This window comes from Sander vitreus, chromosome 2 (assembly GCF_031162955.1).
Source record: "Sander vitreus isolate 19-12246 chromosome 2, sanVit1, whole genome shotgun sequence".
Lineage (NCBI taxonomy): Eukaryota > Metazoa > Chordata > Actinopteri > Perciformes > Percidae > Sander > Sander vitreus.
Genome location: NC_135856.1, coordinates 26,842,153 through 26,914,241, shown reverse-complemented (window position 1 = coordinate 26,914,241; position 72,089 = coordinate 26,842,153).

Here is a 72,089-nt window from a genome sequence, read left to right as displayed (position 1 = left end):
ACATTTTACATTCAAATGCAAACAAGTGACAATAAAATGTTTTTCCAACCTTTACTAAGCACTTTTTTTTGCAGTTGTTTTGGAAGTCACAGACAAATTACGTTTTCCTGCTGATGGGGCGTCAGATCAGAAAAGGTTTGTGGCATCGTGGAGGGCCATTACAAACAAGGCATTTTGTCATTAGTTTGGAGGACTTTGTACCAATTATTGTTTTATTGAGATTTTTTAATCAATGAAATATTCTATAAATTCATAGGAGTCAAAACATGACAAATCCAATCAAGTGACCTTGGAATCTAAATCCACAAACATATTGTGACAAGATTTAAAGACACCCTCACAACATATCTCAGACATATGAGATTACTTTTCATTGGATAATCATTTAGTCTGGTATGGTTTTTATACAACAACAAAAAATTACGTTTAATTTGCAAAAACAGATCTTCGTTTTTATTTATTTTCCTAAATCATGTTTTTTTTTTTTGCAAGTCAGGGAATATAAATACATCTGGTTTGGGGGCAAAAATGATAAATCGTGTTGTTTTTTTGTGCACTTAAGGCAATATCAACCAAAGTTGGTTTATAATTTTAGTAATGGCTTTTATCTGTTTTGGCCAATGCATTCTACTCCTTCCCCCTCATTGAAACATCACATAATAATCCTAATCTTTTTGTTGTTTTAAAAGACAAGATCTTCGGCTACACTGCCCATTCTCAAGTTTCCTCGTCACAATTTTGTAAGCATATTGGACCATGATTGGCATCCAAACTAGTTGTGATGTCACAAAGTCAAGAACCATTAGCAATGTTTTGAAATGTGTCTCTATTGGAAAGAAAAAGGCACTTTCTATGTTACGCTGTATGTACATTCAAGTGATTGTTTCCAATTAGCTGTTTAATTGAAGTGGTTTTTTTTCATTTTGGGGGTGAATGTTTGACTTGGTTTGATAAATCATACTGAAACAGTACATAGAAACAGAGATACATTACCTGTAAGATGTGATTGAGTATACGTCAAGTCATACAATCAACACTAAATGGCAGTTTTGTGCCTTTGAGGTAACCATTAATAGTGACAATAAAGGACTTATTGAAGCCAATACGTCTTTGAACCAGGATAATAGCTGATGTTTTGCTCTCCTAATTTGATACAGTCTTACTGACACTTATGAGGACGCTTCAATGACTTTTAGAAAACAAAAGAATGAATAAAAAATAAAAATGACTGATGGGCTCAGAATGATGACTGAGATGGTGATAACAAGTGTACTAATAGCAAACTGTGGGAGGAAAAAGACAAATTAACTGCTTAGAGAAACCCTGCTGGTTTCAGAGTTTCTCTCTCTGATTGGATGGGGCGCAGAGGAGGCAGTGGTCTCTTTTCTGTACTGAGAGGACTACTAAAGCCTGATTAATGTATCGACAAGCTTGGGGAGTAATTGATTGCATTCAATAGGATTGTAGTCATCAGCAATCTATTAAAACATTGACAACTGTGATTCATTAACAGCTTTGATTAAACCTATGATTGAAGAAATGGAAGGTGATTTAACCGTTAATTTTTAGTGACACGTCTGCTATTGGGAGCAAGTGGCCCATCACATTCCAAATGTAATTATACTGACCACCGTTAGAGGGCGCTCCCTCGGAAGGCAAGAGGTTTGTTGCCAAGCAACTGCGGCCTCGTCAGGTCTTGACTGGCAAACCTCATCCGCAACGACACACGGCGCGAAGAGAGACATTACCGGCATCCCTAAGGGGTTAATCCATCTCATGAAAAGTCACCTGTCTTTTGGTTTGGACAATGTAATGCAACACACGTTAATTTTGAATGGGATTGGTGTGAAAGACAAAACATGTAATAATAAACATATTCGTCAAATCTTTCAATTTAGAAAAAGAATAACTCCTAGAGGGAAATTTTACTGGGGATCTTTGATTCCTGATATTAACTGGAAAAGAGCTTGGTTGTTACCTAGTAAATACTGCATTACAAATAAAGTAAAGCAGGTTCAATTCAAAATTCTTCATAAAATATACCCCGTGAATGTTACTGTAGCCAAATATGCAGACATACGTAGTGCCTGTTCCTTCTGTGGTGATATGGATGAAACATTATCACACCTATTTTTTGAATGTGAGAAAACTAAAACATTTCTTAGTGACTTAAATAGTCACCATTTTGATCCACCTTACTCTCTTAGCGTAAAAGATTTTTTTTTTTCATTATGATAATCCTGATAACACTTTGGAGTATGTAGTTAACTTTTTTTGTTTTGCAAGCTAAGTTTTTTATTAATAAACAGAAATGGCAAAAAGGACAGCCTGCCTTCCAGGTATTTAAGATAGAAATAGATTTGCTCCTTAAATCACTTCATATAATTAAAAATAACCAAAAAAATGATTGGCTTCTGTGTCTCATCACAAACAGTTTTCCTCTTTGTTTTGTTTTGTATGTGTTTTGTTTTTTATGTTGTATGTATCTTGTTTTTGTATGGACAACTGTATTTTCATACCATGACAGTGTATGATGTTTTGTGTATTTGTATCTTTAAGCATCAATAAAAAAAGAAAAAGAAAAAAAAAAGAGAGACATTAGCGGCCAAAAAAAGGAACACTGGAGCAAGATAATCGTGTCTTCCGGGCAAGATGGGAAACTGATTATCTTTTTATGGAATTCAAAGGCAAACCTATGTGCTTAATGTGCCTGGAAACAAAATCGGAAAATAGTTGTACCATTATTTAATGATGATTTTTGTCATTGAAATAATTGTATATCACTAAGGAATTTCTTTTCTGTGTTAAGTTCATTAAATGAATAGAAGCATTACTAAATGCATTTGAATATGAAAAATAGAGATGCTGGTTAAATAAAATTTAATTACCGGTATACAGTTATATAGTACAGTATAGTATATATATAGTTGTTTTCATTAATTTAGTAGGTATACTTGGCTAATTGAATGATAAGGGTTATAGTATCCTGCTGGTGGAAGTGCACAGGTCACCACAAGTCACAATCTGGCCCTCAGGCAGTGAGGGTAACATTTGTGTGGCCCTCTCTATAATCAATGTTTCCCATCCCTGGTTTATTTTGTCCGTGCTGGATCAGGCAAGCTATACCCTAGTTTTATCTTGTACCTCTGCCTCTGTTTGGTCTAATTAACAAACTGAAATAACTGACAAAAAGGAACATGATGAACACTTACCCATATGATTGTAATCCGTAAGATTCCCATTAAATTAAACCCTGTTTGTGCTACTAATTATGGTCTGCACTTTAGCAATGGCCATTCAATGTGTTTACATTCTATAATTACCTCTCTATAGTAAGGTTTTCATTGTTAGCGGCAGAGTCCGCCATTCCCACGCTACATTCGAAGCATGAGGGTTTCACAGGAATCAATGCATGCATGTAATCAAGTGTTATTTTATTTTATTGACATCAGCTTCACGGTTTAATGTTTAACTCCGTGTAACTTTCTTTACACAGTGTCAGAGCTGTACTGAGTAAACTGAACATGTCCTACCGCTGCCGCTTTACATTTAAAAGAGTTTAACTGGCAAACACATAATTCTGACCTCGATAGGAAACTGAGCTGCTCATTGAGCAGCATTGAGCGAACCTGACCCAAGCCCGACACAGTTAAAATCTCATTTTTTTCTCATACTAATGACACATGTACGTTTGTTTGTGTGGAGCCCGCTTTTATTAAGCAACTGTAGGAAGGCATTCGGAAATGTCAACAGATGAGCGCACACGGGGCAACAAGCGCACGTTAACACAGGCGCTCACAAGAGGCCCAATCATATCGCGCTGATGTGACCGAGCCCGACCTGAACCCGAACATCATTTCTAAATATCTGTCCGAACCTCTAGTCTGCTTTAGTATTAAACCACACTCGCAGTAACCATGGTTCTTGTCATTCCGGCCCCATTTTAAGGATTACAACTTTAAAGAGAAATTGATCATTTACCAAAACATCATGCTCCCTTTTCTCAAATCTTTTTATGCAAAAAAAGAAGCATACAAACAGCAGTCCAAGTGCATTTTCCATTTAAATGCTCTGATGGGCCTTGACTTAATATTATTACCATCATGGCAATATTATTCAGGAAGGAAACAGTGATGACACAGTTTGACAGTGCTTGAAGATCCTGGCTCGCTAGTGTGCCATATGTCACTGGACAGAGACAGAAATAACCACTAAACCACTTGGCCAAGATTAGTCAAATAATCACAGGCTAATAATGCCACAATCTGCAAGATTAGTATTTAGTCATGTTAATCTGTTCAAAAGCAGTGCATCTTTGATTGTTTTTTCTGAAAACGATTATGTTCCATCAGTTAGGATGTTGGCTCAAGTGTCATATTTACACACACTTGAGAACTTAAATGACTTTGGAAGTACTTGCCAAGAAGAAGTTATGCAGTTGCTTTAATCTAATTTGTAAAATACATTTGGAAGAGTGACAGGATGATGCTGTGATAAAACCTTGATAAACATCAGCAGTCAGTACAAATTATTAAGTTATATTAAAGATTGACATTCCATTAACTCAGGGAAGTGTAAAAAGAATATTATGACTCAACCAATAAACTTTAACATTAGTAAAATAAAAATCTTTTTCTTTCTCTAAGCTAAAACCAATGTTCTCATTTTGAATATGTGTCAAAATGGGAAACTTTTTCACTCATGAAATGAGTTCCTAATAAATATATACTCTGCAGGGAGAATCAACATGTATTAACACTATTTACATCATTGCCAGTACTGACTTTTTGAATAGTTTTATATATATCTATTAATTTATTGGCACAGAATATAGTACATATTATTCTAACTCTACACACGTGTTGATTTAAGTCAGCAGCTGCACTGCGAGCATTAATGAATGCTTTTCCTGTGACATTTGTGTTGTATTGTTCACACAGAGTGCTGTTCATAACACAAACTGTTGGTGTGGATTAATATAAACACTGACATGGTGTTACATTACCATAACACATTTTCCAATTATCAAAGTCCTGTGACCCTCTACAAATTTGAAAGTTGTGAAGGTGTAATTTTGTAATGCTCTGTAATGAACCTGTGCAATGCATCAAGTCAACTCCAAACTGACTTATTTAGCATACTATATCAAGTTACACTACGTATAGGCTCCACCAACACATAAGTCTGTTCTTCTCAGACACAAATATTTTGTTTTTTTCTGACTTTATTTTGGTCCTTGCCGCCGTTCAGAAGTACCGAGGCTAATCAGTTTTCTAAGAAAAGTCATAGCGGTATGAACTTAAACGAGTTTAGGAGGTGAGAGGTGTGTGTTTGTGTGTGTGTGTGTGTGTGTGTGTGTGTGTTTGTGTGTGTGTGTGTGTGTGTGTGTGTTAGAGGATGATTGTGTGTGTGTGAGAAAGAGAAGTGAGACAGAAAGGTGATGCTTAACTCCCTCTGGCAGGAGTATTTTTTTTTTTATCTCAACAGTATTGTCTAATCCTGTAGGGTGAGGATTTTAGCTGCTTAAAAGCAGATTATCTGTAAAATGTGTACTTGTGTGTGATGCAACCTGATTTCAAAATTAGTTATCTTGAAACTCCTGTAATATGAGAATGTTGAAATTTATTAAAATTACACACATTTGTTATAATGCTGGTGGAGGGTTCGTTAGCTACATGGCTGTGTTAAACCCTGCCGTGCATTATTTTGATCGATAATTAAAGGTGTGCCATAACCATCTGACACATTTATCCTCTCCAGGCCTCTGGAGTGAAATCATTTACGCAAGTAATTTATGTTTATGAATTCCTGTTCTCTCCGGTCTCACCCCTCGTCTGCAGAGCCACCCACACCAAACAGTATGAGTCTCTATTGTGGCAACAAGAACACAGACAGACAGAGCTGTTTGCAATGGAATGAATGATGGCTGTGTTTCATTTAGATGTGCCAGTGAGCCAGAATGCACAATGCCGGAGCCCTGACATGAGCACACCTGAATGGCATACAACCATTATCAATGTAATTAGTAACACCTGTAATTTAGATCGACAGAGTTTTATGTACAGGATTGTTCCGGTGCTGTGGGAGGTTCCGCCGGACGTCCCTCATTTTGAGATTATTAACTAAGTCTAGGAGATTCAGTCATATCACTCCAATTTTAGCATCACTGCACTGGTTGCCCATTAAGTTTAAAATACATTTTAAAAAATTTTATTAATTACATACAAGGCCACCCATGGTCTGGCTCCAGATAACATTAAAGAGCTTTTAACACCTTATAGCTCAGCCATGCCCCTACAATCAGCTGATCAAAATCTTTGAGCTATTCCACCAACCAGACTGAAAAACTAAGGGTGACCATGTGTTTTTGGCTTTGGAACAGCCTTCCTCTCAGTGTGAGATTGGTTGACTCCACTGCAGCTTTTAAGTGCCTCCTTAAAACTAATTTTTACAAGATGGCCTATACCTATGTCTTCTTTTCCATTATCGCAACACTGCATATTTCCTTTTTTTGCTATTGTTTATGGTTTGATTTGATGATTACATATTTAAATTATGTTTAATTTGTATTATCATTTTAATATTTAGATGCATTTCCATATATGTTTATGTTAATGACATTCTAACTTGCACTTTCACTGTTTTATGAAGTGCTGCTTTAAAGCAACACTATGTAACTTTTAGCGCGAGCTGTAGTTCCAATGAGACAACCTGTAGGGGGACCGAAGCAGCGGGTAGCGCGAGCTGTAGTTCCAATGGGACAACCTGTAGGCGGACCGAAGTGGGAAAAGTTACATAGTGTTGCTTTAAATTTGTGATCTAATGTTCTAATTTTTGTATGTAAAAGGGGGAGGGGAGCTTACATGGGTTTCTGATTCCTAATTAATATCCTGTAAATCGTTTAATCTAGAAGGCACTTTGTGTGTAATGCTTAAAGTGTTATAATATAAAAGTGTTAATATAAATAAAATGATTGTTATAAGGTAGTATAGTTATATTGTTCCCATGCACATAAACTCACCAAACTTTGCACACAAGTCCAGTCCTATGCCAAACTTAATCAGTCCAATTTGTATGCTAAACGTCTGGATGATGGCGTAACAGCAGCCATCTAAAATGCTAAATGTATTCATAAAATTTATAACAAATCAACCGTACATGCTACAACGTCACAACTTACGTCAAACTGTAGTCCTAACAGAGCAGAAAATATACTCCGCTTTTACCCAGTAGCAATTTTGAAGTCCATTACTATACTTTTTGCAAAAACTGCAAAGCTTCTTAAACCTATCTCCTCCCACATTTTTGTTTCAATTGACACCAAATTTTCGGAACTTCATCTCCACAAATTCACCATTCAGTTTTTTTAAATATCGAAAATTTAGCCCACAGTGCATTAAAACTTTTGACTGCATATAGTAGTGTAAACAAATACTCACTTATTTCATCATTTAGTGTGCAAAATTTCTTAATCTTATCTCAAAGTGAATTTAAAAAAACTATTTGGGTAACACCTTACACCACCAAGCTGAGAAACTTCAGTGGACATGGAAAAAGGCTCTTTATATGCCATTACCTACATTAACATTACATTAAATGGATGTCTGCCAATAGGCCTAAAACATCACATATATAATTATTGTGACAGAGACTGGGACTCCAGGTTAATAAGATTCTGACTGAGTAGCAAGATATGAATTGAATTGTGATTCTGTGAGAATTTACACGAGTCCTCTAACTTACGTCTGAGAGGTTTGAGACATTATCGTTAACGTTAGCCCAAAAGCCCTAAAGTCGATTTGAGACATACCAAGTAACGTTATCGTAGTGGTCTCGAAAACAAGAACGGCCTTGAGTAACGTTAATGTTACTACAGCACTGTTACACTAAATCAAGTTACTGAATTTGTTTTTAATATGCATGCAGATATTGTATCAGCTAGTATCAGATTATTTTCAAATAAACTCGCTAACCTTAACGTTACTTAACTAAAAGCTAGCGAACCAAGGCATCGTCATTGCTAGCATGAGAACATATGTAACTGACCATTAACTTAAACTTAATAAAGTTACTGAAACAAACAAACAAATAGCTTTTGATAACAAAAAGATCCATTTACCTCTGTGTTTTTTTAAATGTGATGGTAAATTCTTGAAAGCCAGCAGTTTGTGGTGTTTTGGTTGGCACAATTTGCAGCACATTATAACAACTTATATTCCCATCCAATTAGATTGAATTCGGTATTGATGATGCGAAAAATAATAACGGTAACTCCACTGAAATTATTTGAAACTAAAGTAACGAGCCAATTTTGTTAAATGTAAGGAGTAGAACGTATCGATATTCATGTTAAAAATGTAAGGAATAAAAGTAAAAAGTCGGTAAAAAAAATCTGAAAAATCTACTTGAGTACAGTAACAAAGTATTTGTACTTCGTTACCCACAATCGCTGATTCTAACCCTAACTTGCCATGACAAAAACACTTCATGACACTTAATGACAGAAACGTTATGTCATAAACGTTTATGACTTGTTCATAGTGTTTATGACACGCTCATGACAGTGTCATGTCACGCTTATGTAGATACCTTCAAGTAAAGTGTAACCAATATTTGTGTCCTCATTGACACCATTGCAGCCAATGCAAAACCAAGTAGACAACTTGTTAGAATTTTCTAATGATGAATGAATTTAGTTGAATTTAGAGTATTTCAAAATCCTGCATTTTTATGCAATCCTGTACATTTTCTATTCAATGTTTCCTTCAGACCCGAAGGTTATGAGTTCAAGCCCCCAGTGTTACAAGGTGCCCATCTCATACCTAATCAGCCATTGCGCTTTGGACACCTTTTCCGCATATTTTAGATGTTTAACAGCATCAACACACCTGTCTGAAATGATCAGCTCATTAGTTTGTGTCCTAGCTTAACATGCCACTGTGTACTGTGGCAGTATGCTTTGTGGATTGGAGACACATAGGTTTCTTATAGGAGCTGTAGCTGAACAAGGTTGATACTGGTTTTCAGAGTGGGAGGTTAGGAGTTCAAATCCCCTACGCACCACTCACCAACCCTTACTTAAACAGTCTTTTCCTGCTCTAAATGCTCGGCCCCGACCATCGCTGCAGAGCAGCTATAATTATTATTTTTTCGGCTGGATGTCCTCTGAGCTAGAACCGACAATCAAATTATAGTTATCTTTTCTTTGAGTAAAATTCCCATCACACAATCCAGAGCCTCCCTACGTACACATTTTCCACCAAAACAAGTTCCTTCCAGAGGCTATTTTGGTTTAAAGAAATGCCAATAAACCAGAGCATGTTTTTCTCCTATCCCGGATTGTTGTGTGAACTAGCAAGACTTTCCTCCACAGCCCTGTGGAGGTAGGTCTGGCAATGTGAGACTATAACACCTGTGATTTTTTTAAGTCAAAATGTCTACTGTGAGAAAGGTCTCTGGTGTCTGATTGAGCCCTTAGCCAATGCTAGTGACTGAACGGGGGTATGAGCGAGTGCTTCCTTTCTGCGGCATGATGCAACCCTTTGGATTTGGTCTTAAATGTATCGGAGGCTGTTTTAACACTGTCCTCCCAAGAAGAGAGGTAGAACCAGTTGTTTCAGCCAGAGCCCCCCAACGTTGGGTGTTTATGTGTAAGCCTAACTCTAACCCCTAACCCCCCATCCTTCCCTAAACCTGACCAACTCGTTTTCTCAAACCTAACCAGACCTTGACTGGTTGTCACATTATAAAACTGATTTGATTTTTTAAAAACAGTGATTTGCAACAGCTGTCCCACCGATAGGGGCGTCAAAAATGCTTCTGTGTCGTAGAAGGCATGGACCAACAAAAGTATTTTGTATCTTAATTTGGATTACTTGTTGGTTCTGTTTTTTTTTTTTTTTCATTGTCAAAAGAGATGTGATCTGGATGACATTCAGTTTCTCCTAAAATCAAAATAAAATAGCTGCAGAAGTTATGACTCAGCATCAGGGGTCACATTCCATCTTTAAGTCATCATCTCATTAATAAACTATCCTAAGAGCACTGGTGTGTTACCACCAATATCAATTAGTGAAGAGATGATATCTCAGGGAGATGTAAAATTGTAAAATCTATGTCTTTATTTGTCAGGGTCAGGCTAACTTTTACAGAGGTTGTACAAAGTCAATCATGTATTCAACTCTACTAATAAACATTGAAATGAATACACATTCCCTCAGAAAGAGGTGAACTCATTTAATTTCTGTCAAGGTAATACTGATTTCAGAGTGAATTGGATAATGTGTTGGGTGATAAAGAAAACAGTAGAATGTAAGCAAAAAAGTTGCATTTTAAGGGGATTTGTGAGATGGTTGAAAAGCTCAATTTGCACTTGAATGGCAATTGAAGAAATATTGCTATTACTAACTCATACGTGTTCCAGGGTCAAATATGCTAAATGATTTAAACAGAATTTAACTAGAATTGATAGCTTACGAGGGATGTATTAGAATTGTAACACATTAACTAACTAAAAGGCCACTGGCTGCAGGAATATTAAAAAAGACTTGCCTCTTTAATAGCTGGAAAAGCCCATTAATCAGTAGATGATAGCTAATTTTGACACCTACACTATCAAGGCATAATTTATGAGTGAGCATTTGATTGAAATGAGCAATTACCATTATTTAAAGCTTAATTGCCTTCACAAATTTTGCACATATGTAAAAGGATACTTGGGAACATAAAAAAGACTTACGCTTTAATCTCATTTTCTCAAAATGCAAAAGGCACGGAGGCCACATTTATGATTAATTAAACACTGGAGGTTTTGAGTTACAGGCACCATATGGCTTCTGCCAGCGGACTGTAATTTCACTGTGGATTACGACAGTTACACCAGTGGCATCGGCCCGTCTAATGAGTAAAATCCTTAATCATGACACTTTCACCATAATTAACAAAAGGGCTGGCTATTTATTTCTGGATGGTTAATACATTTCAGGCTATAAACTCCAACCTTTAAATGAAATTATCAAAGTCTTTTATCCATCTACAGTTTGTGTTTATAAGAAAGAGGAATGTTGTGGGATTTCAGTTGAATGTTTTTGATTAATATTACCTACTTATTTATAGTCTAAATGATCAGTTGTGAGTAATATAGAGTATAGTGGTGGTGAATGAGGTACTGTACGTTTACTCTGTTTTTATTTTCAGTCTGTTCTATTAAATTGACTTGTCGGCTTATGTTACTGTTTATGCTTGATATTGTCATTTTCATTTCTGAGATTCTTCCTTTTTGTGGTTTTCTCCACATGGATTTTTTGATATTGCAAGTGGTTCGGTTCAGGCTATGTTCTGGATCTGTTCCTTACTTGACAAATACTATTTCATATTGGCTCCAATGATCAAAAAACTAAGAAACAAAAATGATTGGATTTGTTTTATTTAAGTTGCCACTGTGGTATTTCTTAGGCAAAACTGTCCTCACGTTTTTTTTGTTATCTATACAGCTTTAAGTCCTAGTTCTAGTTGCAGTGAGCCATAACAAGCTTTATCTGCTGTATGGTTTTAAAACTGTTCTGTCCCCCAGCTTTCTTCATTATAGGGCTACTTTCTAACTCTTCTCTCTCTCACACACACACACACACACACACACACACACACACACACACACAGGTTTGTGGCACTATCTTTGTGGGGACCCGCCAGTGACATAATGCATTCCCTAGCCCCTTACCCTAACCTTAACCATCACAACTAAATGCCTAACCTTAACCCTCACCCTAACCGTAATCTAATTCTATCCCTAATCCTAAAACCAAGTCTTAACCCTCAAACAGCCGTTTAAACTTGTGGGGTCCAGCATTTTGGCCCCACAAAGCTGTCGGGACCCCACAAGTATAGTGGACGCCCGGTTTTTGGACCCCATGAATATAGTTAAACAAGCACACACACACACACACACACACACACACACACACACACACTTTACACAACACAATGTCTTTCTTTCTGCATTGTAGTATACTGTAATTCATTCATGTTTTGTTTTTTCATCTACCGCACTAATTAAATTTCTTGCCACGATTCAGGGAGGTGAGGCTTTGATGGTTTGTGTAAATTGTCTCCGTTAAGCTGAACAGCTTTCTCCCAGTGAAGCGTCAGCGCTGAGATTTTTTAGAAATATATTTAGAAAGTATTTGGACTGGACAAACTTGAGCATCTGTGCCTCTGTGCCTGCAGAGGGACTCCACAGTGGATCATCCATCACTTCTTAGTGGACATGTCAGTGTGAAGAGCTGCCAGAAGACTCGCCAACACACACGCCCTTTGTGTTTTGAGTGCATTGTGGGAGGGTTACAGTCTACTGTGTGTGTTTTGTTCTGTTTTCAGCGGTTAGCACATGTAGGACCAAACATATTGTGGAAAAGCTGACTTCAAACAGCTCTGATTTTAGTAACATGCCTTATCTCTCCACTAAAGTTTTTGTGCTGGGGCGCTCAGATAGCTCAGTTGGTAGAGCAGGTGCCCATATATGGAGGTTTACTCCTCAACGCAGCAGGCCAGAATTCGACTCCGACCCGCAGCCCTTTGCTGCGTGTCATTCCCCTTTCGTGTCTTCATCTGTCCTATCAAAAATAAGGGCTGAAAATGCACAAAAGAATTATCTTTAAAAAAAAAATGTTGTGCTGTGGAGGAGGGTTGTTTCAGTGGAACGTGTACGTTCAAAGGTTGTTTTATTCGTGCAACAGAAAAGATTGCTAGATAGTCTAGCTAGCCGTCTGGATTTATCCTGGAGAGATCTGAGGAGCAGTTAACCTTAGTCCTCATAAATCGACCGGAGTTTAGAATGCCAACACAAAGAAAGGAAAAGGTGAGGGACATCCGGCCAAAATGAGGGACATCCGGCGGGATATCTGGGAATCCTGAAAATGAAACGTCGTTGACATAGACTATATATATCATAATAAAGACACGAAATAAGAGGAAGTTTTTTATGTGTAACTGAATGAATATTTTGGTACTTTCTAGAGCCAGGACTAAAATGTTATATCAGTGAAAATGTGGTACACACAGCAATTAGTCACCACAATCTTTTTGACCAAGCAGAGATCCTGAATATCTTATTCCCTCTCTTTAATATAAATGAACATTCACGTATTCACAAATACAAACAAACTCTATCTCTTATCAACATACACTATTACTAAGAGTTTACAGCTGTGTAAGGGTTGTACTAAGGCATTGCGGTGCTTTGAGCTAAATGTTAACGTCAGCATGTTAGCATGCTCCCAGTGACAATGCTACTTTACTTGAGGTTATGGATATTATTCATGACACAGTCATATAAGCATTTGATGATGAAATCAAACTTCATGACAGGTTCAAATTGTTTCACTTTACTTGAGGTCAAGCAAATTATTCATGACTGAATTATAATTATAATTATTATAATTATAATGCTCTAATGACAGCCAATGTAAAAACCAACCTCTTTAATGTAATTTAATGTAATGTTAACAATTAAAGCTAAATAGTTTATTAAAGTTTGATAATTGGGCCTGTCATGACATATTTATGACGGATGGTTATGTTGTATAGGTCAATGTCAAGGTTGGGTCGCGGGGGGAGCAGCTCCAGCAGGGGACCCCAAACTTCCCTTTCCTGAGCCACATTAACCAGCTCCGACTGGGGGATCCCGAGGCGTTCTCAGGCCAGGGTGGAGATATAATCCCTCCACCTAGTCCTGGGTCTTCCCCGGGGCCTCCTCCCAGCTGGACGTGCCTGGAACACCTCCCTAGGGAGGCGCCCAGGGGGCATCCTTACCAGATGCCCAAACCAACAGTCATGAACACTCAAAATGACTCCTTCATGTTCATAACAGGTGTCATGTCATAATAATGACGGTGTTATGTCAGTCTTATGCACACCCATTCAAATAAAGTGTTACCTCTGGATCAAAGTGGTTCATGACTGACATTGGTACATATATCTACAATCACTGGCATGGCTACAATTATGTTTTGAGGCCTTTATGCTTTTATAATTAATTGTATTTACCTCTAGCTGAAAAAGTATTTACAGGAAATGATCTTCAATACACGGCCAATTTCTCTGTCTTTGTAACTTTTGAAGCTTTAACATTTTATGCTGAGGGGAAAGAAAACATCTATTCTTAACACCACTGATAGCTGGGCTTAATGACATATGTAAAGGATGCATATAAGAATGTCTTATGATTAAAAGACACAGCAAACTCTTCAGGTTCTTCAGGGCTTTTGTAAGAAAGTCTCAAGGGCCCCCTATGAAGTTCAACATTGAATGGGCACAGCTGTGTATAAGCCTGGGAATTCTGTGATGGGATTCTTCTACAATCCATTATTGCACAAAGGACAGTCCCATGAACTGAATATGCTAATTGGGAACACAATGTAGCCTAATATAGTGAGGAATAAGGGAATAATGTAGGACAGAGACAATATGGATCGGTCTTGTCAGTCTCCATTTTCATTACAGAGAATCAAGACAATGGAAGCAAACTAAACAGTAACGCACGTCAATAGGAGGGCTGATTGTTCCATCTTCATTTGGACTTTTACAGAGTTTCATTAGGAATTAAATGCCACATTGATCCCTGACAAAGTCCCCGTTGAATAACAGAATGCAAATCAGTGTGGAGAGGGAGGACACTGATTGCAGAAAGAACGGCATTAGTCCCCTTCCCCGTGGCAATGGAAAGTTGTTTCCTTCTCCACTCAACTACATAAAAGTACTTGAACTAAATGTGAAGAAGCTGATCGTTGTTGTTAACCACTTTCCGATGCTTTATGACAGGGGTCTTCAACATTTTTAGGCCAAGGACCCTCAGCTGAAAAAGAAAGAACGCTATCAGATATACCTTTTTATGGTGAATACAACACTAAGCAATTAAAATAATTACATTCATATATTCATATATCATGTTTTAATGTTAAATGTAAAATAGTGAATCCTTAAGCTTAACTGTATCTGTGGATGGCTATATATATATATATATATATATATATATATATATATATATATATATATATATATATATAAACTATCAAATAAAAATTTGATGCAACTCTGAGAACCCTCTGTTGAAGATCTCTGCTTTATGATAAAAGCGGGGGAACAGTATCAACAGTAAAATGTAGCTTGTGTTCGGATGGGGGTGGCATTCCATGTTTTGAATGGAGGATATCTCCAGCTTTACTGGCTTGAAGATGTGTTCAAATAGATTACTAATCTATTTTAATACTTCTTAGTTAGAAAAGAGAAGGAAGTATGGCCATTAACTGTATAATTTTATTTTGAAAACGCTCTGGGAACTACACAAAACTCAATTAAAATGTACTTTTCAGTAGATGAAAACCTCTATTACATGTACATTACATACGTACGTAGTGCCAATACCATTAACAAACTGTCTCTCTTACCATCTCCCCTCCCACTCCTCTGTGGCTTTAAGATGCCACAAAATTATAAATCTACCACTGGTTGGCAGTGGTCTGTGCACAACAACTGTGTGATGACATTTTAATGACATTGTTATGCCAGGAGCGAATAAAGTGGAATAATTGCAATCACATGCTTCTCACACCCTGAGGATATCGCTGTGTCTGACAAATTTCTTATAGTGGAAAAGATTATAGTTCCAGAATTAATATTTATGCTGTGCTGAAACTGGTAAACACACAAACACATATACATCAACACTGTCAGAGGGGTGCCAGTCTCGCTGTCTAACATGTAGTGGCAAATTTAGAAAAAGATCCGGGTGCGTTTATTGTCAATGATTAAATGAATGCATCAATTAGTAAATCATCTGGTAATTTAGTAAAATAACTGACAATTATTTCATAACATTTGATTAAACAATCACTCTAAATTTACATAATTATTAATTATTATTATTATTGCTACGGGAACTTCCTTTTCATTCCTTTTTAGCAGTTTAGTAACAATGTTATATCTGATTACCAATAGGCCTATATCTTTCAAATCCAAATTGGGCATTTAGAGTTAACTATTGAACTTATTTTTCCCACAAATAGTCCTTCTCTTGTTCATTAACAGCTTTCTGAAAACTGGAGGTTTCTGTAGCCCATCCTCAAAAGCCTCCTCCTTTTATGCACAATGCCAGAGAAGCATTCTTCGCTCCTCTGCTATCTTTTTGGTTATCAAAATATCTTAAAAAATACTAGTGTGGTAGTTTGTAGCACAATTATATTAGAAGCAACATTATCACCATTTGGAAGCTGAAAATGGTGCTATTCTCTTGCTTTTATATCCCAATAGAGCTTCTGATAAACTTCAGTAAACAGTCACATCCAGGCCGAATTGACCCCTTTAGGCATCTCAATTTCATCTTTGGACTGTTTCACCTTTGGACTGGTTTGATACCTATTTTCAACATATTTATTCAATGGAGCTGAGGCTGTTGCATTTGCAAGTTATTCATATCTTCAACTTTTCCTTTTCATGTGGCATCCTCCAAGGTTTGGTTTTTGATCCAATCTTCTTCTAATCCAGTCTTCTTTTATTTATGTGAGCCACAAGTCCACAACATTTAAACATATAATATATATTTCACTCTATTCACTCTTACGCTGGTGACACTCTGCTTTATCCCCCTTCAAACCCAAACAACTTCAAAGCTCATCAGTAATTGATTTGAGGACAAAACATAACCTTGGTACGTAATGGATTCATGTCAAACTATTTAAAAAATATCTTGGACTCATATTTGCTACAGTACTTAAGTTTGATAAAAATAACATGTGGTTGTCAAATGTTTAAATCACCTCTAAATCATTTCAAAGATGAAGTCCTGTCTTTATTGCACATGAATCAATTACTGTCACTCAGGCCTCTTTATTTTATCATGATCTGGCTCTTGCTTCTAACAGGTCAGAAAACACAGAGACCATATTAGCTTTGCCCTTATGCACCTTCACTTATGGTGACTTATTGGTGTCTCTTAAAGAGATATTGCTGATTTAAATCCAGCTCTGTGTCATGGCAGTGTGGGCAGTGTGTTTAGATGAACGGTGTTTGGTTCCCTCTGTGGCGCCACTGCATGGCAGCTGAGGTCTGCTGAGATCTGCCAGGAAATGTTTCACAGAGGTCTGCTGCTCTGCTCCTCCATGCACTGGTGCCACGGAGGGAAGCCAAACACGGTTCATATAAACACATTGCCCACACAAAGATGACACAGAGCTGGATTAAAATCGGGAAAACATATTATCATCAATATAATCATCAATAAAATGATCTCATTTAATTGCTTTAACACTTAAAAAACACGTTTACTCATTGGTTTGAGAAAGACATTTATTTTTAATTATGTGCATGTGTTACTGCAGGTGTTTGTTGGCTTTTTAAATCTGCTTACTTACTTACTTAATCTACTACTGTGCGCTTGATTGTCCTGTAAAGCACTTTAGATAAGCTCTATTGTAATTACACACCTATATAACTATTAAATGATGCTGTATATTATAATAGAGTTGTCATTTCAACTAGAAGAAAAGTGATTGTTTGCCACATTGGAATGTAATTTCAGATTCTTTGCAGATTCTATACGGCAGCTGCAAGATGTTCAAACAAAACTATCCAGACTGTCCGTCCACTTTGAGGTGGAGTTTAAAGATGAGTAACTGACATTATTGCACATTGATGTGACTCTCAGTAAAACAGCCCCCCTCCTCATAAGGTTCTCATTGCACACACACACACACACACAAAAACCAACACACAACCCTTTCATATATTCAAGCTAAATTCCGAAAGAAACTAAGTTCAGCAGTTGACTTTTCACTGACTAAATGATGATTGAGGATCAGTGTCAGCGTGCTACAATCAACTACATCATGTCAACTGATTGTATATGGAGATATTGTAAATTATTGTACATGGGGCTTTTTTCAGCTTTACTTTTTACACAAAGAGGGACAATGTCTTTTTTGCTAAAGTCATGCAAATTAAAGTATTAAATCACCAATGGACTGAGGCTCACACAATAGAGGGATCTGATATTATTCTGTACAATAAATCAGATCTTCCATTCATTATAATAATCGGTGGCCAGTCCATTACTCCTAATTATATCAATCATCACCCGTAGATCTGAAATGGCATATTACACCCTGCTGAGAGCATTTATGGCCCTGTGTTCATCAGAGACAAATTGAAATTCAAAGCACATGAAGCGCAAACTCAAATCACGCCTCCTGCATCTCATCTTTATTTTACAGTGTCTGTGTCTGTCTCAGTCAGCACCGACTGTATGAGTCTGTGCTAAGGAAACTAATCAGAAAACTTCAGTCTGCTGAAATATGTCAACCGGCTATACGTTTGACATGGTAGTTATCACATTGACATATCTGCCACATGGCTCTACTTTATCTCCTTCTGTACTTTCTTTATAGGTAATTTTCCTCTTCCTCCAATTTAATTAATACCTCTCACACAATGTCTAAGAATTTGCTTCTTCATATTGCTAGAAGAACATATTTAGACAGACAAACAAAAATGTCCCGGTTACACCACAAAGTAGTAGAGCGAAATTTAACTGCATGTCTTTGGGAAATATGTGATCAATGAAGCTTCATTTAGGGAGTACTCGCAATGTTAGTTGGTAAATTATTTTAGCTGGCGAGTTAACTGCTAACACATTAGCCTGCCAGAGAACATGCTAGTCCTAACCAGTCACAAAGACAGTGATCAAAATAGCTCTCTGGTGTAACTATCAGTTAGTAGTTAGCTTGAGAGCTTATGGGACAAAGAGTTCACATAGTTTTTTCATAATATGTGTTTGTACCAACGACTCATAACTGTCTGCAAACCATTCCTTGTTTTTGGTGCGGTTTATACTCCGATAGAGGAGGGTAAATGAAACCGAATGGTGTAACAGCCAAAAAGCTAGCTTCCTAAGATTTGGACTCCTCCGCTTTCATTCTGTTTTGAAAATTTTGTTTTGAGAATTTATGAAGACTATTGTTCACTGCTCTTCAGATCTCTGCATGGTAAATAGACAGCTAGCTAGACTATCTGTCCAATCTGAGTTTTCTCCCGCACGACTATTTTGCAGTGGCTCTGTGCGGCATTTAGCATCGTCCATGAGGATTCTGATTGGTTTAAAGAAATGCCATTAAACAAGAGCACGTTTTCCTCCCATCCCTGAATTCTATGTGGAGTAGCCAGACCCTCCTTCAGTGTGTTTTGGAGGAGGGTCTGGCAAAGCGAGACTAAGCGTTCCTTAACCTCAAAGATCAGTAATGTCAAGATGCTATGCTATTTTTAAAAAAACGACCTGGCCAAGAAAAGCAAGCGTGCAAGACAACATACGGTTTCACATTCAATATAGTACAAGAAAACAGAATACAATAGGCTACATAAAGATTAAGTAAGCAGTACAAAGCCGGTGCAAAGTGAGGTGTAAGTAAGACGAAGAATATGCGAAAGTGATATGGTAATAACACAATATATATGAATAGACATATAGTAGTCTATAACACTGCTGAGATGTAGTGAAGAGTCAAACATAAAACAAAAACAGTTAGTGCAAATTATGATCTCGTTAGTAATGTTGATCAGTTATAACGCAATATATATGAATAGAACTAGTCTATAGTCTATATAAATACTGAAGTGTAGTGATATAGGTCAGTAATAACACAGTGGACCGGAATAGACAGTAAATAAATGTTGAATGTAGTGAAGAGTCAATATACAGTTAGTGCAAAGTGTGGTTTAGGTAGTGATGTAGAACAGAAATAACACAATATGCATGAATAGACAGTAAATAAATGTTGAATGTAGTGAAGAGTCAATATACAGTTAGTGCAAAGTGTGGTCTAGATGAAGATGTAGATCAGTAATAACACAGTGTACATGAATAGACAGATTAGTCAATGGTGTGAATTGCCTGTTAAAGTTCATCAAAGTAGAACTCAATGCACATACTTTTTAACTTTGGACATGCGAGCGAATGTTCACCGGAATTCCATGAAAATTAATTGATTTTGACGCGAAATTGTACTGTTTTAAATGCTGGTGTTACCAGGCCTTTCCTTGATGTGGATTATTATTAACTAACTATGTACTGTCTAGTTGAATACCATGGTTTAGGGTTGATTGCCTCTTTTCCGCACAGTGGGTAAAACTAAATAATTTATTTGTATTCATTTTGAAAAATGTAAAAACAAACAATGGCTCATGGGCCATACTTCTTTCAGTAAAGCTTAAGGCACTGTATTTTAGACCATATTGGATTAATGTCCTGTATCAAATGCTGCCAATACACACCAACTTTCTACACAAGGTACCTTTACATGGGGCTTTGTCAGCGTGTTTGTTTCTATACAAACACACCAATTCAAATAAAGTTTTCTGTTTTGGTTGGAGGGCTCAAGGCTGTAACTTAGTGCTGTAAGTCAGTCCTGTACTTTCCAGTTCTTGTTCAACTTGTTGTACAGTAACATGCTGAAAAATGAACGACTAAAATGTATCTGGTAAGTGATACAAGGATCCTTGAGGCCTTACCACCCTGCTCAGGAATAGTTTCTTTCTTAGAGTGTCATCCAACTGAACTCTGCCATCTGCTGAAATCTGCCTCTGCCTACACACACTGACAATCCTCACACTCACTGACACATAGTAATCACACATACACCATGTACCTAATACTACCCACGCGTACCTTTCCTATTATTCCTGTTATTGTAGTTGCAACTTTTTTATACACCTTGCTTCTCTGTATATTTGTACTTTTGCTAATTTTATATAATTTACTCAGTGCTTTTACATTGAAAGACCTCAAATGCCTGTAACCACATTACAAAGTCAACATCCACAGGGACACACGGAACCTGCGGACGAAGAATTCCGCAGAATTTTCTGCAGATTTTCTGTAGATTTTAAACAAATAAATTACAATTAAATAAAACTAAGAATGTTAAAAAATGTCAACCCCAAGCAGAAAAACAGTCTGTGGATTTTCATTCTGGATCACCGCTGAAAACTGTAACAAAAGATCAGCCGATTCCATTTGGGTATTCTTATTACAAATGTATTTATAGTATGTATAGTATAGTATATAGTATAGTATAGTATAGTATGTATTACTATGTAGCCTTTATTCATGGGCATCAAGACTGGTGGGATTAATATGCTGTTTGTTTGTAGTCATGAAGTTGAACTAAAATGCAAATTAATAATAGGGAATTTGATGCTGTGTCATTTCCTACATGTAACTCCGTGTTTAACCAGTTTATATTGATAGGTTTCGGGGCTCCTGGGTAGCTCACCTGGTAAAGATTACGCCCTGTGTACAGAAGCTCGGTCCTCGCCGCAGCGGCCGCGGGTTAAATTCCAACCTGCGGCTCTTTGCTGCATGTCATTTTCTCCCCTTTCATGTCTAAGCTGTCCTGTCAAATAAGGCCTAAAAATGCCACACACAAAAAAAAAAATATATATATATATATATATATATATATATATCATGGGTTTTGGCTCCATGATGCTGGTTGACCATGTAGCATTAAGCATTGACAACATGCTATTTCCCTGGACATTCTAATGTTAGTCTGCTGAGTTTTTGATTGTCCTGAATTCTTCTTAATTTGCTTTATTTAACTAATATCATGTAACAAGAGTTCCCCTGTAAAAGCAATAACCTTTTTCCGCTTCAGCATGAGATTCTCTGGCATTATGCTGCCTTCTGTTCAGTCCCCAGAAATACACATCTCTGCCACATTCCTGTCACAGATGGATTTGGAAAATTCTAATTTAGAAAGTGGGTTTTACACACACACACACACACACACACACACACACACACACACACACACACACACACACACACACACACACACACACATCCATGTAGGCTTAAATGCATGCATGCCTGTGTGTGTAGTGATTTCCACTATTGCTTGGTTTCAGGTTACCAGGCCTCCCTCTCTCGTCTCCTGTATTTCAGTCTTTTTCTTTGCCGGCTCCAGGAGTCTGGCTGTCTGCTCCCTAAATAGAGTTGACCTCAGTGCAAACTTGATGCTGCCCCTGTCTTTAACTCTGCATGAGAGGCTTTGCATATGTAAGATGTATGTGCGCATTTCATTGAATGTGAAATGGTACTTGTTTAATAAGATGTATTATATGCTATATATTATACTAGCCTAAATTGGTAGAGTTTTGTATATGTATATATATATATATATATATATATACACACACATCACTCACTGCCTCATTTGTGGAATTGGATCTGGTGTGTGCAAAGACATACACATTGTACTATATTATTCACTGCTGAGGTTTTCGAATGATGCAACAAAATGTAAACTTCATATCATTCTTACCACAATACCATTTTGCATCCTAACTGACAAGATATTTATATCAAGTGAATCTGGATAAGCATCCAAACCACTGACACCAACAGACAAAAGACAATCCAAATCATATTCATCAAGTTTTGAACAGGAAGAGTTTTACTTTTCGGTATATGCCTACTCCACATAGCATTCAGGGATGGGAGGAAAACATGCTCTGGTTTAATGGCATTTCTTTAAACCAATCAGAATCCTCATGGATGGTGCTAAACGCCACACAGAACCGCTGCAAAATAGTCGTGCGAGAGAAAACTCAGATTGGACAGATAGTCTAGCTTGCTGTCTCAATTTACCATGCAGAGATCTGAGGAGCAGTGAACAATAGTCCTCATAAATCCACCAAATTTTAAATTCCAACAGGATTCAGAGTTACTGTCATGATAATGTGAACAACCTGTAATTGTACTCAAGTTTCTGTCTCTTAAGAGTGAGACATTACACTTTTCTTGCCAGGGAAAATAGCAGATGGAGACAGATGACTACAACGTTCAGACACATTGTTTTCATTAAAAATCTCTATGAATTCAAAACTTATGTTGTTATGTTATGTTCTGAGGAACCTATCCCTATACCTATACCTTTGCAGTCTGCAAATTTGACTTAGCATATAGAAACTACTTCCAAAAGAGAATCATAATTTAACATTAATATTAGGGCTGTCAATTGATTAAAATATTTAATCACGATTAATTGCATTTTATCTGGTCTAAATGTACTTTAAAAGGGATATTTTGTCAAGTTTTTCATGCTCGAGTGGTATTTGAGACTCTACGTACTCTGGTGGTAACTCAAATTTACATCGACAGTACATGTAAATAACTTTAGTCTTGTTGAGAGAACCATTTGGGAAGGCTTTGACACTCAACTTGCCATTCAAAAGACTCTTAATCCATTTTATTTTTCTTTGGGGGGGGGGGGGGTTATTGAGCTGCTTTTTAATGATAATTGATTTAGTTTAAGATGTAAGTAATAAAGCCTGTTACTCACAACAGGAAGTCTCTCTTTAGATAGTCTTGCATTGCCAGACCCTCCTCCACAGCGCTGCGGAGGAAAGTCAGGCTAGCCCACAGTATTCTGGGATGGGAGTAAAATGTGCTCTGGTTTATTGGCATTTCTTTAAACCAATCACAAACCAAGCTAAGTGCGGGACGGAGCCACAGTGCCTCAAAATACCCTCGGGAAGGAACTTGTTTTGGTGTACGTTCAAAAGTTGTTTAGTCGTGCAACAGAAAACTCAGATTGGACAGATAGTCTATCTAGCTGTCTGGATTTACCCTGCAGAGATCTGAGGAGCAGTTAACCATAGTCCTCATAAATCCACTGCAGTTTAAAATTACAACACAAAGAAAGTGGAAGGTAACAGACATCTGGCCGAAAAGAGTGACTTCCAGCGGAATTTCTGGCGGCACCGGAGTAATCCCGGAAGGGGAACCTCGTGGATATAGACTACTCTTTAGAATAAGTGTGGGGCTATTTGTGATTCAGGATCAGCTTTAACCTCTGAAACTGTACAGGGTGCGGCCCTGCCTCTTCAGAGCATACATCACATCCATTCCGGTCACCGTCTTCCTCTTGGCATGCTCGCTGTCAGGTGATGGCATCACGGATGACATTCACCTTAGGGTTTCTGCTAGCCATCCACAATGTTACTGCTGCATTGCTATTTAATTTCTGTTGGTTGCATTAAAAGGAATTTGCATTTACTCATTATTTTCGTGTTCATTTTGACCTAATTAATATACATTATTATACACAGTTTTACCTCATAATTCACTTCTACTGTCAGCGTCTCTACAATTACAGGGCTTTTGTCTGAGTTACAAGTCTAGCATAAAAAGTTTTTACTGTGTATCAACAGATGAAAGCAGGTTAGTGAGAAACTTCAACTGGAAATCACTGTCAGCTTTCTGAAAAGGTTACTGTGCAGCAACAGTTCTTGATTGACTGATTGTCAGGGGGATAAGTTAGTTTTAAATATTAGATTACTTTTGAATGATATAGGATGACCTTTTCTGACTTCATCGCTTCATATTTTGCTCATTTGCCCTTTAAAGCAGCATTTGTGTCCCTGAAAAATAGGCCATGCTTAGGGCCTCATGACCACATCAAATATAGTTTTTAAAACGTTCCGATCATGTAAGACGGCCTCCAGCCTTCACCGTTATCAGTATGGAAGGTAGCTTAATCTGCCAGGCTGTCCTCACTTCATTACAAGGCAAGTCTAATCCACACAGCAATTTGTAGGGCAATGAAATTAAATAATAGAGCCAGCACACTATCGTCTATCGTGCCTTTGTGAGTTCCGAGAAAAGGGTTAATTAGGTTAAATTCAGAGGTGTTATTTACTCACTACCTCGGGAGGTGCTTATTCAGCAAAACAAAGAAGAGAGGTGACTTTAAAACAGCCCTTGAAGGTGGTAGATTTTAACTGCCAAGGACGGATGATAGATCACCTTCTTTCAGCTCATATTACATGACTTTTAGAAGACAGGGATACATGCATATAGAGTAGACATGAAGGAGATGTCTGCCAAAGAAGAATTATACTCAGATACATTTCCAGGTGTAAGACCCTCTTAGCAGTGTGCCACATTTAGAAGTGTCGTGGTTGCCATTTATTCATTGAAGCCTGTCAAAATTCCAAGGCTTGGATATAAACTGATGATACTGGATAATCGTTACATCTAGCAAAACTGTGAAAACAAGATCTGTATTACCTGTCACACACTACATGATATTCTGAAACAGCACATGGACAACCATGGCATTCTGACCCCTGAAAAAGGGCTGCAAAGGGCCAACAGCTGGTGCAATAAAGAGGTCACGGAGAGAGATCAGCCTCCCGTAGCTCCAGGAGTTCATAATTAACACATTTCCACCTGGTACACTCTCCATCTTTTACACTGTTAGACCACAGGGCTTTGAAAGCTCCACAGAACATTGGCAGATCAAAGCTGTGGAAACAGGCTCCCTCAGACTGAAAGACATTAACTCAATTACCTTTTAAATATTCACTCTACACATGTTATCAATTAAAACAGACATGCTCCAGGTGTATAGGTAAGAAAATAATAGGAGGAATAAGCTAAGAAAAAAAGCTCTATTTAAGTATATGCACTAATTATTACAATGCATTTTATACATTATATTTTCTATTAATGTTCCTGTTCAAACAATAAATTTAGAAGAGTAGTTAGACATTTTGGGAAATAAGCTTAATTGCATTCTTGCTGCCACTTTCATATCCGTCTGTTAAATATAGAGCTACAGCCAGCAGCTTGTTGGCTTAGCTATTTATTAATAAAACCACAACTTGTCGTTTTTACACCAGGTTTTTTTTTTTTGTAAGGCTTAAACAAACACGGTGTAACATCTTAATTAGTGAGTACTTGTTGGCAGGCAGGTTTGATTCCCTTGGGACAGAGCTAGGAAAACTTTCCTTCTGCCTCTCTCCTTATGCTAAGCTAAGCTAATTGGCTTCATGTTTAAAGGACAGACATGAGAGTGGCATCGATCTTCTCATCTAACTTCCAGCAAGAATGCACATTTCCCAAAATGTTGCACTGTTTCTTTAAATTGTAGTATTTAAATGGATCCAATATAGGTACATATATAGTAGCTCAGGGTGACATATTAGCTATTGCAGAAAAGCTACAGGTGGTTTATTTTTCACAAAAACTGAGAGAAACTCAGAATCTGCTGTCTTAGGCCTCCTGTCATCTGAGCACAAATTGTTTTCCATTTCCATTTCAGTCCAAAAAAACACAAAACCACAAATGACAATGTGTGTGTGGGTGTAAAAATGTTAACAATAGTTGTGCAGTGAATGGAAAAATGTAACAAAAAGCTGCAATAGACAACAGGAAGACACAAACGACTGAGGGAGGCATTTTGGGGAAATATAAGTTGTGCCGCTGTTGCATGTTGACATTCTGTCTGTGATCACGGATGATTAGCAGGGCTCTGTCCCTGAGGAGCTAAGCCCACATAAAGCCCTTCACTCTCGCTCCTCCCTCCTGCATTGAGCCTCTCTCGGGCAGGAGAAATCACTCAGTGTGCTAGTGATGTGCCAGCATGTGATCCGTGTGTGAGAAATTGGATTTTGAATATTTGGATCAGAAGAGGCTTCGGGGTGGAGTTATGCCTGATAACACTGTCACTAAGGTAATCACCCATGACAAATTCTTCCTCAGCAGAGAAGGTGGCAGCCACAGATGCTGAGGAAATAAAAGTTATTTGGCTGATTCTGGGAAACCTGTCAAACCAGTAGTGTTGCCAAACCAGTAGAAGCAGTGGTGAGTTTGGCTCCAGTGAGATGCAGACAGACTGTCTCTGGAACCTTCTGGTGCCAAATGGTCAATGTCAAAGCAGAAAACAGACACTCAAAAGATTTCAGTGCCTTGATTTTGTTCCCTTTCTATTAGCTGCCCTGTTCAGGTATTTTCTGTTCCTGATATATTGCTCTCAAAATACACTTGCACCTTGAATTAATTCTCTGTAAGGAAGAAAAGTATTTAAAAATGAGCTTGATTCAATAACTGAAAGTCTACTGTTATGCTGTAACTCTGTAGTTAGGCACAGGGGGGGGCTTTAAAGTGCCCATATTATGAAAAAAACACTTTTTCTGGGATTTGGGGTGTTCTTTTGTGTCTCTGGTGCTTCCACACGCATACCAACTTTGAAAAAAACCCATCCATGCTGTTCTGAGTGAGATACGGTTTCTGAATGTGTCCTGCCTTCAGTCTCTGGCTGAGCTGTTCAAAATTGTTTAGCCAGCTCGTTTCGGCTTGTGACATCACAAGCCGAAACGAGCTGGCTAACCGCAACCGTTAGCTCGTAGCGTTAGCATGCTAACGCTAGCATGCTACCTCGTTCTCAATAGCAAAGCACTGCTACAACACACACAAGTTCACCATAATCTTCTAAAAAACTACTTACATGTGCACCCTCATTTAGAAGAAGTCTCCCAGCTAATCCTGCCTTGTAACTGACTGAAGGTGGAGAAACAGCCTTTCTTTTACTGTCTATGGAGCTAGCTAGTTGACATGATCTACATCTGAGCTACTGAGCATGTGCAAGTGCAATCAAAGATAGTACAGAAGAAGAAGAAGAAAAGAGGTCTCACTCTGTAGCTAAAACAGAGACGAGGTGAAAAGAGGATCTGCAGCAGTGAGAGAGAGCTGTGCAGTACAACAACAATATGGTGTTTTTTGAAAATTAAACCATATAAACCTATTCTGGTACAACCTTAAAATACAATTATGAACCTGAAAATGAGCATAATATAGGCACTTTAAATTAATTGCTAACGGCAGCATGCTAACATGCTCACAATAACAATGCTAATATACTGATGCCCATAATTAGTTTAGCATTTTAGCATGCCAACATTTTCTTATTAGCACTAAACACAAAGCATATTTGAGGCTGTTGGGAATGTCATTAATTTTGCATGTCAACCCCATGGGAACGTCACTCAGCTTGATCATCTGGTAACAACTAGGGCTGGGTATCTTAAAAAAAATATTGATACTGGTAGCGATACCAATACCGTGACTTTGATACCGGTTCCTGAATGATTCATTCCATTCCATTTTAACAAAAAGAAATTACAACATTATACATTATAGCACAAATATTTTTTTTTATTTTTCAGCTCCTACTACGTGAGCCCCGTCCCTGTGCGTAACGTAGAGTTTTTCACGCCTGCCTCTACAACTTGTATCTCTCCCAATCTTTCTCCCACTTTTGACACAACTTGAACCTGTAAGGTAATTAAGTCACATATCAGGATACTGTCAAGTAAATATTCAAAAGAAAGTGGTAGCTACTTTGAGTCTTGTGTACAAGAACCTTGAAATTACAGCATTTAATGATTTGATAAACAACCCTCTAAAAGGAAGTTTGGTTAATAAATAACTGCTTTGCCCATACACATGCACATATGTGAATAAAGTGAATACACTGCAATGAATAAAACAGCATGTGGGAAATAATTATTGCGAAATATATAATAGAAATCTACATTTGATAGACCAGATTGAGAAAATGGACTGACTAAATGTAAATATACCAACAGTGCAATATCTGATTTTACTGAAAAGAACACAAGGACACCTGCGGACAGAAACAAACTGAACACAACTAAAGAATCAGAAAAAAAGTCAGGTGCAGTCATGATTGTTTTATACCATTAGTCAAAGTAGAGCAGCTATTGTTTGCACAGCTTGTGGGTGGATGGTAGCCTATATATTGTTGGTGGGGTGCCCCAGCATGCCAATTAATGAATCAGGTTGGCGGGCATAAAAAAGTTTGGCTTTGAAACTTCACCCTGTTACTTTCTGCATGCAAGATTGTAGCCAAGTAACAGTAAGGGACTGTTCGTTATTTATTTAAGGGGCCACCGGAGGAGTTTTGGGATCTTTAGTCAAAATAGACTTTACCCTTCGCTCGCCAGAAATAATTTTTATATGACCCTCCAAAATGATTTGTAAAAGAGGCATGACCATCCCCAACAATTTATTGATGCCTTATGTACTGGTTTGGACTTGGCTAAGAAGTAAATATGCCCTTTGATTTTTTACAGCCGTAACATACATGAGTTAACCTCTGCTTTCTCATCTTACACATCCCACTCCTCTGTTATGGTGTGGTGGCCATTTCAGTAGATTTACTCACTAACATTGTTGTGGAAACACAATAAGCATGGAAACTAAATGCACACTTCCTGGATTACTGCATTACTTCAAATACTAAGTTACTCCTCTAGTAAGCTAGTATTCACATGAAATAAAATAATAAAACATTGAGACCATTCAGCAAAGCACACTGGGAAATAACAAATTCAACACACAAACTGGTTGCTATGGACTCGTCACAAGGCTTCCTCAGTCATTGTATATTTTAGTACATAGGTAAAGCTGCCGAAGCTGAACATTATATTCCAAAACATATATCTTTATTTTTAAAGCAGATTTTAAATTACATTGTAACAATTTAACAATTCGCCCTTATGAAATCCAATCGCGGCATGGCTGTTTTGGAACGCAATAGACAGACAGTGGCGGAATGCCCCAACACTTAAATTCAACTAAAATGTAACAGTCAACAATCAGTGTTCGACCGACAGTCTGTTGAGATGCCTCTCCAAACACAGAAACGAATCACACCATAAAACGTTAAGACACATTAAGAAAAAAGATCCGTATTTTGTCGTAATCCAATGACACGAAAAAAGAAGTAATCCACAGCGATCACAGCGAGGGTCATGGTGTATCCAGCAAGGCCTATACGAGTGTCACATTCACCAGCTAGTTCCAAACAGGTGAACAAGGCCTCTCCATTTCGCTGTTTTAAACAAAGTGGAATAAACATAGAAAAGTCCAAATCTACACAAAACCCGCAATCAATTAGTAAGCTGACATCAAATGTATATACATGGCATTTAGGAAACCTTTATTGCAACGTTGGCACAGTAAGATGTCCAGGACATATTTTTTTTACTAAAGCAGTATATGAAATCAGATGCATTACCTACCACCATTTAGTTGTTTTGTGTACCCGTTTCAGCCACCAGGGGGGCAGTACTCCCCCTGCCCCCCAACAAACTCATGGGTCAGACCCATCTGGTAGCGAAGGAGGGTCGAGACTGAGAGCTACATGGAAAAATATGCACCAAACAAGCCACTTTGAAATTTTGCTGTTTTCATGAATACAAAAGTTGGGTGACCCGACCCCCCCCCAGACTAAAACATTTTGGGTGACCCTCCCCTCAACAAAGAATAAAAAGACATGACCCTCCCCTATTTTCCTCCGGTGGTCCATCCCATAAATACCAAACGGTCCCTAAAGACCATCTTTGTCACAAAGCTTACTTACCTTGGTGGAGGTATGTAATGTAATGGGTTGTAATGACAATCATATTTGTATTTGCTCAATGAGGTAACGTGATAAAGAGCAAATTCTATAATGAAAAAATAAACAAGGTGCTGGTATTGTTGCAGCAGTCGGCTGAGTCAGGAGACACAAACATGTTACTGAGGATTTTACCTGATTTGACATGGTTTGCTTTGCTTCATGAGCAGGGCCTGAAATTAACACCTGACCAGGTGCCAAATGCAGGTGAATTTTGCAATTGGCGGGTAACGCTGTCAATCTACCTGCACATTGGCCGGTAGCCAATGACAATTGAGTGATTCATTAGTTTTTTTTTGCAACTGTTGTTCTTTTACATTTTAACGAAGTCCGCCATTTCGTTGAATTTTAGCTAAAAATGTGGCGGCACAACACTGGGGTAAAGAGGCCAGCTGAAACGAAGAACCAACAGAAAGATGAGGATGAGTCAAAGAAAAGTAAAAGAACACGTTTTAATACAAAGTGGACAATTGGCAACAACGGCAAGGTTCGTGAGTGGCTGACTTATGACAGTAGTACAGAACAAATGTACTGCAATGACTGTCGTGTGAATGATTCAGAGAAAGCAAAGTCAAGTCCTTTTGTAATCGGGACTAAAAACTTAAAATTAGAAGCAATTAAGGACCACGAGTCATCACAAAGCCACCTACACACATAAGTTGTAAACTATCAAAGACTGCGCTTCCGGAGGAGACCCCTGCGGTCAAGGCACTGACGTACATAAAAGCAGTGCAGTTTGAGAGGATGCGACTGCTGTTTCGGAACGTTCATGCGATCGGAAAGAAGATGAGGCCCTTCTCTGATTTGGATGTGCAAGTAAGTATTAAACTGTTTGTTGAGATAGGATGAGATAATGCAACACTGACATAGGCTACAGTACAATGACAGATGTGTGTGTGCGTGTGCATGTTGGGAGTTGGGAACCGGTGAGAAAATGTCCGGTACCCGGTAACGTTACCAGTAATAATAATATTAATTTAGTTCTGCTTAACGGTTCCTGAACGCTGTGACTAACAGCTGCCAGGACCTCTCTACGTGACTAAATCAGCCATCAACACAGCCGCGTGTGATTTGTTTCCATACGAGCTGCGGTAGGTCTATATCTGTTGAGTTAGCACTGTGTGTGTATGTGCGTGCATGCGCAGGACTCAGATTAGCAGCAGTCAGTATATGACTGTCTGTGACATGGGAAATCAATGAATAAAAGATAAAAAAATTATATTCTAAATGTTATTATTACATATATTGATTTTGTTAATAAATTGACAGCACTTAAATGTGTATTCTTACAAGTTAAAGGACAATGTTTGTGCAATTCCTGTTTTTCACCTTTATGAGGCAAAAAAATAAATAAACTGACTGGTAAAAAGTCACTGTGGCAGGTGGATTTTTAAATCCACCTGCCACACCTGCCACAGTGGCTGGTGGTCATGGTCAAAAAAGTTAACTTCAGGCCCTGTTCATGAGGATTTGAACTTGTTTGACAATTGACATGACGGGTGACTACATAAATTGAGATGAGTCTTCTCTCATCTCTGAACACTGCATAAAAGCTTGTGTTTTTCAGATATACTATACTGAGATAAAAAATAACTCTGCAGTGCTGCGATTCCATCTATCCAGTGAAGAAAATGAGCATTGATTGGTTGGAAGAGCATCCATTTGCATTCAAACTGGGCCATGATTTCCAGTACTTTCTCATTAATCACCTCACTCACTTTATCCCCGAAACAGTTTTTTTCCAACTTTGTAGCCCAACAGAAATGATTTGCCAGCTGATATGTGATAAAATAAATTAAGTTTACCTTTTCCCCCTATCATTGCACCCAGTCAGTGTATTGATTTTTCTTCTATTTCGCATCATCTATATGAGATAAAATTGCCCTCTCTCACTCTATTCCCTTTGCTTTCATCCTCAGTGTGGTACTGCTGACATACCATTAGACTCAGGTAAAATTAGACATTTACATATATGTCAAAGTAAGTCCTTTACTGTCGACTGCAAATCATTAAGATGATGCCCCCATTTAAAAGAAATGGAGATACTATCCTCTAATATGTCTATCTTAAAGGTATCATAAAAGCAACCATTCTCATACAATACTTTCTGACCTTCATTTCATCCCCATCTTTGTTGTAATTGATTCTTTAAGAAGGTTTTGCTCTGCGACAAAAGTCACCTTAACGCTTATGAAATAAATCCTGGGTGAACGTGGATTCTAAAACTTATTCCACAATTGTAAGTAGTTGAAATAAAGTAGTCCACACCCCCTTAACACACACTCCCAAGAAAGTGAATGTGGGAGACAGGAGAAGCAGCTCTGGCTGTCTGGGAGATGTCAGCCAAATCGTTGAGAATACACTTTGGCTACCTAAACCATAAGGAGTTTATTTGCAAAACAAAGTCTAAAAGAAAACTTTTTATCAAATTGTTATTGGTACTTAGAAAGGAAGCATAAAGAAAGGTAAGCTAAGTGTATTTTACGCTAGCGAAGCTAACTAGCTAATGTTATCAATCTGCCTCTGTTCCAAAACTCTTTAGATATCTTTTCACCTCTCACTCAAAGTGATTCAACGAATATTAGCTATACATTTTAGCTAGTTGTGTATATACTGTATGTTTCAGGGATCTGGTTAGGGTAGTCTATATCCTTGACATTCCACTTTTGGTATTCTCCGGTGCCGCAGGAAATTCTGCCGGATGCATGTATTTTCCGTTTCCTTCCGCTTTCTTTGTGTTGGAATTTTAAACTGCGGTGGACTATTGTTGACTGCTCCTCAGATCTCTGCATGGTAAATTGAGACAGCTAGCTAGACTATCTGTCCAATCTGAGTTTTCTCTCCCACGACTATTTTACAATGGCTCCGTGCTGTGCTTAGCGCTGCCCATGACGATTGTGATTGGTTTAAAGAAATGCCAATAAACCAGAGCATGTTTTTCTCCCATCCATGAATGCTATGTGGACTAGCCAGACCCTCCTCCGCTCTTCAGCGTGTGGAGGGTTAGGGTTAGTGTGGGACTCGCACTTGGCTGGTGTTGGTCTTGACTTGGTCTCAACTCCTCAAAGTCTTGGTCTTGTCTCGGTCTCGATGCACTCTGGTCTTGGTGTCTTGGTGACTTTGTCTGGGTTTAGGTGGTCTTGACTACAACACTGCTGCACACAGAGAAAGACAGAAGAATGAGAGCCAGCAGTGCCTGCTGCAAGTTGCTTAAGTAGACCACAGTGTGTATGAGATTATGAGATTTGAATGAGTGTTTGCCTGTTTGAAATGTGTAAATGAGGTTATTGCTCTAATTTAATAACGGATCTCATTCTAGAGTTTAGTGCACGTGTGAAAAAGTTATCTCTGACCATAACTGTTTTGTAAGGCGGTACTGGAATAAATGCATGGGAAATCTAGTGATGCGTTACTGTCTTCTGTTGTGTCTTGGAAGTAGAAGTAGAGGAGAAAGTACTGGGGGAGAGTTATTGTTTTTGATCTGAACGTAACATTTAGTGGCTAGATTATTCGTGTAATTCTGGAAAGTGAGGGCGTTAGTATATGAAAGTGGAGTGCAGTGGTGAGTCCAAGGAAGAAGGTTGCCATTGATCTTATAAGCTCTATTCTAGTCTTGCTCAATGTTCAATGGCAATTGGACTGCAATGGTTCAATGGTAAATGTACTGCATTTATATAGCACTTTTCTAGTCTTCGCAACCACTTAAAGTTCTTTACAGGCACCATTCACCCCATTCACACACACATTCATACACGTACAATTTCTGGTTGAGCTTTTCGTTAGATTTGTATATTTTTGTGATAGTGTTGGATTTGCAAAATAAATGGAGCCAGACATAGATATACATTTCTTAGGGGAATAAAAATACATGCATTGTTTTCATTACAGTTTAAGAAACAACAGTTAACTTTAGTTATGTAGATATATAGATCTTATACAGTCATGTAATAGTGAAAATCAGAGGAGGGTTTTGAATTCATGACAGCAAGGTTTGAATCAAAAAGAAAAATTACAGTGGCATCGAATATAGTAGGCAATACAAGTATTTACATGCTTTGGGAAGGTCAATGATAAACAGAAGAAAGGCTAAGGGCCCAAAATGCTGCCTTGTGGGCCACCCATATTACAAGTTTTAGGGGTAATGTTGCAAGACCAATTTTAACCACTTGAGATAGATCATTACAACATAAGAGGAAAGTTGAATTTAGCGGAGTTTGTCTAGCAGAATCTGATGATTCACTTTATAAAAGACTTTACAAAAATCAATAAAAAAGCCTTAAGTGACCACTGGGAGAATGGCTATTGGCCTTTAGTTGAAACAAGCGTTTGATCCTTTGGTTCAAAAATGTGGGTGATTTAAGTAATCTTCCAGTAGGAGGGAAAGATAGCTAGTCCGATACAGATATTAATTAGATAATGGAAAAGATGCATTAAGCTATTAGCATGAATCATTTAAAAAAAAATGCATTTTTAAACCATACATATCACAAGCATGACAATATTTCAGAGAGTTCATCCAATCACAGGTATTTTTATCATGTATTTTTTTTAAAGTGTCTGCCCTTTTCCAACAGCTTCTCAGACCATGGGTTTGTGTAACAGACCATCTGGCACGTCAGGTTAGCATAAAAGCACATAAGTGAAATAATGAAGTATTGTATGTTAATTAAATTAGTAAAAAACAGTTTACACATTACGCCTGGAGCTTTCATGCCTCTGGATACAGAGAGAGCCTTTCAGAGACAAGAACTGTGAATTTAAACAAATCATATTCACATTCTGATATCCACAGACTGAGCCGCCAGGGTGACAAGGATATTTAGTATTTGTCACTTCAAACACATTTTTTCCTCATTGCACTAGTCATTGAAATACATCACATTACTTACTTTTTGTCATAAACCAACAGGATCCTAACAAGCAGCTCTGTCAAACATGTATTGCGTGTACATTTTAAACCAAGAAATAATTCATATTTTAATGCAAATATTTCCATATTGCTGCACTCTATCACAGATTTAGACATACATCAGTGACTAAACCTATTAAGGTTTTATATTTGCTATTCTAAATACCTGCAATATGAGCATATCCTGCTCCTTTACCACCAGCTCCTTGTCAGTTTGAGAACATGTAGATATAGATGATTTAATCTGCAGTGAAGCAGTATGTAGGAGTTGTCACAACTGTCAGTGACAGTGCCTCATATAAAGTAGAGTTGTTTAAACACTGCTTTTACAATATCTTGTTCATGATATAAAAGTAAATAACCATTTTGCTTATGATAAAACAAAACTACAGTATATTATCAGTGACCTGTTCTCTTCCAAAGTACCTCTACACTCAGTCAAGTCTGCTTCTCGCTGCTGCAGGTGTATTAACTCAAGGTCACTTACTTCAACCCCTCCGTGTCAACTCGTTTATCCATTTCAAGCCTGCTGTTACACCTCTATTGGTGTACAGAATCCCATCAAGCAAACAGGCGCTACCACCCTTTCTAATTTTGTCCAATTTGAACTGGTATTTGCAGGGATGCCCTGTAAAATGTGTTCAATTTAGGGATATTATACTGTTATTAGAGATGGTAGGAGCAAACAGAATTGAGAGATGGAGGGATACTGGTGGCCTAGCGGGACCTTTAGCCTGATGATTTTATTTCTGAGAGCACTTTCATTTATCATGATCTTGGAAAGCTGTGAAATATCACCAGCTTCTCACCTCCAGCATCTCAGTATTCTGCTTATTACTGACTTATAGGAATTCCTACAATATGCTACTCAAACAATCCTTCCTATTGAAATTGTACACAACTTAAATAGAAAACACTAATGCTGGTGGTAATATTTAGTTCATTATACATTTAGTACAGTACAAAGCAAGGCAAGGCAGCTTTATTTGTATAGCACATTTCAGCAACAGGGCAATTCAAAGTGCTTTACATGAAACAGATAAAAAAATTTAAAACAGATAAAATACGAGAAAAAAAAATGTTACAGTGCAGTATAAGAAATTAAACATTGAAGAGCAGTTAAAACAGTTAAATATATAAGCAGATAAAATAACTTTCTAGGACTCAGTGACCCATTTTTTTGAAACCAAAGCTTTTTGACCAATATGACAGATATCTCAAGCAGTCCGGTCCATATTTTCTAACCATCTCACCCACTATGGGTCCAGATGCGTCGCACGGCTTTGAGTTTTCATTCCCCATATTTACAGACACTTTTCTTGAGTATACTCTTATCTTTTTCGATGTGGTCGTCACCGCAAAGCTTAGTTCTTTTCTTCGGCAAACCTTGTAAAACCCGGTACAGCCCTGCAGACAAAAATCTTTTAATAGCCAAGAATGTATTCTTAAACTATTTTATTTCTTCTGCAGTCTGTCTCTAAATAGTCAAGAACTCGCTCAGAGAGTTTATAGACCATTTTTTTCTTTTTTAGACCTTCTGCCTAAATTAGTTAGTTACTTCGACTAACTTTTTGACCAGACGTCTGTATCTTCTGTCAACTATTGTCATGCCTGCATCAGAGAAATAATCAGAGATATGTCTGTTTCTGCAAAAGAATGTCACCGGAATAATCATAAATTTAATTCTATTATTTGTTTTAGGAATTTCTCTTTATATGCTTAGATTGTTATACATTGTCAACAATGCAGCTTCAGTATAAGAAATTAACAGTTATTTAAAGAAAGGCAACATCAAAAAGATAGGTTTTGCAGCAGACCTGCAGTTTTCTGGGAGTTTGTTCCAGATATGTGGAGCATAAAAACTAAACGCTGCTTCCCCCTGTTTAGTTCTGACTCTGGGGACAACAAGCAGGCCTGTCCCAGATGACCTGAGAGGTCTGGGTGGTTCATAGTGTAGTAGCAGATCAGAAATGTATATTGGCCCTAAACCGTTTAGTGATTTATAAACCAGCAAAAGTATTTTGAAATCAATTCTTTGAGGCACTGGAAGCCAGTGTAGAGACTTCAGAACTGGAGTGATGTGATCCACTCTCTTGGCAGCAGCGTTCTGAATCAGCTGCAGCTGTCTGATTGATTTTTTAGGGAGACCTGTAAAGACACCGTTACAGTAGTCAAGTCTACTGAAGATAAAAGCATGGACACATTTTTCCAAATCCTGCAAAGTCCTTTAACCCTTGATATATTTTTAAGGTGGTAATAGGCTGACTTTGTAATTGTCTTAATGTGGCTGTTAAAATTCAGGTCTGAGTCCATGACTACACCAAGATTTCTGGCTTTGTCTGTTGTTTTTAACATTATCGTTTGAAGCTGAGTGCTGACTTTTAATCGTTCCTCCTTTGCTCCAAAAACAACCACCTCAGTTTTTTCATAATTTCATTTAAGAAAGTTCTGGCACATCCAGTCGTTAATTTGTTCAATGCACTTAGTCAGTTGTTGTATTGGACTATAGTCCCCTGGCGATAAGGTTATATAAATTTGTGTGTCATCCGCATAACTATGGTAACTTATTTGATTGTTTTCCATAATTTGAGCCAGAGGAAGCATGTAGATGTTAAACAGGAGCAGCCCCAGAACGGAGCCTTGGGGAACTCTGCACGTCCTATTTGTATGCTCAGATGTATAATTCCCTATAGACACAAAGTAGTCCCTATTCTTTAAATAAGACTCAAACCACTTTAGTACTGAGCCAAAAATGCCAACCCAGTTTTCCAATCGGTCTAGTAATATCTCATGGTCGACCGTGTCAAATGCAGCACTGAGATCAAGTAATACCAAGACTGAAATTTTGCCACTATCTGTGTTTAAGTGGATGTCTTTAAATACTTTAACAAGAGCTGTCTCAGTGCTGTGGTGTGGTCGAAAACCCGACTGGAAGGCATCAAAACTGTTGTTTAGTGGCAAGAAAAGGTTGAGTTGTTGAGAAACCGTTTTTTCAATGATTTTAATTAAAAATGGAAGATTTGATATCGGCCTATAGTTGCTCTATGATGTCTGATGCTCTTTATTAGAGTGGCTTAATGACTGTAGTGTCTCCACCTCCTTTCTGATCGCCCTGTTCTCCATAAAATTAGTTAGGGAGCTGGCTTATAAGAACAGCATCACTGTAATTATAGCTAACGGGTTTCAGTTGCATGGGGTCAAGATACCTGTAGAAAATCATTGATTAAAAATGATTTACCCGCCAGAGACCTGACGTTTTGTAAGGCTAATGTTAGTGTGTTAAAATAATTATCTGTCTCGTTTTTTGGGACAGGCTGTGGCTGACGAGGAATGGATGCTAAATTTGCTAAGTTGGCAGTTAAGTGTTTCTTTTTCTTGCTTAGTGGATTCACCATTCTTCATCACAACATTGATTGACGAAGAATTGAATACACAGGGCCCAGGCTTGTCCTGTCATGAGTGCCACTAGGCATGCAGCCCGGGCCCAGCACATATCAGTTAAAGCTTGTTTCATTTTGTACACAAGCATACTTATCAGTCTGGTGAGAAGGAGTTCGCTGCCGTCCTTGAGGGGGCAGAGGTGCCTGGCGTTTTACTTTCAGCGGTTCAGTCAAAACAGGGTCAGTTTGATGCTGGGGGCGAATGATGGGAGAAGGTAGTGGGGCAAACTTGATTCCAGCATCTACCAGCTGCTCCATCCGGTCAGTGAACCCCAACATGTGGCAGGGGGAAACAGGGGAAAAGGTGGATGGGGAGAGCGATAGATCCTCAAAGGCGTCGATGTTCGTAAGGGGGTTAGAGGAGTGTTGGATGGGTGAAAAGGGGGGTTGAGATTTCTCGTCTCCATTCTGTGGTCCTCCATGGTCAAATCTTTGCTCAGGTGGGGGCTGTGGTGGAATACTGCCGCACTTTGTTGTGTCTTCCTCTTGTTTTGTTTGTTTAGCTTGTCTCATGTCCTTGGCCGAGGGAGTAGATGTGTGGTGCAGAAAGTAAAGTAGGCTAGAGGTGAACAGCTTTACTCCTGGCTTGTTATGAAAAAGTCCATCTGCTTTAAAAAGATGTCTTCGGTCCCAGAAAATGTTAAAATTGTCAATGAACCACAGAGAGTGGACGGTACATGCAGTTGAAAGCCATCTGTTCAGTGCCAACAGTCTGCTGAATCTCTCAGCTCCTCTTCTGACTGGCGGTATAGGGCCACTGATAAACACCTCTGAGTTTAGGGAGCTGACTGTGTTCAGCAGATTCATAAAGTCACGATTCAGCACTTCAGACTCTTGCTTTACAACATCATGTGACCCTATATGCAGTATAATGTTCTTCACAGTTGGGTGTGCTGCCACGATATCCGGGTTCTTTGGGCCAAGTCAGACACCATGTCTTTGGGAAAACAGAGTATTTTGGTGTTTTTACTGCTTTTTATGTCTTTTACAGCAGAGTCACCCACAATCAGAGTTTGGTGCCCAGTCGTTAGCTTTCCCTGTAGCTTTTTACTTTTTGAATTGCTCTCAGTCCTTACCCTGCTGTGTGATGATGAGACACAATCCAGGTCATGTCCAGGGTACTGCACCAGAGGAGCAAATCTGTTATCCAGTTGCACACTCATTTGTTGGGGAGGCATTTTGTTGCTAATTCTCCCTTTTGCAGCTGTCCACGGCTGTGTCCTACTGAGTACAGGGGTTGAAGAGGCGCTCTGCCTGGATGATAGTGCAGGCCAGCCGGTTGTATCACAAATCTCAGGGCGCTGTGCCCTGCCCATTAGTCGTCCTCCCATTTCCCAGGAAAATGATTTACTCTTAGGCTTTGCACCAAAAGGGTTCCAGGGAGGACTACCACTTGTTGATTTATTACCCATTTCACAGCCCTGCTGTTTGTCCGTAGTCTTGCTGGTGCTAGTTAGCCGTGTGTTGGCATGCTTTTTGTCAATTGTTTTGGGTCAATGTTAAAGTGGTGTCATTTCAACATGATCCGTTTACTTCCACATTTACTTCTACCTGGTAAATTTTGGTTTCCAGATACTGCAATCTTCTGAAGGAGTTTGTAGTAGTCCTCCATGGACAAGGGAGGCATCTTGCTGCTAATTAGCTTTAGCTACAGTCACTTTCCTTTTCTTCTCCGGGAACCATCACCTTATCGTGGTGGAGAGGTTTGTGTGTCCCTATGAACCTGAGGGCTGTGTTGTCTGGAGCTTTGTGCTCCTGGTAGGGTCTCCCAAGGCAAAGTGGTCTCAGGTGAGGGGCCAGACAAAGAATGGTTAAAAAATCCTATGAAAAATCGAGGAAGGGATGAAGTAACCCTGCCCGGAGGAAGCCCGGGGCCCCCGTCTGGAGCCAGTCCCAGATGGAGGGCTCGTCAGCGAGCGTCTGGTGGCCGGGTTTGCCACAGAGCCCGGCCGGGCACAGCCCGAAAAAGCTACGTGGCGGACATCTCTCCATCCCATGGGCCCGCCACCTGTGGGAGGAACCGCTGGGGTTGGGTGCGCTGCCACATGGGTGGCAGTGAAGGTCAGGGGCCTCGACGGACCAGACCCGGGCAGCAGAGGCTGGCTCTGGGGACGTGGAATGTCACCTCTCTGTGGGGGAAGGAGCCGGAACTTGTGCGGGAGGTGGAGCGCTACCGGTTAGATCTGGTGGGGCTTACCTCTACGCACAGTCTTGGTTCTGGAACCATACTCCTGGATAGGGTTGACTCTTTTCTTCTCCGGAGTTGCCCAGGGTGTGAGGCGCCGGGCGGGTGTGGGGATACTCACAAGCCCCCGGCTGACGCCGCTAGTGTGGGGCAAAGTTCGGGAGGAAGACATGAGAGAAGGACTTTCGGTCGGCACCAAGTTACTTCTGGAAAACCGTTCGCCACCTCAGGAGGGGAAGCGAGGAACCATCCAAGCTGTGTACAGTAAGGATGGGACGCTGTTGACCTCAACTGAGGAGGTAATAGGGGCGGTGGAAGGAGCACTTTGAGGAACTCCTAAATCCGACTAATACGCCCTCTACGGTAGAGGCAGAGCTGGAGGATGAGGGGGGATTGGCATCACTTCCCTGGTGGAGGTTGCTGAGGTAGTTGAAACAACTCCACAGTGGCAAAGCCCCAGGAATTGATGAGATCCGTCCAGAAATGCTTAAAGCTCTGGGTGTGGAGGGGTTGTCTTGGTTGACACGCCTCTTCAACATTGCGTGGAAGTCTGGGATGGTGCCTAGGAGTGGCAGACCGGGTGGTGGTTCCCCTTTTTAAAAAGGGGGACCAGAGGTGTGTGCCAATTACAGGGGTATCACACTTCTCAGCCTCCCCGGTAAAGTCTACTCAAGGTGCTGGAAAGGAGGGTTCGGTCGATAGTCGAATCTCAGGTTGAAGAGGAACAATGCGATTCCGTCCCTGGTCGTGGAACAACGGACCAGATCTTTACTCTCGCCAAGGATCCTGGAGGGAGCCTGGGACTATGCCCAACCAGTCTACATGTGTTTTGTGGATCGGAGAGGGCGTATGACCGGGTGCCCCGGGAGATACTGGGAGGTGCTGTGGGAGTACGGGGTGAGGGAGTCCCTCTCAGAGCCATCCACCTGTACGACCAAAGCGAGAGCTGTGTCCGGGTTCTCGGCAGTAAGTCAGACTCGCTTTCAGGTGAGAGTTGGCTCCGCCAGGGCTGCGCTTGTCACCAATCCTGTTTGTAGTATTTATGGACAGGATATCGAGGCGTAGTCGTGGAGAGGGGTTGCAGTTCGTGGGCTGGGGATCTCATCGCTGCTTTTTGCAGATGATGTGGTCCTGATGGCATCATCGGCTTTCAGACCTTCAGCACTCACTGGATCGGTTCCGCAGCCGAGTGTGAAGCGGCTGGGATGAGGATCAGCACTCTAAATCGGAGGCCATGGTTCTCAGTAGGAAACCGATGGAGTGCCTTCTCCAGGTAGGGAATGAGTCCTTACCCCAAGTGAAGGAGTTTAGTACCTTGGGGGTCTTGTTCGCGAGTGAGGGGACAATGGAGCGGGAGATTGGTCGGAGAATCGGCACAGCAGGTGCGGTATTACATTCAATTTATCGCACCGTTAGACTGAAAGAGAGCTGAGCCAGAAGGCAAAGCTCTCAATCTACCGGTCAGTTTTTGTTCCTACCTCACCTATGGTCATGAAGGCTGGGTCATGACCCGAAAGAACAAGATCCAGGGTACAAGCGGCCGAAATGGGTTTCCTCAGGAGGGTAGCTGGCGTCTCCCTTAGAGATAGGGTGAGAAGCTCAGTTATCCGTGAGGAGCTCGGAGTAGAGCCGCTGCTCCTTTGCGTCGAAAGGAGCCAGTTGAGGTGGTTCGGGCATCTGGTAAGGATGCCCCCTGGGCGCCTCCCTAGGGAGGTGTTCCAGGCACGTCCAGCTGGGAGGAGGTCTCGGGGGAGACCCAGGACTAGGTGGAGGGATTATATCTCTAACCTGGCCTGGGAACGCCTCGGGATCCCCCAGTCGGAGCTGGTTAATGTGGCCCGGGAAAGGGAAGTTTGGGGTCCCCTGGTGGAGCTGCTACCCCCGCGACCCAACCCCGGATAAGCGGATGAAGATGGATGGATGGATGGATACAGTCACTTTAGGACAGGCTTGAGCTATTGGTAGGCCACGCAGAATTTTTTTTAAATATGGCAATAGCCTACTATGTCCACAAAAAATGTATAGTCCAGTGATTTATAAGTATCCAAGAGCCGCTGCTCATAGTTTCTCTCAGAGGAAAAGCAAGCTTATCAGCAGAAATATGCAAGCAGAGGCAGGAGCAAGCAGCAAAGCATCTGCACTGTAAGAAGCAGGAAGCAAAAGTACAGTACAAAGAAAGAAAGACCCATCGTCTCTTCCTTAATGGTTTTGAGGTGTTCATCTAAGAGACAGCCTTGTTCCCTTTTCTTGCTGAGAGTCAGATGAGAAGATCCATTCCACTGTCATGTCTGTCCGTTAAATATGAAGTGACAACCAGGATAGGTTACCTTAGCTTAACATATTTTAGCATATTTTAGCTAAGCGTCCGGAAGCAGGGGGAAACAGCTAGCCTGTTTAAAGGTAAAAAGCGATATAACATGGCATATAACGTCTTAGGTATATTTTGTTATCTTTGAACTAGTCTATATCCACGACGTTCCACTTCAGGGATTGCTCCGTTGCCGCCCGAAGTTCCGCTGGATGTCAATCTTTTCGACTGGATGCGTTACCTTCCGCTTTCTTTGTGTTGTAATTTTAAACTCCGGTGGATTTCTGAGGACTATGGTTAACTGCTCCTCAGATCTCTGCAGGGTAAATCCAGACAGCTAGCTAGACTATCTGTCCAATCTGAGTTTTCTGTTGCACGACTAAAACAACTTTTGAACATACACGTTCCACCAAAAGAAGTTCCTTCCCGAGGCTATTTTGCAGCGGCACTGTGGCTCTGCTCGGCGCTTAGCACCGCCCAAGAAGATTGTGACTGGTTTAAACAAATGCCAATAAACCAGAGCACGTTTTTCTCCGATCCCAGAATGCTGTATGGACTAGCCAGACCCTCCCCTGCAGCGCTGTTGAGGAAGGTCTCGCAAAGCGAGACTACCTTTGGACAGACCTAGCCTAGCCATTTTCCTTTGCTTTTATGCTAAGCTAATAGTCTCCTAGCTGTAGCTTCATATTTAGTGTACAGACATAAAAGTTTTATCATTCTTTTCATTTAACTCGCTGCAAGAAAGCAAATTAGCGTATTTCCCAAAATGTCAAACTATTCCGTAAAGATAAAAGAAAACATTCCTTCATTTTAGAACTACTACTACACCAATGGCTTATTGCTTTAGGGATGGTATTTACAGGGACACCACAGTGTTTTTCGTGACTAAATACATGATGTTCATATCAAATATCTACTCAGCCATGCTCAGTAACGTTTACACAAAGTGCAGTATTACGCTTCTGTGCACAAGCCAATGCACACACTAATATGAGCTCATAAGGTCACTTGTGAGGATTGAAGTGGAAGTGGTGTATTCAGAGTATTCTTTTCGCAAAAACAGGATAAGACTGAGCACATGGATGGACAGCAGTGAAGTGGATAATGCTGCAGGAACAGTTTGAGAAGTTTCTATTGATACTTTTTTCCCATCATAACAGCCACTTTCAAGTCTACAGGCGGGAGAGGTTTATGCTTGAAGCATAGATTCTGGATGGAGTACCACTTTAAACTTGTTTGCGCACACCATGTGTATATTTCACTGTAATTCTGTTAACAGATATATGGCTTGACAACAAGTAACAAGGAACAGAGCAAAACATCAAGGAAATAACCAGAAAATATAGAAATATAAAGACATGGAATATGGAGAAAAAAGTCTTGGTTATCATTTCTCTAAAGCCTTCGCTTTTCTTTCTCATCATTCTCCTCCTTCCTCTACTGGCTTCCTGTTACTCCCTACAGTCCAAATGCCTAATTACAGCACACAATAAATCAACAATGCAACCAAGACCGTTTGTGTCATGAAAACCTTTTCTGTAAAAATGAATGTGTTTTAGATTGCAACATTTGCTGAAACTGCTGAGTAAAAGAATTGCTGACGTAGTATTAAGAGTGACAACGGTAGCGAGTAGTATGAAAGACCGAAAATCTTTGTAAGGAGGTTGGTTGGGGTGGTGGATGGGTCAAAGAACACAGGACTTTTACCCAGGAGAACGGGGTTTGTGTCCCATTCTTGTCCCGCGTGTCACTGAAACATACATTTTGTAACCCCACCCACGATCTTTTCCTAAAGCTAACTATCCCTTTCTTGTGCTGCATGTCGGTTAAACGTACGTCCCGACCCAGAGTGTCAAATAATGACTCCAAGAGTATCAACCAAATGCGTCTAAAGATGACGCCCAAGGACTAGACGCGAGTCCCGAGAGTGCCATAAGTGACACCAAAGATCCCGACCCACAGCGTCAAAAATGGCACCAAGAGTCCCAACCAAGTGTGTCTAAATATGACACTAAAGGAGACTTTTTGCATCAATAACAAACACCAAAGGCATCTGACCAAGCATTTTGACGCGATGGGAGTGATGTGTGATCTGTTGGTCTAGGAGCACAGTCTTCATCCAGATTCAATTTCGCCCCCGTGGCTGCTTTTTGTTATCATCTCCTTTTGCCACCTTTACTGTTAACAAGCAACCTGAGCCATCAAGGTTAATCAACACATATGATTAAATCGCAAATCAAGAGAGATAAATAGATAAAAATCTGGAAATTAAGACCAGTAGGAACAAGCCCATATTCATGCCAACAAGTCATAACAAAACTGGGCAGCACACAATTTGTGGCACCGTCATATAACTTTATAATATAAAGTTACAAGTTAGCACAGCTGAATAACAATGCCGCTCTGTTATTTCAGCCACTTTCTGGGTGAAGGCCACTGCTAATGTCAACATGTTAATGAGGTATTACAGGAGCAGCCATGTGTACAAGCCCAAACTGTCAGACAAAGACAGCTTAGTCATGTTAAAGTGATTTGGGTATTGGCCTTTAAATCAGCCAGCAATTGAACCACTGTTTTAAAAGTTCTGACTCTGTACTCTTTTTGATTGAAATTGAAAATTACACACACCATTGTTTTAATATACAAATTCACAGTTTTTGCAGATGATGCCACCTTTCATGTAGTACACATACTTATAAACCTTACTTCATTCCTTAATGTTACTGGACAACATTAAACCATAGGTATTGGTGACCACACAGCAGAAATCTCAAAATTAAACCAATATCTCCATGGCTAAGTACTGCTGCAGGAAGGTGAGAAGTAGTTATTGTCTTTGCGGACGACCAGTGGTTTAACGTCTTACCTTGCTGCAGTGATGTACAGAGGCCTGTACTACGAAGCAAAATTTGGCGTTAACGAGGTAACTTCAGGTTCAACCCAGGGTTTTCTGTATCATGATGGTGGATCAGTTGTTTACCGGGTTCATTCACATGGTAACTTATGCTGAACACCTAACTTGGTCGGGAGCAGGTTATGTTGGAGATTAGAGATCATCGGTGTAAAAGCAGATTTTTATTTTTAAAGGCCAGCTATTTCATGGATCCAGGATACTATGCATCCTGATAAAGTTCCATTGGTCTTTGGAATTAAAATAGCCCCACATTATCACGTACCCTTCACCATACCTAGAGATTGGAATGGTTTTATTTCAGTTAACATAATAGCTGGTTTGATTTGCATTGAGAGATGATTTTATGGAAAGTAACCCCATGCCAATCTCTAGGTATGGTGAAGGGTATGTGATGATGTGGGGCTATTTTAATTACAAGGGAACTTAATCAGGATGCATAGTATCCTGGATCCATGAAATAACTGGCCTTTAAAAATAAGGTGCTGATCTCCCTGCCTCTATGGGAATTCAACATAGGGGTGTATTTACTTATGCTCCCTGTATTTTAAGGAAGAACATTTATTTATTTACGATACATTATTAATTCACAAAGAAAATTGGTGTCCCTAAAGGTTGGATTTTTTAAGGATTAATTAAGGCATTAAGATCAATTCCCAAAAGATGATTTTTATAATTCCTCTTTTTAGTCAACTTTAGCATGGGTTCATGAACTTATGAGTGCCACTGTAGATTTTCAGCGGAGGGAATTACATATAGGCTATTTGTCGGCTTGTTGAGCCGTGTGTTGCCAATGCACACATCGGTTTGAATTATATTTTTATATTTTTTATTTGCTCTCACGATGGCTTACCACTGCCAGGGTTGCAACTGAAATAATAGGCTAAAGTAACGGCAGTTTATGCAAAGGACAAGTGTAATTATGGTCAGATCTTGTGTTTGACTGATGGGGAAGATATTGATAAACGTGATTTATGCATCTACAGCGTTGGATATTTCTTTGCCGGCTTTCCTCCTGTTTTAGTAAGCAGTGACTGTATTGCGTTTTACTGTCTATGGCAAAAGCGTGTCTGTGTTCTTCATATTGGGAATCCCTGGGTTGATTGATCAAGTTGTTAACCACTGTAGTGACACAGGTTATGCGGGACTGCGGTTGTTAGGTTAGGTGAAGCCGGGTAACTGAAAGAAATCCAGGGCATGTTGATCTTGATTCATAGAACAGGCCTCTGGTGTACTCCAGGACCACATGACATCACTGTTGGGTGTAGTCACAGGTGTAACCAATCAAGCTTCTGACCAAACCCAACCACACCCTCTCAGGGATACTGGGTGTGGTCAGAGGTTAAACAGACTTGAAACCTTCAACCAGAGTGAGCAGGAAAGCATTGCTTTTTAGGATGGTGTTAAGTTACGCTTTAAAGTTACCTTGTAATGTTTTTTGAGCACAAGCAGCTCTATGGATCAAAGATTTTATGAGCAAGTACACATATTGCAAGCATAAGATGCACACGCGATACACTGTCCTGCTGATGGTTTCATGTTTTTTCACTGAGCAATGTGCCAACAAAGGCAAGAAGGAAGCAACAAATATTGAATGTAAACCCAATGTTGCTTAGTTTTTCGTTGTCCCAAGTTACATGTAAACAGCAGAGTAATCCATCTTTGGCTTCACAAACCTTTTCATTCTTTTTGACAGTCTATAAACACCACACCACCGGTCAACACTTCCATAAATCTATCAAACACACTTTAACATCAGATTGCTTATGTGTGGCCAGGTTGCTGCCAGTGTGAGTGGCACAAACTTTAAACACCACCTAGTTTAGTAGAGACTAGGAACTCTAGATTAAAAAGATGCATGAAATAATTTACTTTAAAAAGAAAAGGCACAGGTTCTTTTAAGCAAGGGGGAGTGCCTGGCAAACAAGGAAACACCGAAACAAAGCTGGGTATGATAAAACAATGATTTATTTTATGACATGGAGTCATAAAATCAGGAACTCCTAATCAGGAACTAAAAACTGTTGAAAATGATAACATGTTAAAAGTCCGGTAAAAACACAATTTAGGACGAGACATAAAACAACAATAGTGTTTGTCCAGATAAAAGAAAAAAGGAAGCTTATCTTCGGCCGATGCCCCTGTAACACTCTGCTTCCGTCTGCTGCGTTTCTCTCGGTTTTCTACCCTCCTGGCCCCACCTCCGATTCCATTTCTTAGTTCAGCATTGGTCTCCTGGACCCTTGCCCCAAGCCACCTATTGGTAGCTCGGGCTGTCAGTTCGTGCTCCACTCAGGTTAATTGCCTGTAGGTGCGAACTACGGCAGGAACTAAAAAAAATATGATTATACAGTCCAAACCAATTCCAAACAACTAATAAACATGCAAAATAAATTACTCATTATTCAGAAGAAATCAAATAAATTAATAAACATGCAAATCACACAAATCAGTAATAAATAAAGCACAGCAAACCAAAATATACTTGCAAACACATGAAAAATCAGGAATAAATAAAATACAGCTAACCAAAACATCCGCAAAAATATAACCAAACACAAAAACTCTGCCGTGTGACATATGCATTTATGGATATAGTATGGAGCAGCACTCTGTTGTGCATTTGTGCAACTGCAGTAATTGAGACAAGTAGATAGTATTTAGAAATCAAAGACAGCAGGGCACAGAGACTTAACGAAACAACCAGGATCAGACCAAGGTCCATTTGACACCAACAATATGAAACGCCTCAGGACTTTTGATGGTTATCAGTAAAGGATACAAACATGTTTGTCTTGTTCCACTATTTTCATGAAAGTGACAAACCAAGACTCCAGTTAACATCATTTAGTAAGAGATTTTCAGTAAACATACCAAACTCCATCAGGTGTAATATGGCAAATTTATATAAAAGGATGTGAAGTATGTATCCTTTTTTTTCTAAAGCTTGGCTGATTTTTTTAAAAACTTTTTCTCATTGATTGTAACATGAAAAAAGAAACAATGATTTCCAACATGTAATGTTGTGTGCGTGTAAATATGATGGTATTAAACTTTTATTGTCTTCATGTGCAGTAAAGGCTAATGGACAAATAGCCCACAAGGGATAATACATAAACCCAAAATCAATTAATTGTGCCTTGAGCTGTGTTTATTTGAGCAATATGGCCAGAGGCTTACTCAAAGAGGTAGTTTTGTCTGTGTTCATATAAAGTATAATACGTTTGTAGATTGACATTAATAAAATGCTAATCACTCCAGTGTGTTTCAAAACGAATGTGAGGAAATTAACGAGATTGTTTATGGGTGCTGTCATCACATCATGCTTTTAGTATCAAATCAAGACATAGATATAAAAGCCTTGTGATTTTTACCCTTGAACGTAGCCTTTTTACTTTCGATTTGCCACATTTTTTTCTGACAGCTACAATTCCAAAACATTCAACGGCAAATTGTATTGTCATTTGTGAGTGTGGCTTCAGGCATGATTGATTTGCTTCACCACAACATGTAAACAGCAGTGCTTTAAAACAAGCGTCAAGGTGTCCTACAGCCCACAAGAGTTTTTCTGTGTTATAGGCTACAACTAATCATCCTTCGGGGCATTATTGTCTGTATAATATGCACTTGTTTATCTCTCCCCATAGATCTGGATGAAATATTTTCTCCCAGTATAGACTTTCATTATTATTCAGCGAATGCACTGAGGCTTTGATGCATTCATGAAAGGCACTGTAGATAAGAATCCAGTTTCATTGTAACACAAGTTAATATGTTTGAGAGGAAAGGAATTACTTTTTAAAGAACATAAACAAATAATTCTTTTTTTATTGCTACTGCACCTGACAGTGTTTGTCTACTGTATATGCCGCCTTTGCACAAAGGTCAAAACTGGAGAAAAAAAACTTTACCTCTTAGCTTGTGTCAGTGGGTAATAGACTCAAAACTGGCATTTTTATGATATAACGTAAAATATCAAAAGAAAAGGCCATACTTCTGTGTCAACAGCATGGTGTTAATAAAATAAAGAGGTTTTGTTTGTGCCAAAATGGTGTTGATGGGTATTGTTTTTCAGAGTTTTTGCAGTTTTTTTTCCCAACTTTGTTATTCACATTTTCTTGCTGTACACTGTCTTGAGGGGAGATTTTTCTTATGTGCTGTAAGACTTCACATTTGACATTATAATGTCTGAAAGACAATTTCCAAACAAAAGAAAGTGAGGCAGAAAATAAATTCAGAATGTTTAGCTGCGACCCAAAAATGCATCAGATGATAATATGACAATTGGAATAAATTATAAATTGGATGTGTTAAACAATTAGTGTGAAATCTAATTTGATCATTCATCCCAATAAAAGCTGTTCACCAAGCACATATTCTGAGAGACGTTCCCCCAATTCTCACCCTGGGTGCCAAAAATGCATATTTTGTCTTTATTTGGCTAAGTAGCCTGACTGCCGAGAACAACTCTTCATGGCTCTAAATATATATTAGACCTAAGTGTTAAATGTAATCATAATTGCAGGAGTAATTTTTTTAATATATGTGGTCTTTTGTAAAAGATAATGTAATGTAATGGATTTTTTCACAATATATTTTTCTTACTTCTAACCAATCTTTACTATTATGATCGGTACATCACCTTAAATATTTTGTTAAAATGTTCGCATTCAATTTTAAGAATGAATTGCCATCAAAAGATTATCATTTCTGAAATTACACATAGAGGTTTTTTAAGCCTCTCCAATTAATTGCATTGAGCCAATTCATTTAAGTGATTTAACTGTAGCAAAGTGACACATCACTTGTCACTCTGTTAATATTCACATATTCACTCAGTGTCACGTTTATCTGCATACACTACAGCGCTAACACTGAAAAAAACCTCTCCATACAAAAAATACACTAAACTAAGAGATTCAGAAACTGGTGAACCTTTGTTTGGCATCTGCTTATGAAAGGAGCTGATCGCAACATCAATGGGCTGCAGTTAACTGTAAGTTTTGTCTGTTTTCAACATATGAGAATCAGCCATATTCTGTGTCTCTTGTCTGTCTAACAAAAGCTATCCACATTCACACATTCTGCTCCCTCTTTCTCTGTGTCGCACTCCCTCTCTCCATCGCTTTCTTTCTGCCATCCAATAGAGCTCAGTTACAATTTAGGTTAAATGGGGAAGCATGGGACACAACCTAATGAGAATTTGTTTTTGCGGCTCTGCCAGTAATTAGTTTGTTAAAGCAGAACAAGATGAGCGTGTCTTAGGAACTGTACAATTTAATATTAATTAAATTACAAATGGAAATCATGCTTGAATGCTAAAAGCAGCCATTAGACTGTGGCTATTTATCAGTTGGTATGTTTTAAAGTGGAAACGGGTTTAATTTGTGGTTCAATATAACTCTGCTTTATCAGCTTTTCTCATTTAGTTTGTTTTAAAATGAATAATTGTTAGTAGCTGTAGATGTAGATGTCCCACGGACCATTTTCAAACCCTGCTGGAGCAATGGCACGCTGCATCAATAACGACTATCCCTCAAACAGCAGGAGGTGGAAACATTGAGACAGAGTCCATGACACAGAACACGGAGGGAGAAGACAAGGGCAAGAGGGTAACAAGCGCAGAGGAAACGCTGGCAAAATCAACCAAAATAAACACAGGCTTTGAAAGACTGACTGGGACGAGACTGCCATCAACGCAGGGTTCAAACATGAAGAGGTACAGCATCAGACAGACGTGTAGTGAAATGTGTGTGTGGTCACAGTGTGTGAACTCTGGGTTGCTACTAATGCATCTGAACAGGCGCTCAGTATTGTGTAAGCACAGAGTGACAGAGGACTGGATGAATTATTCAGTGTCCTCACTCCATGATCTGCACTGTTCAACATGCGCTGCCTGTTGCACTGCCTGTGTGTATGTGTGCGGGCTTGTTTAACTATATTCGTGGGGTCCAGAAACCAGGAGTCCAGTATACTTGTGGGGTCCCGACAGCTTTGTGGGGCCAAAATGCTGGACCCCACAAGTTTAAACGGCTGTTTGAGGGTTAAGACTTGGTTGTAGGATTAGGGATAGAATTAGGTTATGGTTAGGGTAATGGTTAAGGTTAGGCATTTAGTTGTGATGGTTAAGGTTAGGGTAAGGGGCTAGGGAATGCATTATGTCAATGACGGGTCCCCACAAAGATAGTGCCACAAACCTGTGTGTGTGTGTGTGTGTGTGTGTGTGTGTGTGTGTGTGTGTGTAAAAGGGAGAAAGTGAAGATACGCATATGATTATGTTTGCGTTTATCTGAAAGTATGTGTTTACGATCAAATGAATCCATCCCCCCAGGGTTAAAGAAACATTTGGACAAGCTTCAATAGATATATATTAAAAAAATATGATACAACACAGTTAACAACAATGTACAACATACAGGAAGCTTAAGAAGGCCTTTAAATGGATACTTGTACTGTTGTTAGCAGCCTTGCCTGTATTGTGTCTCTGAAACACTCGCCTGAGGGAGAAGCTAATATTCTGGGAGAAGGGGTTTAATATGATGAGAGATTATTTTCTGAGCCAGCCTGTAGTTTGACCATTGTCCTCATGGCCTGAAGGGGTAAGTGCTGCAACGTTCAGAGCCGTCTGCACCGGAGGACATCCTCTTGCTTTTTGCTAGTCGCGGAACTCACACGGAGAGAAATGATTGGTTATGTATTGTAACCCTAGCTCTAAGATCACACAAGGAGCCTTTTTACAAGGCTCCACAGATTTAGGCCCTCACCACACATATATATATATATATATATATATATATATATATATATATATATATATATATATATATATATATATAAACTGTACCTTCCATAGGGTAGCACAGAAGCTGAGCGGTTAGCTTTGTTGCCTCACAGCAAGATGGTGCTGGGTTTGATTTCGCCAACCTGCTGGGGCCTATTTTTGTGGAGTTACACTCTGCCCATGACTTTGCTTTACATATACACTTGTTTGCCAAAGGTTTCATATTAGCATGGCACAGGTGTTACTCTCATTTTAAATATGTATGCATTAACACTCGTCTGTTTTCACCAACACTGCTGGGATAGATAAGGCCCTGTGTTTATACAACGAATACTAGATATCTCTACAGGGAAAATGCAACTCCACCTCTCCAATGTTAATGCTGTGGAACATGAACGCATATGAATAATGTCCAAGTAGCTAGCCTGCTGGGGCCTATTTTTGTGGAGTTACACTCTGCACTCTGGGGCCTATTTTTGTGGAGTTACACTCTGCCCATATGACTTTGCTTTACTTATACACTTGTTTGCTAAAGGTTTCATATTAGCATGGCACAGGTGTTACTCTCATTTTAAATATGTATGCATTAACACTCATCTGTTTTCACCAGCACTGCTGGGATAGATAAGGCCCTGTGTTTACACCTAGAATACTAGATATCTCTACAGGGAAAAATGCAACTTCACCTCTCCAATGTAATGGTGTGAAACATGAAAGCATATTAAGTAGCTACAATAGTATTTTCACATTATACAACAGTAAAACAGCAAAAGTATGGTTTTGAGCCTCTGCAGCAGCAACAATACAAAGTATTAACACTCAACATTCTTGAAGTGCCTGAAAATAAGCAAAAACAAGCATGAGAAGCCAGTAAATGTTAGAAATACCTCACAGTGTTTTTTGTATAAATGTAAAGGAACAGTTCCACATTGTGGGAAAAGCGTTTATTTTCTCTCCTGCAGAGAGAATGATGAGAAGATTGATGCCACTCTCATGTCTGTCTGTTAAATATTAAACAGGAGCCAGGACTGTGCACCGGGTACAGAGCACCGCGAGCTGCCGGTCGTTGTTTGGTGGTTCAGTTACCCGAGAATAGGTGACTGTCAGCCGGGTACAGAGCACCGCGAGCTGTCATTTCGGCGGAGATTATGGTTAAGTTTAGGCAAAATAAAGTGAGCGAATGCGGAAACGAAAGTTACATTTAGTCACCGAAACGACTAGTTAAGTTTAGGAAAAAGATTGTGGTTTGTATTAAAACACTCCCAAGGAAAACACATTTTCTTGGGTGAAAGTCTTTTTTTCCCCCTGGGAAATGAACTCCACTCCCTGGCTTGAACGTCCTGTGTGTTAACAGTCACCCATTCACTCTGACCTCCACCCTAGGCAGCCAGCCACATTCTTATACAGCAGCAGTCAATATGTTGCACACCTGGAAATCATACGAATTACAGTGGTTATCTTTTCGTATGACATTAGAACAGGCTGAACCAACACGTTATACCTTGTAGGTTTAATCCTAAAGTGTAAAAAGGACAGGTTGTGGTTTTATAGAGGGTTATGTGCCAAATGCAGTGCAGTAACCTTCTGGAGTCTCCATGGTATTGATCTTCTCATTGAATTATCGGCAAGAAAGCGAAAAAGTGTATTTCCCAAAATGAACCACTGCTTTAAACTGCTTTTTTCCTGTCCAGTACCTCTTGCCCAAACTCTTGTTGTTGATGTTTGTATGAAAGAATATACACACAAATTTGCTTATTGATCTTTTTGCGACCTCGCTACTCCTCATTCACCAAAGCTTCAGCGACAAATGAAACTGGAAAGGAACTCATTAGATGCCGTGATGAAGATCTAGGGTTGCATTAAATAACGATGTGGTAGGATGAGATTTTCCCCTCCCCCTTACCGGTACATGGAGCACGCATCAGCACACCTGGGGTTCATCCCGCTTGATTGAGAGAGGTGGGGGCATTACTCAAGCCTGTGTATGGACTTGTTCTGTTTCTCTGTCTTCTCCCGTTGGGTCTGTGGAGTCGTGTCCGGGCTGGCGTGCCACACGTTGTCGCCGCTGCCCTCTAGGTCGTCAGTTTGCTGTGGCTGTCCCCTTGTGGGTTGATGTACACCTGGGCTGCTGGCGTTGGATGTCTTGTGTGGGCTGCTGTGCGCGAGCATGGGGTGTGTGCCTCTGCAGGGGTCTAAGAGCGGCGTGTCCTTCAAATCGTTGGACCGGACTGCAGCCTCGTACATGCTGCTGCGGGGCTACCGTGGTGCCACAGCCAATTAAAGGGCCAGTACTCCCTGGTGCGTTTTCCTCCCACTGGTGCTGTTCTGAAGTGAATAGAACTTGCTCTGGACCGAATACAACTTCTTCTGGACTAAACAAACCTGTGTGCTTTAAAGGTCTTGGGCCTATCCCAAGTGTCATTGCCACGTACTGCCACATAACCATTATTCTGTTTCACACAGGCTTCTCTAACAGGGTTGGATAAGTGCAACCCCTGCTGTGACATTGACAAGACTGCATAACGTTAAGACTTGAAATAGGTCACACCAGAACAAAGCACCACACTTAACCTTACCAAACTGCACAAGCAGAAGGCTGAAAGTTGGGCTGTGCCACACTGTGGAACAAGAAACCCATTGGGTCCTGCTCTATGGGTCAGCGGGTGAAATTCCAGCACTACTAAACTGCTAGGGACAAGGTTAGGGGCATAGCACCACCAACACATGCTAATTGTGGCCAAGTCCAGAATCACAGGTTAAAAAAATAGAGGTAAAAAAGGCAGGAGAGTGAGTTTTCACCTTATTTGTAAAATCCATCCTGTGATCCAATCAAAGGTGGACAGCTCTAAGTATGTGTACTGTACACCTGGCAGCAGAATGCGTCTCCAAATGCATCCTGAGTAACCACATGTGATCGGATCTCACTTCCCCACTCAATATGCAAGTAAACACGTAGGGGAGACCGGGATAGTTATAACACGTCCAATTTCTCCAATCAGGAACAAGTTTCAAATCACCTGATTCACTCTAAACTCACTCCGTTCTGTTGTGAAGAATCAGACCCCTGTGACAGACACTGCACATTTTAGAAAGAAAAAAATTATTTGAAGGTAGGTATAAGTTAAGTTAAGTATATTTTTTTAACCTAATTTATTTTTGGGATAGCAATGCCAGCTTTGTAGTTAAACTCAACACACTTAAATCATGTTTATTGTGTGTCTATATGGATATCATTCATGCAGGCTATAATGTTTTAGCCGTTAGCTGTAAATTAAGCTAGTTCATTGCAACAATAGTCTGGGTTAGTTGTAACAAGAGTGTGGGTTAGAAAATGTTACAACCTACCCCAAGCAAAATGTTGGTTGTATTTATGTTTTTTCTTTAAATTTCAGTCTTGGAAAAGAAAGACGGACCGAGGAGTGCCTTTCAACACATACACACACAAATATTATGTTAGTGTCGAATAAAAGTTTCAATATCAAGTTTTTGTCATAATCCTAATTTGCTGATGATGTAACATTTCACCCCAGTGTATATCATAATGTTACATCTCTCCATCCCATGGGCCCACCACCTGTGGGAGGAACCGCTGGGGTCGGGTGCGCTGCCACATGGGTGGCAGTGAAGGTCAGGGGCCTCGACGGACCAGACCCGGGCAGCAGAGGCTGGCTCTGGGGACGTGGAATGTCACCTCTCTGTGAGGGGAAGGAGCCGGAACTTGTGCGGGAGGTGGAGCGCTACCGGTTAGATCTGGTGGGGCTTACCTCTACGCACAGTCTTGGTTCTGGAACCATACTCCTGGATAGGGGTTGGACTCTTTTCTTCTCCGGAGTTGCCCAGGGTGTGAGACACCGGGCGGGTGTGGGGATACTCACAAGCCCCCGGCTGAGGGAAAACTCTGACTGTTGTTTGTGCATATGCACCAAACAAGAGTTCGGAGTATTCGGCCTTCTTGGAGACCTTGAGTGGAGTCCTGCATGGGGCTCCAGTCGGGGGACTGTCTATAACGAACACCATGTTCGAACATAGGGATGCTCATAAGTGTACTTGGTACCAGAGCACCATAGGCCAAAGGTCAATGATCGATGTTATAATCGTTTCATCTGATCTGAGGCCGTATGTTTTGGACACTCGGGTGAAGAGAGGGGCGGAGCTGTCAACCGATCACCATCTGGTGGTGAGTTGGGTCAGGGGGTGGGGGAAGACTCTGGACAGACCTGGTAAGCCCAAACGGGTAGTGCGGGTAAATTGGGAACGTCTGGAGGAGGCCCCTGTCCGACAGACTTTCAACTCACACCTCTGGCGGAGCTTTTCGTGAAATCCCTGTGGAGGCTGGGGGCGTTGAACCCGAGTGGACAATGTTCAAAGTTTCCATTGCTGAAGCTGCGGTGAGGAGCTATGGTCTTAGGGTCTTAGGTGCCTCAAGGGGCGGTAACCCACGAACACCGTGGTTCAAGTACCTTGGGGTCTTGTTCGCGAGTGAGTGGGTTTCCTCAGGAGGGTAGCTGGCGTCTCACTTAGAGATAGGGTGAGAAGCTCAGTTATCTGTGAGGAGCTCGGAGTAGAGCCACTGCTCCTTTGCATCGAAAGGAGCCAGTTGAGGTGGTTCGGGCATCTGGTAAGGATGCCCCCTGGGCGCCTCCCTAGGGAGGTGTTCCAGGCACGTCCAGCTGGGAGGAGGCCTCGGGGGAGACCCAGGACTAGGTGGAGGGATTATATCTCTAACCTGGCCTGGGAACGCCTCGGGATCCCCCAGTCGGAGCTGGTTAATGTGGCCCGGGAAAGGGAAGTTTGGGGTCCCCTGGTGGAGCTGCTACCCCCGCGACCCGACCCCGGATAAGCGGATGAAGATGGTTGGATGGATGGATGGACATTTCACCCCATGATATGGTACAACTAACTCAGACTATGGGGTAAATTGTAAAATTTTACTCCTTGTGTTTAAGAGTAAACCGTGCATTTTCTGTTTGGTTTGTAGCGATAACAGCTAGACCATTTAATAGCAAACACATGTTATTAGTTTGTATCACATTTTCACAATCTCAAAATTGACCAGTGCATAACATTTTTAACCATTTTGCCACTTGTATCTGTCCGTAAAGGGACAGTTATCCCCAAAAATTTTTTTTTTTACATCTTCTGCACTGGAAATAAAGCTATTCTCATTGAAAAGGAAACGTGTATAAAACTATGATAAGCATACACTGTAGGTCAACGTTGAACACACACACACACACACACACACACACACACACACACACACACACACACCAGTGTTTTTGATTTCCTTGACAAATTAGACCTCTAGTCAGGTCAAAGTTGGTTGGTGCTATACTGGGAATTATGTGAAGTCACCAAACTCCATGAGATACAATAATAAAGTGTAATAACATGGACAGAATGTTTTAATTTCATTTCAATATTCATATTTGCAATGCCAAGTTTAATATATCGATAAATGCAAATGATCTCAAAGCCAACCCAGCATACACCAGTTCAAGAATGAGATGGGACATTAGGACTATCATACTTGTACATATGTGTATATATTTCTTGTCTTGTTTATGATGTATGAAATGAAGTTGGGGGGGAAGTCTTAATGGTGTAAACTGTCCCACACTCACAGATGCAACAGAACTAACAGGAGAGTTAGGGAGCTGTCAATTAAGCACAGTCTAGACACACCTGCACATTCTTAAGAGCTAATCAGGTAACATAAGTGAAAACACCTGTGTGGGTGGACTATAGGTGTGTAGAGGTTTAACATGTGATGTAGTGACTGATTTATTCTAATAATGTCTGTCTACATTTGTGGCACTATCATGCAGCCGCAAAAATATACCTAGCGCCTGGGAGCAAATGATGAATAAACACACTGTGACTTTGAAGAAGAGGGCCAAATAAAGACATCAAGGTTTCTGTTGTCAGTGAGACTATCATATGTGTCTGTCTGTCATGTCTGCATTCCTTTGGTTACCCCATCTTTGTTCCACAGATATGCTCAATATCAAGCCTCTCAGCTTTTTCCTCGGGGAATCTTTTCTGCACTCTAAAACCGCAGTTTGTCACAACAACATTGTTAAGACAATTTCTGTGTGTGTGTGTGTGTGTGTTTGTAGTGATTCAGCTCAAACCTGCTCTGTCTTTTCAGCAGGCTTTTATGAAGCTATAGACAATAGCTGCAACTCCACATTACAGAGTTATAGAGGGATTCATTAGCTGATTCCCTCGAAGAGAAACAAAGCAAGAATGTCAGCTCATACCTCTATTGTAGCCCTCTTACAAAGCCACTAGAGAAGCCCACACAACCATGTTTCTCTGTTTTTTTCTTTAAGTTTGTTGTGTTTTTTTGACAGGATGTCAACATTGCACTTTTGTGTTCTTCAGCAAAGCTGTTGAAGACGCTCCTTACAAAGAGAATAAAGCAACATCACTTATAAAACTTCTTGTTTTGATGTCATAGTATGTGTTCTTCACGATTCTTATTTTTAAAGAATCACTTGGGGGCTCTATGCATTGGTAGAGGTGCTAATGGAGTCTGGTACAAGCAATCTTTTTTGCACTCAAGCCTGTCATGTAAATTAATCTACAAAGGAACTCCCTTGCACTGATGGCGACATGGGTGGAGTGGGCAGCTAAGGTTGTGTATATGCAGGTAAGTTGCCGCAGTGCCATTGTGGTATGAAATGATGCTTTTATTTGGAATGTTTAAACCACCCTGAGAGCAAACGCAAATGGAATTTTAGTGGTTGGACTTGGTGAGCACACACACACACACACACACACACACACACACACACACACACACACACACACAGACCTCTTCAAGTTGTCATTTGAAATACCTTGATGCATAGTGAATATGATCAAATGAAATGTCAGTGTCTTAACTTAAAGAAAAGCAGACATCATGTGCCTTTGGACACCATTTGGACTTCTTTTTATTAAAATCAGAGGTGTTGTGTTTTTATATTTCTGATGTTGTGTGTTTGTGTAATTGGGCTTCTTAAACTCTCTTCGGAGAGGCTAACTTGTATTCTCCTTCAGGCCCATTAGGATAATGTGTGGTGCTTCAAAAGGGGGTCGGGTAGCTGATTTGTTTAGCCATTATTGAATCCCACCCACACTCTCTTTAAAGAACCACAGTGGCTGTAGCAACCCTTGCTTAGAGTAGAGTCTCTATTGGGTGCAATTTTCTATTATTCTCTGAAGTCATCTTGAGCACTGTGAAAGCTAAAGTAAACACTAGAAAAGGATCAATAAAACTCACACAATTGTAAACCAATTTTAAGTTTCCACATTGCAACATTACAATACACATCTATAATTTGCCCTCATAGTCAAATGAACACACCTTGCTCCGCTTTCCAAGTGTGTGAACTGTAAACATGGCTTTTCCGTGCCGTGCTGCTAGCTTGATGGACTCCTTTTAATAAATGAAAAACAGCACACCAAATGCGGTGCACTTTAACTTCACAAAACAGTGTGTAAAAGGTGATACGGGACTATTAAATATAAAAAGTGAACATATATTTAACAGCATGTGCTCACTTACATATAACACACTGGAGATGAAAGAAACCTGACGTTTCCGGTGAAATCTTAGCATATCTGCTATTTAATTATTATTGTGATGCATTTTTTTTTTTTTTTTAACAAAATGTTCAGCTTAATAAAGTTAAAGATCATGGTGAAGACAGACTCCACAGTTCATTTTCTTGCCACATTTTTTTCTGTCCGTATATGTTGCCATAAAGTTCTATAATTCGTAAATATGTGTTTCCATTGTTAGGCAAATGAGCCACAGCTCTACATTTGATTTCTGCTTTATCTGATGATGCGAATCCTGCTGACAACCTTGTCATTGCATTCACTGGAAGGATCACAACAAAGGTTGGCTCAAAGTATTCTGCAGTTGCATGAGGACAAACCCCAGATTATGGTTGTGGTTGAGATGGGAGATTAGAGTCCATGACTATCTATCTATCAAAGACAGGTATCTGTGCCACACTTGCAGAGGCCTGACACAAGCCACTGCTCTAAGCATTCTTCCATGAAATATATTTGCTGGTAGATTTACAAACTAGAATAATTGGCAAAAAAAATGTAGCATGTGCTTGCTTGATATCTTGTCACAAAAGTATTTTGGATATACTTAAATGATGTGAATTGCACCAGAATCAAAGTTTTACGATTCATAATGATCAAAAAATGATTTAGTTTTATATTACTACAGCGTTTTAAGCTGCTGTTGAAAGATACGTCTTTTGGAGACTTTGTTGTAATCCAAGACAATACTTATTCTGTGTATAAGGTGAACTCCACAAAAAATATATCAATTACAATTATTTACCGGGCTGCAAAATATTGGGGTGTTTAATAATGTCATTCTTTACTTCTGACTAAACTGTCAGCTGAGATGACAATCCTGGCTAGCAGAAGTGGCAGCAGAGTATATTTCCACTGGCTAGTGTGGTTCTTCAGTTGTACAATATGGCTGACCATGGAAGCATTTGAAACCATTACAAGTTCAACATTGGACTGAAAAGACCGGACCCTAAACGTAACACTAACTTCACTCTCTTAATTTCCTAATTATACCACTCAGTCCATTTCTTTGTGGTCCAACTCGGTGGTTGGTTTTAGTGCATACCCTCCTCTTTAACCTTTGTAGTAATGTATTGTGTTATGTCTCTGAATGGCGAAAAACTTATAAGAGACAGGTGTTTCTGTTAGGGATAGGAATTTAATATTATTGGCATCTAAAAAACATTTAACTGACTACCCAACTAGGTGTAGAGCATCAAAGAATTAGCACAGACAAAAAAAATTATTTCATTTTTATACTCTTAATTGATCCCCAATGGGGAAATTACAATTTAAATGTAATTACATTTTAAAATCAATTTAAAGCAACACTAGAGAACTTTTCCCGCTTCAGTCCCCCTACAGGTTGGAAGCGGAATTGTCCATTACATTACATTATGCAAGTTTGCCAGATTGGGTAGCTGATCTGTTGTTCAAATGAACTGGACAATGTAATGTAATGGATAATTTCGCTTCCAACCTGTAGGGGGACCGAAGCGGGAAAAGTTTTCTAGTGTTGCTTTAAAAGCATTAGAGGTGTTCTCCAATTTTCGCGGCAGCTGGTTTGAGCACAGAGATGCGAGTGACGGACGGCAAGCTTGACCGCAGTCTATTTCTGCGATAGAAACACTGCAAGCTGCTACAGTTTGCTGCTCTGCTGCATCACAGATTGCTAAACACACTTGACCACAGGCGACATTAGCTCAGACTTGCAAAGTATGTATAGTTGGTGCGGTTCGAGTACGGATCACATTCTCACCACAAATGAACCCAGAGTTTGATTGACAGCGTACCGAGACCACCTCTTCAAGTAGGTCTCGGTACGCTTGTTTGGTCCGCTTTTGGTGCGCAGCAGAGTTTGATTGCCGCGTTCTCAACTGCCCAAACGAACCGCACCAGCGGGGCAAACAAACTCTAGTTCAATTCAACTAAACAAGACAGGTGTGAAAGTACCCTTAGTTTGCATGTAGTCTATATACGACATTCCACCGGATCTTGCTCTTTTCGCCCGGATATCTGTTACCTTCCGCTTTCTTTGTGATGGAATTTTAAACTACGGTCGATTTCTGAGGACTATGGTTAACTGCTCCTCAGATCTCTGCAGGGTAAATCCAGACAGCTAGCTAGACTATCTGTCCAATCTGAGTTTTCTGTTGCGCGACTAAAACAACTTTGGAATGTACACGTTCCACCAAAACAAGCTCTTTTGCGAGGCTGTTTTGCAGAGGCACCGTGGCCCTGTCGGGCGCTGTGGACAGACTAGTTTGCATGCAACACAAACTCCATACTCCAATTCCACACCTTACATTCTCTGCAAGGAGTGGTTCAAAATTCAGGGAATTATTGCTTTCTTTCTGAGCGAGTCAGATATGATTGACACCACTTGGATGTCTTGACGTTGAGTATGGCTCTTTGGGTTGCCAGTCTACCTGTTTTCCCCTGCATCCAGTCTTTATGCTAAGCTAAGCTTTCACGTCCTAGCTCTAGCCCTGTACTTTACACAAACACATGAGAATGTTGTTAATCTTCTCTTCTAATTCAAAGAAAAATATCTTTAACTCTTGCATGCAAATGGCTAAAACTTTATCTGACTATGGATGCATGCCTGCTGCTCTGTGCCTGAGAAAATAACGAGTCAGTAGTCTGACTAACACTCATACTCATTTTCATGTCACCATTGTCACTATTTGAACATTATAACCTTTTCAGCACCACCGGCAGTAGGGTTGCAGAAAATGTCTTGCTTTCCCTGTGTATACATAATAGAAATTTGACCTTAAACTGCCTAGTGAGTGTAACAAGGTGAGTTTTGGTCCTTCTATACCCAAAGATTACATGAACATAATTTAAGACAAATATAAGACAAAGATTGGGACATTAGTACACTCAGAATTATTGTGATTGAGAAGCATGTACATTTCCAATTTACACCATTGGCTTGGCTGGAGGAGGAGTTGGGGTTTTGTTTGTGACACCTGTGGATCTGAGTTGAAAGGAAAATGGCTTTGGTGTCCATTGATGGACTTGTGGTGTTGTTTCTGATCTCCCCCCTTATTATCATTTTTTGATTTTCAGCTACTTTGAAGAAGAAACTTTAATCAATACAGTGAATGCTGAACCGAAGTATAAAAGCAGTTGCCATGCTTGGGCTGGCTGTGGAATCAGCAGCAGCAGATTGAGCCCGGCATCAAGTTCCAGCCAAATACCCAAACTTTTGCTCTCCATCACTATCTCATCTTTGTGGGTACATTAGTTGTATTTAACTGCAGAGCAATCACATAAGAGGATATAAGACAAGAAAAGACAGGAAATAAAGAGGATCGATATAAAGACCCAAAAGTGGAATTGTGAAATGATTCCATTGAAAGGGGTCAATGTGAGGTAGGCTACTCCTTGAAGGGAAAGCTTCTCATTCTGTGATGCAAGATTGTTAGTGACTGCTGTTCTGATTGGAGTGAAGAGGGTCATTACACCACTGAGGTACAGGAGGGAGTAGAGTTATCAATGGTGGCAGAGTAGAAAGCACTGGCAATGTCTTAGGCTGGATAATGGCCTGGGGACGGATCACAACGGAACACACAAACACACAGGCATGTGCAGTTACATGTAGTAACAAGACTAAAGGCTTGGTTATACTGGCGCTCGACACCGTGGCTTGGGCCTCCATAGCTACGAGGATGCACAGAGACTTTTATGCTCAACGCATTGTTCGATGCGGTATTCTCTGAAACACTAGAGGGCGTACAAACTAAATAATCCGTAAATAAGCAAGAATAGTAGTGAAGAAGAGAGCGGAAGTAAAGGAAAGAAGGCTGCCTGGCAACAGTAGTAAACATATCCATGATAAACACAGATGTACCGCAAAACATTACATTTATCTACTCTAATCATTGACGTGACTGTCGTTTAACTCCAAATCAAAACTACTGTCTGCCTGCACTGTTAAGAACACTCTTTCCATGAAGCCGTTTTTTTTTTAGTTTTGACAAAACAATCGCTCATGTTTTTCCACACTCTCCAGCAAAATGTTTTTTTCTTTTCCCAGTGTGGTATCTCTCTCTGACCACATATTGAAGGCTGTGGTCTGTATGTGAAGAATCATACTGATGTTTGTACAGGCGAAGCTGCTCGGCCAGTCTTCCCAGCCGACCATGTTGAACTGAAAGCGCAGCGCACGGTGAGTTACAAAAATGCAGAGGTGCACAAACACATGCGTGGTGACGCCATTTTATCGCTAACTAAAAGTCGCCTTTAGCGCTTGAAGTAAACGCACTTGGTCGGGACTATTGCTGTCCCTTTAGCGCTTTAAGTAAACGCGCTTGGTCGGGACTATTGCCGTCCCTTTTGACGCAGTTATGTTAAGGAAAAGGTCGTGGGTGGGCTTACGGTTCCGTGACACGCGGGGACTACGGGACGGTTGGGTTTAGGAAAGGGTCGTGGGTGGGCGTACGGTTCCGTTGCACACGGCAAGAATGGGTCAGTTAAAGAAAAAATGACTATAGCAAGCGTGACAAGCGGGACGCAAACCCCGGTCTCCTGGGTCAAAGTCCTGTGTTTGACCCATCCACCACCCCAACCAACCTCCTTACGCAGAAATTTGCCCTTACATACTACTCGCTAAATCCTATCCAACTGCTGCTCTCCCCGGTACGTTACACAAACACGCTGAAAGACGCCTTTTTCGTCGCATCAGACGATGACAGCCACTGTCCAAATGTCCTTATTATACGAGTTCAGAATGAGAACAGTTTGGTACATCATTGCTTTGTGCTGAATGCTAATATCATCATGCCAACATGCTTACATGCTTCGCTCAACATTTGTACGTCAAAATATAATGTTGAAGGGATGTACATTAAATCAAGAGTAAGAGTCACAGAGTCAAAGCTCTGTGAGGCTTAACTGAGGCACAGTTTTGAGCTAAATGTAAGGTTAGCATGCTAACACATGCTCATGATGACAATGCTAACAACCTGTAGCAGGTATGATGTTTACTTCGCTAATCATTTTACATTTGTTAATAAGCACTAAGCACACAGTGCAGCTGAGGATGACGGGAAATTGGCAACACTGATTCATTCTCAGGGGACCATAAGTGCCTGTGTAACAATTCATGGCAATACGTTTTGATATGAACAAATAGAAAAGAAAGAAAAAAAAAACTATAGAAATCTGACTAAAAACCAATGTTAAACCAATATTTTGTTCTGGTTAAAATAGGTAGACTGATCTACCAACAGACACTCTGACACACTGGCATTTCCATCCATAGAGCCAGGCTGCTAGCGTGGCTAAAAAGTGATACTTTAAGTGATGCTCAATATATAATAATAATAATAATAATATGTATTTGTGTGTTGGTCGAAATATGATCTGCAAAAATGTAGGCTAATGCTATCTTGATATTCTATTAATTTATGTTGTGGTGGGTTTTATATATATATATATTTTTTTTTTTTAACTTGTGTTGTGCTTTCAAGGTTTTCTTTCTATTCTATCTACTTCCATTTACTTCCATTCTATTCAACTCTACTCCTGTTCTCTTTCAATCAGGGAAGTCTAGCTATATCAAACACACACATATATATATATATATATATATATATATATATATATATATATATATATATATATATATATTTGTCAGCAGCCAGTTATTGTGTACCTAATGTATACAGTCACAATAGCAGCCAGAGCCTGAACACCCACATACCTCTCTATCAGTGTCACTATCTGTAATTGGTTTGGAAATGGATTTAATTGTCTGGACATCTGTCTCACAAAGTGGGCAGATACTGCTCTACCTCTGGTTATTGTATCGCCTGCTTGCTGGAATATATTACTATCAGCACAACATTTCACCAGAATTTCATCAGTCCATCCACATTCACCAGCATTTTCTGTATTTAATTGGATATAATCCACTCCATCCTCCCCACTAAGCCCTCCTGGTGGCACACACACCTTAAGACTCAATGACAATGTTATATTCCAGTGAGTCAGTGTCAAAGAAAACTGATGTTAATGACATTTTTTCTCATCAACACTGTTCTCAACAGAATCTTCCCTAATGAGTTTTAGAGGGATTCGTTATGGCCTTTGACACACCTCCCTCTTGTCAGCAGGTGGTTAGGTGTTTGTTGTAGAAACGATTTACAAAATGAAAATGTACTGTACTCTTTGCAGCAGGGACTGTGGGATTTCTAAATATCTGTGAATATAATAAATTGCAGTAGTGTTGCTATACAGCACTGAAATATTCACCACCCAATCGTTGACCTAGACATCATAGTGAAAGATAAAAAGAAGAGTAAAATACATTAACTTTTCATTTAATTTATCAAGTGAATAGGGGTAAAGGAAACATTTGAAACACTTTTTTCTTTCTTTTGTTAACCAACTGAATAGAGAAAATATATAAAGCTTTCTATTTCGTTTTACACTTGTACATATATTGTTGACTTTTACTACATTTTGTTCGTTTTTGGGACTATGTAAAGGGCATATTTATTTGTCAATTTGCAGCTTCTATGACCAGTTGCTATGTATGTCAGGGTAAATACATTTACATGCATAATCTATTATTTGATGTGCTGTTCAACTCTCTATTAAAGTGGTGTTATTAATTGAATACACTACAATAAACATTTCTACCTTGTTGTACTTTACCAGTGGCAGCCTACAGGCAGGTGAAATTATAACCTTTATTCATTATTGCATGCCAGATATTTAATTTTTAAATTTACGATTTAATTTATTTTAAATCATCCATCCATCCATCCATTATTTATATCCGCTTGTCCTGTTCAGGGTCTCCTCCTCCATTTAAGATCAACAACATAAAAGTGTCTGTTGGGTTTATCATTTGTGTATGTTTTACAAACAGTATATTACTGTTCTATTACTGTACTATAGTGTTGCTGCACTTGGTTTGACTACACTACTGTACATATTTCATATGGTGTACAGCACTAATAACATTAGAGATGTGGAGTTGCATTCCCCCGTGTAAATGTATTCAGTATGCAATGTGAAAAGACAGGGCCTTATCTTTCCCAGCAGTGTAGGTGAAAACAGAAGAATGTCAATGCATACTTATGATGATGAGAACAGCATCTGTGTCATGGCAATGCATAACATTTGGGATATTAGTGCGTTGTATTGTAAGTCACACTGCCATGGTTACTCATGATACACTACAGTTACCTGTTTAGCTTTACAACCCAACTTGTTATAAGGCAATATAAATATAATCAATCCACCATAACTCTAATATTTATTAAATTGATAGTGTGACAGCATGTCATCAACACGAATGTAGTCTGGCTAGTCCACACAGCATTCCGGGATGGAAGAAAAACAACCTGATCTCACAGAATTCCGTGAAATGAACACAGCCCCTTAACTCAAAATCTGTGGCAGTTTCACGGAAAATTCCTGTGATGGGCCCACAGAAGAATTCCGTGAAATGAACACGGCCCCTTAAGTTAAGGAAAGGGTCATTGGTGGGCTTACGTTTCCATGGCACGCAGGACAACAGGACGGTTGGGTTTAGGAAAAGAAGAACGGGATGGTTGGGTTTAGGAAAACAAACGTTGGGTTTAGGAAAACAATAACGGGACACGTAATGGGACGCAGGACAACAACGGGACGGTTGGGTTTAGGAAAAGAAGAATCGGACGGTTACGGTTGGGTTTAGGAAACATGACACACGGGACACGATCCCCGGTCTCCTGGGTGAAAGTCCAACCACCCTATGTGGATTTTCGGGCTTTCATACTACTCGCTACCGTTGTTGCTCCTAATGCTACTCATCTTCTCATTGACTTTACATTGGCATTGTTTTCCGTGGTGGCCACACGGAATTTTCACACTTTCCGTGCCACCACCACGTAATGCGGTGTTAACAGTTCGTGATCATTTCACAGAATTCTGTGAGACCAGGCTGGAGAAAAATGTGCTCTGGTTTATTGGCATTTCTTTAACTCAATCACAATTGTCTTGGGCGGCGCTAAGCACCGGACAGAGCCACGGTGTCGCTGCAAAATACCCTCGGGAAGGAACTTGTTTTAGTGGAACATGTGCTCATTCAAAAGTTGTTTTAGTCGTGCAACAGAAAACTCATATTGGACAGATAGTCCAGCTAGCTGTCTGAATTTACTCTGCAGAGATCTGATGAGCAGTTAACCATAGTCCTCTTAAATCCACCGGGGTTTAAAATTCCAACACAAATAAAGCGGAAGGTAATGGACATCCGGCCGAAAAGAGTGACATCCCGCAGAATTTTTGGCGGCAACGGAGCAATCCCTGAAGTGGAACGTTGTGGATATAGACTAGGAGGGATGCGATCAAATAAACCTGATGAACCTTTCTCCACAGCAGCCGAACCATGTATATGTCTTGTGCAATTTTGATAATAATTGGGCAAAGTGATCTGGAATAATGGCTCACATCAACATTCTATTGATAAGCCTTTTCAATTATATTCTTCTTTATATAATGGCTTCTCACAATAGGGAGAACATGTGTTTTTGACCATTGCAGCCAAATGAACAAAAAAGGCAGTCCAAAACCATTGAAGCACTGACCACACTATATTTGTTTGACCTAAGGCACTAAATTAAATCAAGAATTAAAGTCCTTTTAGCAGATGTGTTTGCATTTCCGCTGCATATCAAGAACCACATAGATAAGGTAAATGAGTGAGACATCATTTTTGCATGTGAAAGCTACACAGACTTATTGTGCTGAACTTTTTAATTTACTGTGGTGAGGCTGTGATATTTGAATCATTGTTCGAAAGGAGACACGCAGATGTGGAATCAAGATTGAAATCACCAGAAAGAAAGACGTCTTTCTCTGAAGGGTTTTGTGCTTGTTATTACAAGATGTTACCAGACCAGAGGAATTCCAATATGCCACAGTCTGTCAGGTTTGTCAGTCATACAATGTAATGTTGAATACAAGCTGCACTGAAATATCTGCCTGACACACACACACACACACACACACACACACACACACACACACACACACACACACACACACACACACACACACACACACACACACACACACACACACACACACACACACACACACACACACACACACACAAACACACACAGTCACAGAGGTATCTCTGTTTTCATCAACGGAAACATTCACAGAATAATACATTTCCATATCAGTGGTGATATGGAACAGCCTGTGATATCCCCCCTCAACTCACAAATAGAATTCAAATACAAATAAATGCCTTCTGCAGTGGCATAGAAATGAGATGTGAGGGGTTTTGCACCCATGTTCACATGTTCTATCTGATGTTAAGGCTCATATACAATTCAATTCTAAAATAAAAAATGAGTAAAAATGAAAAGAGTTTACAACAGATGAAAAGGTTTACAATTTCATTATGCTGTCATTTACGGTAAAATGTTTTTAATTACTTTTAACTGTTAGAGCTTTAGTTCTTCTCTCTTCTGGTAGTGTCAGTCTAGTAACAATGAATTCCCAATTGTTTGCTATCGCTACATTCAGCTGCCAAAATCAGCCCACACAGAGCCATGGCACAACTCTGCATTAGATCTTTCAATCTCACAAATCTATTTATTTTCTTGTGAAAATTAACACAATTTGATAATTAGGTGCAACTCTTACTCCACAGTAAATCAGTTATTCCAGACACATTTACCATGAAGGAATGTGAGTAACATTAGTTAACATTTTATACTAATGCTTGGCTAAACACAAAATGCTTGCTGGGTAAGATATGTAAAACTAGCTAAACAAAGCATAACAGTTGTGTTTACATTTAGTTTAACTCACTAAATTGCATTGTATGTGTCTTTTGGTCCTGACGAATGCATCTCCTCCCTCGTTAAACGTTAAGCCGATCTTTGAACATTTATAAGTGTGCATTGTTTACATTCATGTTTTCTTTCAGCCTTCATCTTATTTGCCTTTGACGCATATTGCTATGCTTCTTTGCACGCTGCCACTAATGGAAGGAATGCATACTGTAACATTGGCCATATGTTCAAGCATAATCTCAAGTTTACTTGTGTGTGAGCGCAATATAAACAACACAGGGAATGACTGAATCTGGCTGTTAGCACTACTAGTGGTCAAAAATTCCACAGGGCACCGAAAGTCGTTAAGGCATGTTAGCCCCAAATCATTTTTTGGTTCAGCAAGTTTCTCTCACCAGTTAGTTTCCCTTTTGTTTACATCCCACAACTCAGACTTTTGTTTGAACTGGTTCCGCCCTTTTAAAGTTGCATCCCAAGCAAAACACAAATACCTTGTAGTACTGGAGTAATGTACAGTAAAACTGCCATTAATAATAAAAAAATAAATAAAACCAGAATAGACTAAGACAGTATGTTTATTTACACAGACTGAACAGGATACAAAATTAAACCAGGTGCACTCTTTTTTTTCAGGATATAAAAAAATATATAAAATAACCAGATTTTCCTTAAACTTTCAAAGTGAGTTCTGCACACTAAAAGCTACATTGGCAAAGCTGGTGATCTGAAATCCATTTAAAGTAAAAAAGAAAACGTACTTCCACGTGATGCACAGCCTTCTCTTTGCATCTACTGCTAGAGCAATTAAACCACAGTTAATTAGAACTCTTCCCCTCCTGTAATGCAGTTGGATGAGACTTAGGTGCAGGATGGTACAGTGGATGATTCATGGTCCACTGGTAATCACACAAGAGCAGGAACCAGGCTTCTTGAATTAATCACACCTTAATTTACTTCACAAAAATTGCTCACCACGGCTTTATGATTTAACTGTGTTTACCCATTGAATATATGTCTTCCAAACACATCCTTTCTGAGCTTTTCAGTATGCTTGTAGAGTTCTATTTAAACAGTTCTGAAGGAGTTTTTAATACCTCTGAGTATTCAGAAGCACTGCTGTGTTGGACGTGCATTAAAATGACCACAGCTCTTTCAAATACGTATTCTACAAAGAAGGCATTTGGGCTTTTATCTGACACATTTCAAGCTAGGTTAATTAACGATGAGAATATATTTTGTCAAATGTTTTTCTGCCATGAGTATGCTGTAAGTTTGTATAACATCTCTTTTTTTAATAAGTACAGTACACATGCCTCTCAACCATCTACCAGCGACCCCTAATAGTTTGTATGAAAACTTGTGAAAACTAAAAATGTCTGAAAGCATGCAGGGTTTTGGTACAATGACCAAAATCAAAATCTTGAATCACTACCTTGTAATTTTGCCTCTGAAACTCCACAATGTAACTTTTTTATAATACAATTTGCTTGCTGGGCAGCATGCACTGATTAACGCCATGTAAGCTATCTTCTTCTTATTGTCCCACCTTGAGAAATGTGTACGCTTTTTTCAGACATTTAAATGGGAGTAAGTGTCTGATGGCTAGAGCCGGTGATGTTATCGGTGAAACCCATGGCCATATTAACCTGCATGGTGGCCCCAGTGCATAAACCACCCTTTAACCACCCATTCCTTTAATTTTTGTTTTTTTAATTTTTTTTACAAATGATTTTTCTGACTCCAGTTCAGCTGTGTGGTAAAATAAACATGCAGTAATAAAATAGAGCATATAAAACTGGATTTTGACACAGGGGACCCTCTCTATGACAGCCTCAAGAT